Source organism: Andrographis paniculata, unplaced genomic scaffold (genome assembly GCF_009805555.1).
Source record: "Andrographis paniculata isolate CXL003 unplaced genomic scaffold, ASM980555v1 Contig76END, whole genome shotgun sequence".
Taxonomy (NCBI): domain Eukaryota; kingdom Viridiplantae; phylum Streptophyta; class Magnoliopsida; order Lamiales; family Acanthaceae; genus Andrographis; species Andrographis paniculata.
Window position 1 is genome coordinate 2547092 of NW_026137613.1, and position 72089 is coordinate 2619180.

Sequence of the window (72089 nt, forward strand, 5' to 3'; positions counted from 1 at the left end):
TCGACTTATAACTCTTTGGAACCTAGTAGGGTTGGAAATAAAGTTTTAACCGGAAAAACAAAGTTTCATATGCACGTGAGTAAGTCTAATAAAGGCCCGCCACAAAAATCTGATTTGGATATTTATTTGAATGAAAGAGATATGATTGAGTTTCTAGTATGGACAAGGATGAAAGGTGATATATTATCTATTCCTCTAACCGCAGTGGCCTTTGAGTCTATGTTCAGTGCCGGTGGTAGAGTTATTGATGATCGTTGGATTTCTATAACAATTGATACGGTGCAAATGTTACTTGTGGCAATAATTGAATTAGAATTTGCATGACCTTAAAAATATATATATATATTCCTTAAAAATATAATATTTTTCTTATTTTTTAATTTTTTCTATGCCAAATTAAATTGATATACTTTTGAATTTTATTATAATAGTTGGATGCTAAGAAATTTTCGAAATTGAATTTTCAAGTTGAATCATTGAAATAAATAATTTCTTGTAATTTAATTTAACATTTTTAAATTTATATTTATAGTTGTATTTAGTTTAGCCATTTTATATTGATATTTGTATTTATTATTTTTGCATATTTTCAAAGCTAAAGACCTAATTATTTGATGAATTAGCAATTTGGTAGCTTATTCTGGATATCTATTTTCTACTTGTGATCTATAGTTCTATTTTATTTATATTTAAATATACTAACATTTTCAGATTTTTAACGTTAAAGATATCATTGTTTGTTGCATTTGGTTTAATGGCGTATCTTGATTTCATGTTCGGGTACCTATTTTCTTCTATAATTATATTTAATTCATATTTAGATATTCTAACATATGTATATACTAATATTTATAGATTTTCAGTCCTAAAAGATACAATCATTTGATGCATTCATGATTTGGTGTATCATGATTTTATTTGAAAAGATTGTATTTTCATTTAAATTTGTTTGGGATTGTGTTAGGTTAAATTTACGTTGGATTTTGTTAGATTAAGTTTGTGTTGGATAAAGTTTCAGTCGAATTGTGTTGGATTAAGTTTTTGTTAAATTGTTTACATTATGTTAGATTAAGTTTGAATTAAATTGTGTTAGTTATGTTGAATTAAGTTTGTGTTGAACTAAGTTTTTAATTGATTGTGTTTTTATTTTGGTTTTAGTTATGAATGATGAGTTTTGCACGTTTTAATTAAAGAAAAAAAAAATATAAGACAAACGAGCTCGAACGAGCTTAATCAAGTCGAACACAAACACGAGTTCAAACATTAAAAAAAATTTAACGCGTAAAGTTCGGATACTACGAACAAACTTGAAAGCTTAACGAACGAACACGAACACTTAAAGTTTGTCTCGACAAAGCTCGTTAACAGCTCTGCTATATAAATTATAGTCTTTGCATGTCTTAATAAATAAAAAAAATAAAATAAGACAAATGAGCTCGAACAAACTTAATTGAGCCCTATCGAGCCGAACACAAACACGAGCTCACACATTAAAATTTTTTACAAACCGAGCTTGAACAAACTTAATCGAGCCCTGTCGAGCCGAACACAAACACGAGTTCATACATTACAATTTTTAACAAGCCGAGCTCGAATACTATGAACTCAAAAGGTTAACAAAAAAAACACAAATCTTCTTCATAAGCTTAACAAACGAACACAAGCTCTTAAAATTCGACTTGACTAGGCTCGCTAACAGCACTAAATGTTCCCAAATCCCAGCAATACTTTATGCTTATTGAATAAAATATTATTTTAGCCATGCCACACTACAATTCTACAACCGCAATGCATACATATACACATACACACACATACCAGAGCAGGAGGACGAAGCACTTCCTTGCTTACTCAATTTGGTTATTCACATCGCAATCCCTAATTTCTCAAGCTTCTTCATCAATGGCGGAATTGGCTGCCGCCAGATCCTCATCCAGGAACAAGTCCCAATGCCCGTCCCATTTTATGAAGAACTCGGTATCCTCATAATACTTCACTCTATGAACATCCCCTGCCGGAGTGAACAAATAATCCCCAATTTCCAATCGATACCTCTCCTTCTTCGTCAAATTCCACACGCACTTGCTCCCCTGAATCACCACCAGATCGTGCCCGAACGTGTGGTGGTGCGCCGGCTCAACGCTGCCGCGCTTGAATCTAACGATGGCAGAGGTCGGCGTCTGCCTCAGAATCTTCATCGATCCGCCAGGCATGATTTCCACCGGAGTGAACTCGCTTTCCGGCCGCGATTTCGCTAAGGAGCATATAAAGCACGGCGGTTCCGATTCCGCAGCGGTGGTGGTGGAGGCTCCGATTTGAGACATTTCGGCGACGGATCCGTCGAGGAACGACTCGATTTCGTCTGGCCAGGGCTTCGATTCTGAGGCAGGGCAGGGAGATTTGAAAGGCGTGTTGAGGAAGGCGGTTAGGATCTCGGTAGCGAGTTCCGGCGGAGTAGACATGCCGGAGACGCCGAGGACGTTGCAATTGTTGATGGATCTGGCGTTTAGGGCTTCGTTGGGGGTGAGACACGTGGCGGCGTAGACGCCGGGGAATTTGTTGGCGAAGATGCAGACGCCGACGCCGGTTCCGCAGGCGACGAGGCCGCGGACTTCGACGGCGGAGGATTTGGCGTTGGCGTTGGCGTTGGCGTTGGCCGCCGCCTGGCTGACGCGGCGGCCGATTTCCTCGCCGACGGAGTAGTATTTGGAAGTTCCTATGTCATCGACTTCGATGTTGAGGGAGCGGAGGTGGGTAACGAGCGCGTCCTTGAGCGTGCAGCCGAACGCGTCGGCTCCGGCGATGATTTTGATCGGACGACCGGCGGCGGTGTGCTGGTGGTCCGCCATGGTGAAGTTCTCTAGGGAAGGCAACGGCGGAGTGTGGGAGTGGTGGACTGAGTTCAATTACGCTGTTGACGAAGATAAGCGTGGATGGAATTGGAAATTGACGGTATGCTTACGTTTACGTGTTTTATTTATTTTTTATTTTATACAAATACTCTACGATGTGTTTGTTCGGTGGATTAGATTGGATTTAAGCTATTAATCTAATTTTTTTTTTCTCTTAAAAATATTAAATTAAACTATCTATTTTTTATTTTTTATATTATATTAAAATTAATTTTATATTCAAAATATCAAATCAACACACGTTATACATCTTTTAACTTATTTAACTTACCGTTAAGGTGTTAAGGTGTCGATGACCGGCTGATTCAATTATGTGTTTATATTAAAATATTTAGTAAAATAATAATCTCACATTAATTCTTTATACATGACAATAAAAAGACATGTATATGCTATTTTTTAAAATATTTTATTTATTTATTTTGGTTAAAATTTTTTTGTTATTTATTATTTTAGGTTTAAAAATATTTTTATTAAAAAAATAATAATTTTTTTATTAAAATAATATAAAATATAAATGAATAAATTTAGTATGTATATTTTTATTATATTAATTATTATTTATTAATTTATTATATTTTATTTATCTTTAATGCAAATTTTATATAATAAAACGTATATATAACTAAATTAATAATATTTGTCTTTTTTATTTGATTTAATTTTAATATATTTATATATTTTATAAATAAAATAATTTGTTATGATAGTTAATAATAGTAATTATTTTAAATTTTAACATTATAATTGAGTAAATAAAATAAATTTAAAATAATTAATAAATACTACAATAAAAATATATTTATATTTACGAAATAAATAAATAATTTTTAAATTTAAATAAGGAATAGACACAATTAAAGTAAAAAAAATTCTTCTAAAACGATGGTTAGATTAGTTTTCATAAATTAGTTTTTTGGATCAAGAAAGTTTTTTTATAAAAGCTAATCTATCAAACACTTGAATTAATTTTTTAAGTTACAAACAGCTAAAAGTTGTTTAATAAGTTAAAAGTTCTTCAAAAAATTCTTTCTCAAACACCCGTTTGATTTTTTTTTTTTTTAATTCCGCTAACCGAATCAGAATATTTACATTTAATATAATATATTTTATAAATTAAATTTACTTTTTCTGTTTCTCTTATTATGTCCATATTGCTGTTTTTGTTCGTCTCACTTTTTTATATCATTTTTTATTTGGAAAATGATTATATAAGTCAATTTTATTTTAAATTTTTTAATTTTAAGTAGACTAATTAATTATTTTAATCTTAAACTATAATATAATTATTTTTACTAATACAATTTTAATTATTTACTAGTTATATTTATCCTAAATTTTCATGTATACTGTAATCTCCCAATACTCTAAGTGGACAGATGGAATATATATTATTAATAATTATATGGACTAATAATTTAAAATCAAAATCAAGCAAATTTTGGGTGATGTTTGTTTTATGAGATAATTTGAATATGTAATTTTTGATATGAAGTATAAAAAATTATGTAGAAAATAAAAATAATGAATATGATTGATGTATTAATAATATTTTTGAAAAATATGTGGTTATTTTTTGTTAAAAAAACATACTGTGGTATTCTAGTCTAAAGAAAGAAATGAAACCCTTTTCTAAAAGATTATGACTAAATTTTAGCTATGGAATTTTTCGAAAGACTTATAAAAGTTAAATTTTAGTATAATATTTTATAAGTAATATTTTATTAAAAATAATATAAATGGTGTATTTGGTAATTAGGTGGTAGCGGTTAGCTGTTAGCTGATTCGATTAGCTGTTAAATGTTAGCTAGTTTGACTAGATTATTCGATTAGTTGTTTGTATTAAAGTGTTTGGTAAAATATCGGTTTGATATTAGTTGTTTATACATAAAATGATAATTAAGGACACTTTATATTTTATTTTTAAAATATTTAATTGAGTTTTTTCGGTGGGTAAATTTTTTTATAATTTTATTATTAATTTTAAAAATTAGAAATTTTTTAGTAAGATATTAGTTTTTAAAAAATATTTTGTAAAGAATTAATGCATGTTTATTGAAAAATACATATTTTTGCATTAGAAATAGTATAGATATAAAAGAGCAAAAATTATTAACATATGTATTTTTATTAGATTAACTTTTAATTAATATATATTTATATTAAATTTATAATTTTAAATAAATATATTTATTTTAAAAAAAAAATATGTGATAAAAAATACTATATAATGGATTCTAACAATATTAATATTTTTATATTATCTTTACTCTAAAAAATTATAAATAAAATAATTGACATATAAAAAAATAATTATTTAAAATTTATAAATATGAATTTATAAGTTATTAGAAAAAAAATATATCTATATAATTAATAAAATAGTGTAATAAAAAAATGATTTTATGTGAAAGAATTAATTAATTTTAAGGGCAAATAAGAAATAAAAAAAATTAAAATAAAAAAAGCTAATTTGAAACGTTGGTATATACAATATTTTCAAAATTAGTTTTTTGGACCCAATAAGCTAATTGAAAACGCGAATTTACCAAACACCAAAATTAGCTGGTTTACTGATCAAACAACTAAAAGCCCTTCAATAGCTAAAAACTCTTGAAAAAATTATTTACCAAACACCCTCTAAGTGTTCCTTTAAAGTGGTTTGAGAAATATTGAGTTTGAATTTGACTTTTATTTAAATTTGAAGATAAGTTTAAATAAAAAAAGGCAAGGCTGTCGATCATTTTGATGATATGTGAGTCCGAAATGAAAAAATAATAATGGTAATAAATATATATATATATATAAAATGAATATGTTTTTTTATATATATAGTTTGGAAAATTTGTGTTTGAGTTTGGTATTAAAATATTGTATGATGAGATATTTTGTTAGAGAAAAATGTATATTTTTTTCGGGAACTTCAAATAGTAAAAACTTGAGGATTGGGGTTAAAGAAACATATTGATGGATTTGAAAAAAAAAAAAAAAAATTAGTTTGAATTTAGTATTACAATAATGTATCATGAGATATTTTGTTAGAGAAATTATTATTTTTTTATTTTTCAGAAAACATCAGAGTCCAAATAATAAAAATTTAGAGTTCGAATACAAAACAAACAAACCCGATCGTAAAGAGTGATTTAACTCTAATTCGATCAAACTTTTTGGTACCGTGGAAAGAAAGTATAACTTATTTTTTAAAAAGTTAATATATTATACACATTTATTATTTTTATATTATTTATATAATTTTCTATGTTTCAGTTAAAAAAAATATATTCTTTGTAAAACAAATTCTTACATAATGTTTGTTTGATTTTAATTTAAATAATATTTTAATATGATATTTTTTAAAAATATATAAACTATTTTTATTGAAATTTTTTTAAATAAGTTTAAATCATAACCTTTCACATCCCTAGTATTCAATCATTTTCACTTACTGTAAAAATTATTTTTTAACCCCTAAACTAACGGTTGCTAGTATGTCATTTTCAACTTGAACAAAAAGCTTCTGGTTCCTTTTTATAATTAGCTTGAGTCCAATAATAGTTTGATGTATATCGATAATGATTTTTTCAAAGTAGATATCTTACAAGGATTCCAATAATAGTTTGATGTTATCAATAATTTGTATTATTATTTTTTTAAATAGTATTATTACAAATAATTTTATAAATTATGTCTAAATTTACATATTATTTATGCCAAAATTATTTCATATCTATTTTACTTATAAAATATTAAATAAATAAATAAATATATGTTATGTAATAAATATTATGATATTTGTATGTTTGTATGTATATATGTGTACTTATATATTAGTATATAATATTTATATATTATAATAATATATAATATATAGAGAGAAAGGGCTACTGAGAAAGAAAGTGGACTAAGGAAGATTGAGTGTTTTCATTCATCTGATTTCATTTACAATTGATACATATATATATATATAGACATATGATCGCCGTACAAAGTGTTAATAAATGCATCCACGTCTTGATGTATGTAGTGTCGACGTATGTGCATACACATCTATTTGGTGTATAACACTCCCCCTTGGATGCATTTGTACAAAGAATGTGCCTCGTTAAAACCTTACTATGAATAAACCCTGTGGGAAAAAATCATAGTAAAGGAAAAAGAGTACATCATTCTTGTATTAATGCGCTCTCTCTGTTTTGGACTTTATTTGATGTCTTTCATCAGACGCATTCCAATTCCTTGCACCAGTTTGTTGAATGTTGCAGTCGGTAGCGCCTTCGTGAATAAATCTGCAAAATTTTCAGACGATCTAATTTGTTGCACATTAATTTCACCACTTTTTTAAGATCGTGAGTGAAAAAGAACTTCGGAGATATGTGCTTTGTCCGATCGCCTTTAATATATCCTCCCTTTAATTGAGCTATACAAGCTGCATTATCTTCATATAACATTGTAGGAGGTAATTTATCATCGGTAATCAAGCCACAATTTTTCTGAATATGGTGAGTCATGGACCTCAACCAAACGCATTCACGACTGGATTCGTGAATTGCTAAAACCTCAGCATGATTTGAAGAAGTAGTTGTTATTGTCTGTTTAGCAGATCTCCAAGAGATTGCGGTTTCACCACAAGTAAATAAATAACCAGTTTGAGATTTTGTTTTGTGTGGATCAGACAGATAACCAGCATCAGCACAACCAATTAATTCATTTCGAGATTCATTCGAATAAAATAAACCGAGGTCATGAGTCCCCTGAAGATAACGAAAAATGTGTTTGATACCATTCCAATGGCGCTTTGTGGGGGATGCGCTAAACCTGACCAGTAGATTTACTGGAAAAGATATATTTGGCATGGTACAATTTGCGAGGTACATTAATGCGTCAATAGCGCTGAGATATGGTACCTCGGGGCCAAGTATTTCTTCATTTTCTTCTCTTGGCCTAAATGGATCTTTACTGGGATCAAGGGATCTGACCACCATTGGTGTACTCACAGAGTGAGATTTATCCATGTAAAATTGTTTTAATACCTTTTGGGTATATGTGGATTGATGGATAAATATTCCATTGTTCACATGATCCACCTGTAATCCCAGACAATATTTTGTCTTTCCAAAATCTTTGATCTCAAATTCTTTCTTTAGATATTCAACTGCAATTTAGATCTCTTCTGGAGTTTCAATTAAATTGAGATCATCAACATATACAGCAATAATAACAAAATTTGATCCATTTTTCTTTATAAAGACGCATGGGCATATTGGATCATTAGTATAACCTTCTTTTATTAAACATTCGCTCATACGGTTATACCATATTCGTCCTGATTGTTTAAGTCCATACAATAACTTTTTCAATTTGATGGAATATGATTCCCTTGGGTTTAATTTGTATGTTTTAAGCATATTAAATCCCTCAGGGACTTTCATATGAATATAAGTATCCAATGAGCCATAAAGATATGCAGTGACTACGTCTAAAAGACGAATATCGAGTTTTTCTCGCGCTGCTAGGCTCACAAGGTATCTAAATGTTATTCCATCAACAACTGGAGAGTACGTTTCATCAAAATCTACTCCAAGCCTTTGTGAGAATCCCTGAGCTACAAGACGGGCTTTATATCTCACAATTTCATTATGCTCATTTCTTTTTCGTATAAACACTCATTTGTATCCAACTGGTTTTATACCATCTGGTGTTTGAAAAATTGGTCCGAAGATCTCTCTTTTGTTTAATGAGTCAAGCTCTGATTGAATCGCATGTTCCCATTTTGGCCAGTCATTTCTTTGCCGACATTCATGAACCGATTTTGGCTCTGGATCCTCGTTTTCTTCCATTATATCAAGTGTTAAATTGTATGCGAAGGCATTATTAATAATTGCCTCTTTACGGTTCCAACATTTTCTTGAAGTAATATAGTTAATTGAGTTTTCAATAATCTCATCATGTCCTTCAAGATCGTACTCTTCTTGAGCAATTATTTCAGGGTCGACTTCCTCGTTAGATTGAGATTTATCAATGTCATTCCTGATATTTTCATGATTATCATCATTAATTCCTCTTTTCTTTCGAGGGTGTTTATCTTTGGAACCGAGTGATCTACCATGCTTTAAGCGTGTCGCTGATTCATTAGCACTTGCAATTTGTCCATCAGGGACAATTATTTTAGCCGGAGAATTAGCAGCTTGAATATATGATCGAGTGACTTTGCTCTCATTGAATGCATCCGGTAACTGATTTGCAATATTTTGCAAATGTATAATGCGTTGAACTTCTAGTTCTCACTGCTTTGTACGAGGATCACAAAAATTCAAAGGGATTTTCCAATTAATATCCCTTTTCAGTTCGTTTTTGTCTCCCCCTAATGTCGGAAAATATGATTCGTCAAAATGACAATCTGCAAATCTTGCAGTGAATAAATCGCCCGTCATAGGTTCAAGATATTTTATAATTGACGGCGATTCATATCCGACATAAATGCCCAATCTACGTTGAGGACCTATTTTTGTACGTTTGGGGGGTGGAATAGGAACATAAACAACACACCTAAAAATACGTAGATGAGATATATTTGGTTCGTGACCAAATACTAATTGCATTGGGGAATAGCTATGATAGCTTGTCGGCCTCATTATTATAAGTGTTCCTGCATGTAAGATTTCATGCCCCCAAGCTGAAACGGGCAACATAGACCTCATCAGTAATGGTGTAGAAATCAATTGCAATCTTTTAATAAGTGATTCTGCCAGGCCATTTTGTGTATGAACATGAGCAACTGGGTGCTCTACATTAATTCCAATCGACATGCAATAATCATCAAATGCATTCGATGTATATTCACCAGCATTATCCAGACATATAGTCTTAATTGGATTATTGGGGAATTGTGCCCGTAATTTAATAATTTGGGCAAGCAATCTCGTGAATGCCATATTGCGAGTAGATAATAAACAGACATGTGACCATCTGGTAGATGCATCAATAAGCACCATAAAATATTTAAATGGCCCACACGGTGGGTCTATTGGTCCACATATATCCCCGTGTATTCTTTCCAAAGATGTAGGTGATTCAATACTTACTTTAGCTGACGATGACCTGGTTATCAATTTTCCCTGAGTGCAGGCAACACATGTTAACTCATTTGAGTTTAAAAAAATTTGATCTTTTAATGAATAGCCATGTGAATTCTCAATTATTCGCCTCATCATTATACTGCCAGGATGCCCAAGGCGATCATGCCATATTTGAAAATCGGTAGTCTTTTGATCTACCGTGAGGTGTGTTTCAACAACACATAATCTGGCATAATATAAGCCAGTAAAGAGTGAGGGTAATCTCTCAATGATGCATTTCCTTTTTATCAATGATATTGGTGATCAATAAAAATTCACCATCGGTATCACTCATAGTTTCAATGTGATAACCATTTTTCCGAATGTCATGAAAGCTCAGTAGATTTCTTCGAGCTTTAGTGGCCAATAGTGCATACTCTATCACAATTTTCGTCCCCGCAGGGAGAAATATAATGGCTTCTCCAGAGCCTTCAATTAATTTCGCACTGCCACTTATTGTATTGACATTCATTCTTTCCCTTTTCAAATGGGATACATATTTTTCGTATTTCAATATAGTATATGTCGTTGCACTGTCAATGAAACACATATTTGCGTCATTTTGATTGACATCCATTTAACCAAAAATAAAATAGGCAAAAGCCCTCGTGCTGATAACGTGTTAAGTAATAAATATTATGATATTAGTATGTATGTATGTATATATGTGTACTTATATATTAGTATATAATATTTATATATTATAATAATATATAATATATAGAGAGAAAGTGCTACTGAGAAAGAAAGTGCAATAATGAAGATTGAGTGCTTTCATTCATCTGATTTCATTTACAATTGATACATATATATATATATATATAAAAGCATATGACCGCCATACAAAGTGTTAATAAATGCATCAACGTCTTGATGTTTGTAGTGTCGACGTATGTGCATACACAGCTATTTGGTGTATAGCAATATATTTAACTTTCAAACACATTTTCTTATTAACGCATGGAAATAAAAGTAACATAAACGGACGGAATGGAGGAAGTATTATTATTTCCAATCTTCTATTTATGTATTTACAAAAGAATAATAAATAATTAGATATAAATAAATATTTAATGTAATGTAAATACACATTATATGTAAACTTTTGAATGAAAAATGTTGCTCTCTTTGTTCCCATGTCAAAGTATTTCCCTTCGTTCTCATGTTATTTTTACTATTTTAGTTTGTCTCAATTCAAAGTATTTCTTTTCTATGTTAAAAAAAAATAATAATATTTTAATGCTAAAATATCCTTTAACTTTTACTTAAACTAGAAACATACTATTACATATACAATAACTTTATACATAAAGTCAAAAGACAAAAAAATATTAAAATTCATATTTTTACAAACCAATAAAATATTACTCTCTCCTTCCCAATACAATAGTTTTGTTTACCATTTTTACCCGTCCTAAAACAATAGTCTCATTTCCATAAATAACTATATCACCATATAATTATTCTTACTTTTTTATTATTATTACACAATTGTCACTACTTTTTACACTAATATACCCTCAAGGACAAAAAACTCATTTATCCTTACTTGTTATTGACTACCAATATAATATCAATATTTCTTGAATCTCGTGTCCAATACAATAAAACTATACTTTTGGGACGGAGGAAGTATTATTTTTTAATTTACTACAAAATCAAAAAGACCCCTTGAAATGGACCGGAGGGAGTATTTATTTTTATATAACATTATATTTGAAAAATATACTTCCTTTGTTTGTCAACTGGTAAATTTTTTATTTGAGTTTTGCACATGAATTAAAATAAATTAATACTTTATAAATATATAATATAATAAAATAATATAATATCTATTTTGCCTTTATATTGAAGTGAAAGTAATGTCTAAAAAAATAAAAATAAAAACTAAAGATATTTTAGTATTTAGTTAATAGCTGCGTTTTCTGAAAGTTCTTGACACGTTAAAACAAAAAAAATAGTAAGTTTACTAAAATCATCTTCAATCAGACAATTCTATAATTCTAAAAAAGCAGTAATTTAACTTCAACCTATAATTCTATTTTCAACTAAAAAAAATATTCTCTAAATGTTATATTTTATATATTATTTTAAACAACTTTTTATATTAAAAAAATTACAAATATATATAATTAAAATATAAAACAATTGCAGATTGGTCTTTGTAGGGGCCAATTTGTAAAAATTTTAAAAAACTTAAAAAAAAATAATAATAATACCATAATTAGCATTGTTACAGTACAACATCATTTTGCATTTTGCACCGTAGCAAACACAAAAAATAGTACTGTAAATGACCTTGTATCGGAGAGACACATCTCTAAATATGAAGCTACAACGTGTGACGTTGCCTTGGAGATGGCTAATGGACAGAGGCTGAAGTATATTACAGTACCTTTCTTTTTTCTAAAATTAATAAATAATACAAATTAAAATAAAAAAAAAAAAAAGTTAGATGAACAAAATATTATACGAGATGAATGAACATCCATCCGCTCACGTTTACGAGTACTTAATATTAAAACTATCCTTATATTTGTATAATTTTTTTTTATAAATATTCTTATATTAGTATTATAAGATTTTTGCAATTTTTCTTTTAATTTGTACAATATTTTAATATAATAATTAATATTCAAATATTAATAAGCAAAAAGTAAATGAGACCTTAGAGCCAGACGAAGAAAGCATTTGATATGATCAGAGCTAAAATTATTTAATCGAATCATCAAAACTAATCCAAAGCTAATATAGAAGATTGATAATAAATATTTCATTATAATGTTAGCATCAAATCCTTCAAAATCCTAACATCATTTATTCATTTCCTCACAGAATTTTACAACAACTTAGAAGAACACAAATTCTAATATAACATAAGTTTAAACAGAAACAATAATAGATAACAAATCTTCAAGTGTCGACGAGCATTGTAAAAATGCCGCAAGTGTAGTCGCAGCTTGTATCCCCGAATGCCTCGCCAAACAAGAACCATTTACTGCAAAAACTCCCTCGGATCGGTGACAAAACCTGTCAGCGCAGACGCTGCAGCCGTGTAAGGAGAAGCTAGATAAATCTGACCTTCTTTGTGGCCCATACGGCCCGGGAAATTTCTGTTCGTAGTCGAAACACACACCTGCACATTAATAACAACATTATTCAGTCTTAACATTACAAAACGTACTCGAAAATTCTTTGAACTTTTTTTTTTTTGGCATCTCCTAAACTTATGTATAATCAATTTAAACAATATTACACTTCTACTTTAACAAATAACAATAAATAACTCCTATTTTTTTCTACTTATTATTTTTTTAAAATCTTTAATAAATTCTCCATAATGCACCCACTTTAATATTAATGTTTTAGTCTCAAAGTATACCCACATAAGTTTACCAAACTGAGTAGTTCTTTCAGAACATATATATATATATATATTTAATGAAATTAAGGAATCGGGAACCTGAGGTTCATTCATGCGAGCATAGGTGTCTCTTGGTCCGCCCAAACAAGCACCGCAGCTCGGGCTTGCAGGTGTATCACAGCCGGCTTCTTCAAATATCTGCGAGCAAGTTTTTCCACCTGATCCGGGCACCGGAAGGGCGTATATGTCCATCCACACCTAAGAAAAACAACAGCATGCATAAATGCAGAAATTTGAAGTTTAGACATATGGTTCGATGTCCGTATATAGTTTAACATCATTTCACCAACAAGCATACCTTCTGTGTCGCAGGTACGAGGAATGTCGGGACTTTGACTTTTTTCCCCTGTTATTATAACAATTCAAAGTCTCACATTGAAATGTCATTGCAAAAAATATGACACATACTAGAGTTATGTTCACTTTGAATTATTTCCTATTTTTTTACTTCACTGCTAACAACTCTTTTATTTAGAAAAAGAAGTGAACACAACTTAGGTAATCAGATCCAGTCAAAAAAAATTCATCCGGATTACTAAAGCGGATTTACATCTTGAGTTCATCTGTATAATGCCATTTACAGTTTCTTTCTTGTTCAACATAAGGCTAAATAAAATCTCCCTTTTCCTAATTGTTTGGTTAGATCTCTAATCGTAACTAAATTGGAATTTCCGCACGATATCTAATCAGCCAAAATTTTCAAATTTTAAGTAATGTTCAGCATTTGGTACCTTAGAGAAATAGTAAGAATACAAGCATCTATGATTGTGTGTTAGATGTTTTTTGCTGGTTCACGGCAATAAAATAACACTTGAGCGATTTAAGGATGCATTAAATTTCATACCGAAGCAAGAAAGACTTTGGCAGCAGCCATGAAATCCTCAGTTTTTCCACCAGTACAAGATCCAATATACACTCGATCTATTTTCACATCTTTGCATTCTCTAGCAAGTGCTCGGTTATCCGGAGAATGTGGCTGAAAAAACATGTGGAAATGTTAACGGTTGAATAGAACTGAAATGTATGCAATTAAATAACTCGAATATATGTGTGTGTATATATACATACATATATATATAATGAGCATAAGCACTTAGAAGTCAGGAGATATAAGGCATGCATAAACACATAAACATTACTATGCTTAATCGTTGCTCAAAGAATCAAAATCAGTCACATTAGCTTAAACTACCCACCTTAGCTACCAATGGCTCTAATTTTGAGATGTCAAATCTGTACTCTGAAAGATATCTATCACCAAAAAGAGAAAACAAATAAGCATCCACTGTAAGCATCTCGTATTGAAACAATGTTAAGGGAAGCATGATTCAGAAACGGAATCCGATAAAATCTGATTGATTTATTTGAGGAATCAATTTTGAACATTATTCCAAATCCTCAAACTCAGAGAGGGTCTGGTATTCTCACATATATTGGGGTCATTCCAAAATCTTTATATGTTGTCTGGTTCACAGAATTTGACAGGGTATTCCAATTTACTGAAAATAGATTAATACAAACAATAAAGGTGAAAACCTAAATATTTTCATCACTTTTAAAGAGCAATGAGAAATGGAACAAGAAAATAGAGTTCGCAGACAAACAATCGAAATCATTATTCTCAAGCATGTCCTTTATTTTCATTGTGGAAACCTCAAATCTCTTATATAGTTGAGCATTGAATCCGACACATTGTTTGTTCGTTTATTTGATGCATATGTTTTCAATTCACCAATGAACAGAAATAAATGGATAAAATTTCTAGTTAGAATTATCATGGAAAATAAATAATGCAGCTACCAGCAAAGAAAGACCTGAAACTTGCCGCATTCATGTGATAAAATACTACCTTGCTTTTTCATCACTATATAGTGGTTCATACGGCACAGATGTCTTGTCCTGAGAAACACGGCAATAATGTTTTATCACGTTCAAACAAAATAACTAAAGCATGGAATTGTTCAAGGCAATGGTGAGGGACGCTAAGAAAATAATAATACATGGAGACAAGAGGTAATGGGACATTAAAATATTTTGATCACCTGACCTATTTTTCGATACTCAACAGTATTTGCAAACATTGAATAGATACATGGAAAATAATGGTTCTTCTATGCAACAAGTCGGTTGACAAAACAATTCTCAATCTGATGCAGAAATTTCCCTCCCAACTCCCAAGCAGTTATTCATTGCTTTAAATTATGGGTTTGTTTAGTAGTATTTAGGATTGTTAGTAGTAAAAATTTGAATGAGAAATAGGTATTGAATAATAATGATTTGAAAAGAGAATAGTAATAATTTAAATGAAATTTTGGTGTTGAATCCAATGTTTTTTAGGGTGAAATTTTTATGAATAGTGTAAAAATATATATTTGTTGTGGAGAGAGGTCAACAATAGATACTTATAAGTGGATTTCATCTTGAGGAATATTTGGAAAAGAAATTGGAGCATTGTGCAAACCGAATATGGGAAGTGAACCACATAGACCCAAGTTAAAAACACAAGTAAACAGAGCTAAATTGCTTTATGATTAGACAATTTCATTTTGACATAGATAATATATCTCCATTAATACCCAACACAAATAGATAATCTTTCTGGCATCAATAAACAACGATTTATTAACTAAGGTTAAAGGAATAGTAGTACATTTTAACGAAGTAATTAGTTATAAACTCATATGTTTAATTAGAACACCTAAAAAATAAACTTCTTCAGTTATAAACTTATAATTTTATTTACAGATACTCCAACTACCGCTTGCCATTGTACATTTTAACTTCTGATTCAAAATTTCTAAAAGGTTGAAGTATTTGGGAAAGCTCCCTGGGATAAATGAGAGAGCCGTATAATAGAGATATTTACGTGCCAGACACTAACCTCGAGATACTTGTAGGTGGTACTATCCGCTGGGACGACACCATTCTTTCCCCCAGCTTCAACAACCATGTTGCACAATGTCATTCTTTCTTCCATCTAAGAAAGTCAAACAACACAAACATGAAAAGACTCACCATTGAATCAAGAAAAATATGCTAACCATCTGAAATATAGCTGCTACAGGCTAGAGATACCACTTACAGTCAAACTTTCAACAGTCGAACCAACAAATTCCATTGCTTTGTATGTTGCACCAGCCACAGAAATTTCACCAATGATCTGCATAAGATACACCGTCAAATTCAACATAACTGGAGGTTTTCAAACTGCACATACATAACTAAGCTCAGATATGAAATTTGAATTATAATACAAACATATGCCAACCTGCAAAATCAAATCTTTTGCAAGTAAATAATCGGGCATTTCGCCATCCAGAACAAACCTCAGAGTTGGAGGCACCTGCAATGCATTAATGAACAAACGCATAAGACGGAAGCATTTATACATGGAAACTTTTGCCGTGCTAGAAGCTGCATGTCCTAATTGACAATAAGAAGAATTATAGAGAATAAAGAGCCAAAAAACTTGTACAAATTAATGTATCAGCATTTGTGCTTTCTGATTTGCATCAAAGAAAGCGTGCTCAAATGAATGCAATCCTGGTCATTATGACACTAAAAAAACAGGATATTAGACTAGTGAATGGGATATTTACAGTTTCAATCAAATGTAATAAATTTGCCCATTTTTAGAAGGCCTTTCGACTTGAGGTAATATTGTGTTTGCATAAAATGATGAAATATAATAGTTACCCATATCAGTCTAGCCCCAGCTTAGGAATTTCATTCCAGTTTAAGCAAATTAATCAAATGTAACAAAATGCTATTGCTTTCTAAAATTCATACCAAATGCAAGGGGTAAAAATGCAAAAAAGAAACAAATCAAGCACTTTAACCAAATCTAGAACAAGCTGCTAGAAGCAAAAGTAGAATCAGAACTAGGAATATAAAAACAAACAGAAACCTTCAGCAAAAGCTTTCCAGCACCCAGCACAAAACCTGCATCGGTGTTTCCAATTCCAGTAGCAAATTGACCAAATGCGCCAGCAGTACATGTGTGTGAGTCTGTGCCTAGCAAGACCTAGAAGCACATTGATGACTCAGTGGTTATTGTAAGGGGCAAGCAAGGGAGAAGAAAAAAAAGATTAAAAATTCAACTAGCCATTAATACCTCTCCAGGTCTGCAATGGCCTTCTTGTGCAAGAGCTACATGGCATACACCTTTGTAGTCCGGATTTGCCTGCAATGGCAATCAAAAAATATAAATCTCTACAACATATAGGTACACAATCAAAAGTAGGGATTCTATTAGGTCCACAAAATAATCAACCTTGAAGTTCCCAAGATCTTTGATGTCGTAGAAGTATTTGATATCTTGCTCATTACAGAAATCCCTCAGGATGTTCACATTGCGATTTGCCCGTTCATCAGCTGTGAATATATAATGATCTGGAATAATTACAACTTTCTCACGGTCCCAGACCTACAGTTGTGAAAAGAAACCAAAAAAAAGAAAGTCATTTGGTTTAGGGGGGAAATAAATTGCACCGAATAAACAAGGAGAATACCACAAGAACACACAAAAAAAAAAGGAAAAGCTGTAGCTAATATTAAAAGCCCGATTGCAGAATACTACCAGCTGTATGGAAAAACGAAAGGTGTGTTTGGTTTGTGTTTGTATTTTGTATTTAAATAGTGGTTTCATGTGATATTTTATGAGAAAAAAGAATTTATTATATACAAAATCATGGGAACTACATAGTAAAGAAACTGAAAAAATAAATCTTAAAAAGAATAGTGCAAAACAAACATGGAAACACAAACAACTCTTGCTAAATATAATCAAAGTGAAAAAAATAAAACCCTTGTTGAACATATTACTAGAATCAACAATATAGCCGAAAGACTTTTCACATATCAAACATCATGAGAGCACAAACAAGAGTTATTTTATGGCTAGTTATTTTGGCACATCCATCTGTTTTGCAACAGAGGGTATACAAGTATACAACTTCGTTTTGTCTAAATCCGAGCAAAATAAGACCCTGTTAGAAGGGAAAATGAAATTCAATGTAATCATCTCCCAGACCACCGCATCAGCTCTACACAACACTATTAAAGATTGTTGTGATGCGAGGTAAGGAACCCGCTAAGTCACTGGTCTAAGTTAAAATGGTAGATAAATTTTCAGTGCATCATGGAATCTACAGGTTTAATTATGATATTTATCATAATACTTTTACTATTCAATGCACCAATTTCCCTCGATAAACATCACATCCAACACTAATCATTCATACAAAACATTAAATCCAACAATTATTTCACTTAAAACCCATTAAAACCAAAAACCACATGGTTTGTAGTTTTTTTTGTTTTTTCCAAAAAAATATTTTGATATCTTTGAGGTGAAACATTAGTTGAATGTGATGTTCTGACCCGAAAGGTAAGTGTCGAATATAATGTTTCAAACGAAAATTGAGTGTTAAATTATTTGCTTTGAATGGAAAATGAGATGAAGGTATGACGTTTTTAGGGACATTGGGAGATTGAATAAGAAAAAACTAAATTCCTCAAGTAAGCAAACCCACAAAGACAAAAATATTATGAGAAAATCAACTTCTACATTTCTGCTTAGACTATTATGCTTCGATGCCTAGTAGGAATGTATGGAGATAAATATTCAATGAAACTTATTTATTGGTTGAGAATCATGCTTATAAGCTTAAAATGCACCGATACATCTAAAGATAGAAAAAAACATCATAAAGAATCACTAGATCGCTAACAAACCCCTCTAGTTCTAATCGATCACATCATCTAAACATTACGCTCACTAGAAAACTTTTCTTTTTATCACATCCCAACAATTCCATGATATGCATAAGGCTCTATTAACTACCATAGAAAAAATGTGGGGTAATCACACAAAAATAGCATATACAGCATCGACATAAAAGCTTCATTCACTTGTGTTTTAAACATCTCTTTTCACAACAAAACACAGTAAAGAAAGTTCATTCCCGCAAAAAAACATCATTGTGAACATTTCAACTCTATACAAAAAATTACATTCCAATCACCATTGAGCAACCGAAGATTTAAACAAAAAACAAGTCAAATCACTAGTAGAAAAACACACCCTTAAGAATGTCTATCACACCAGAGAGATTCAACAACAAGATCTAATCCATTTTTACCAAATACCTTTGCATTTTCTCCAAATTCTTTCTTGAATATTCCAATGCAACCAGGCCCACAAACGTCATGAGTCATCAAAACATCCACATTGACCCAAACATTCTCCCCAGGGCTTAATTGGCTCTTCTCGGAAGCTCTGGCCAGTATCTTCTCGGTCATGGTCATCCCTGTCTTCACCTGTACACCATAAAAACCCCAAATTAACCCCACAACCCTAGAAATAGAACTGCAACAGAATCAACAAAACGGGAATAATTTGAAATTACAGCGCCGGTTGTGGACGGCTTGCGCTCCGATTGCTGAGGTGCCATAACAGACACAACTTTCTTCGACGCGCGTTTCGTGGAAGCCGCCGGACCCGATAATTGGAACGAAGCCGCGGGCGGGTACAGAGATGAATAGCCTGCATCTTTCTGAGAATCGAATAATAAACAAAAAAAGAATAAAAAATGAAAGTGCAATTATCGAAAAGAAGAAAAGCTAAGCAATGAATTCACAAAAAAGTGCATCCATTACGAGAGCTAAAGGTGCAGACCTTATCGAAAAAGACAGAGGAGCTTGGAGGGACGAGAGAGGACGCCATTGAGATTGAATTCACAAAAAAGTTGATTTGGAATCGCTTCCGGGGTCGTTTTCTTTTCTTGGCGGCTTGAAAGCAGGAAGAGGAGAGGTGAGGAAAGTTGGAGACGGTGATGATGATGAGTGGCAGGAGCAGCAGTAAGGTTTGACTGAGTTGGGGGATGGTATGGGATGGAATGGAATGGAAGGAATTTATGGATTGGCTTTCGACAAATCTGATTCCGAGCTTGGGCAAATCCCGATTGGTGTACCGAACTCTACACTTGGGAAAAGAGTTTTTCGAAAGCTTTTCAGTAAACAGTTTTTTTACTTATTTAATTGTTTTTTAAATTAATTTTTTGAAAGAATATTTTAAACTTAAAAAAATATATATATTATTTTTGGTCTCAATACAGTTAAAATTAACTAATTTTGGTCCCAATATAAAAATCTTATCAATTTTGGTCTCAATGTAACCAAAACTCATCATTTTTGTCCCAATATAACCAAAACTCATCATTTTTTTGTCTCAATGTAAAATTTTTATCAATTTTAGTCCAAATATAACTAAAACTCATCATTTTTTGTCACAATATAATTGTTGAGTGGAAAAAACCAATGTATAAAATTTCTCGAGAATGAGCTTATAAATTGGACTGATGTATAGTCCAATGGGCCTGATAATGATAGTAAGGTCTTAAATGGGTCTGGATCAAGAGAAATTGTAAATTAAGTGAGCAATTGATACAGAGGTCGGACAAGATAAAGTCGGGCAAAGAAGGATGAGACGGCGGATACAGAGGTCGGACAAGATGAAGTTGGGCGAAGAAAAATAAGACGGCCGATACGGAATTCGGACAAGTGGAAGGCGGGCAAGAGGAGATGTGGCAGCAGGTGCGCAGGTCGGATGAAAAGCAGTTCTAAGACGGTTGAGAGAAGTTACAACCGACGAGCAGATATGAAGACACGACCTGGTTGTGACGGTTGACGTGGGTTTTTAAATAGGTCTTTCGCGACCGAAAGAAACCATCTTCAATCGACATCAAAATCAGTGCATTTCTTTTGGGGATCATCCTTTTACTTTTACAGTCTGTAGTATTTATTTTTCTATTTTGCTTATGTATCGTACGGTGTTTAGGGATTCTTAATCTCAGACATTTATTTTATCAAATTCGAAGATAATTTCTATTTTCAGGTTTTACTTTTTATTGTTGAAAATCGGCATCAACAATTTGGCGACCACAGTGGGAGTCGAGCAAGATTTCTGATCCTACGTCAAGAGAGAATTTTATACGACTGAGGTCTGGCCGAATCATTGGAAGGATCCAAATGGCAGGCTCACAGCCACAAGTATCTTCAGCACCGGTGGGAGAAACAATTTCACTACCTGTCATGCCAAATGCAGGAGAAGTGCCCCAAGCACCCTCCGATTGAATGTCTTACGTTCAACATTTGAACAATCAGCAAACTGTGGTCATGCAGAATATGTTGCGTGAGCAACAAAATCTCATGCAAAATATGTTAGATCAAGCTTTATTAAGGGTGACTCTTCAACCCACTCAGTCACCTTCAGGGATGTCACCATCCAGATTACAAACAAATTTTGCAGGGCCTTCATATGTAGGCAACACTATTCCGAGTGTCACTACTAGGGTTGACAGGGGAAAGACTCCTCTAACATACCCAAATAATGTTCCATTGGATGTCAGAGCCGAGCCAACCTTCCCCAGAGAAGAAAGATTGGGAGGTCAGGCTCACAATCTCATTCCTGTGTTCGACCCTATTGCACCCAGAGTGGATCCGGAAGACATCGCTCAAGTTCTGCGGGTGCATTTCGGAATGAATCCTCAAACAGTGAACAGGCCTTCGTATCAAAGGCCATTTCCAGAGAGAATCATCAATGAGCATCCCCTCCCGAGGAATTATAGGCCGCCTCATCATTTCCACTCCTTATCAGGAGAAGATGGAGCTTCGACCATTGAGCACGTGGGACGTTTCACGGCTCAACTAGGGGAAGTGGGAAATAATATTTTTCACAAATTACAGTTGTTCGGATTGTCCCTCACAAGAACAACTTTCTCATGGTTTTCCAATCTTCCACTAGGACAGTTGCAAACTTGGGAAGGTTTAGAAGCGGCTTTTCATGCGAGGTTTTTTAATCCTCTTCCGACTGTCTCACTTACTGACCTTCTGGAGATTAGGCAGATGCCGGAGGAAACCGCCTACCAGTTCATGGAGCGGATACGACTGATGAAAGGGCATTGCCCAACAGTCATTGAGGAGAGCGAAATGACCAATTTAGTGGTCAGAAATATGCATACGCGGCTGCGAGAGGCTTTGACAGCCCATGATGTCGGAGATTTGGCTAGTTTAGCATCCAAAGCAGGGAGACTAGAGTCCCTCTTTGGAGAGAAAGACCACAACTTCTGGTGGAACAAGGTCCAGCAGATGGCCAGTGTTGATACGGAGATATATACACCTGATAATGAACAAGGGAAAGGTGTTGAAGAAATGGCGGTAGATATTGTGAATGGCAAGCCGTATGTATGTTCCAAACTGAAACCCCTCCCAGGGGCGGAAGAGCGGGAGCAACCGACCTTTGACGCATCCAAAGCAGACGAGATCTTTGATATTCTCTTAGCGGATGGTCAAATTCGCATTCCTAAGGGACAGCAGTTGGCGACAAAGGAAGAAATAAAGGGAAGGTCGTACTGCAAGTGGCATAACTCCTTTACGCATTACACTAACCAGTGTATGAACTTCCGAAAGGAAATTCAGAGGGCGATCAAAGCTGGAAGGTTCAAATATGTGACGATGGGAGTAGAGCAACAACTCTTCCCGAAAGTAACTACTGCAATAATCTCTGTGCGTTCTTCACAAGACACACAAAGAGATGATGAAAGAAACTCCAAGCGGAAGGAGCGTAAGCCAAAGGAGCGAGAGCTTGATTAGAAGGACAAATTCAAGATCTGCGAAACCGGGGTGGCAGAGAAATGGGACAAAACGGATGGTTCCTTCGAAGTAGAGGTGAAAGATAAAGTGGTAGTGCAAGATCGACCAACGCGCAAGCGGCAACCACTCCACGATAAATGGAGTCGGAACAGAAAGCCTCTACCCATAGACATAGATCCCCGATTTTCAGGTATGAATCGTACACAAATCCGTAATGCTAACCGCAGGTATGCAGCTCGGCACGGGAGGCGAGCAGACAAAGGGAAGGAGAAGAGGGAGGTGCACCCAAAAGGAAAAACTCGAGCGACCGATTACAGGAGCACAAGGAGATCAAAACGCCTATCAAGAAGGCTAGGTGTTTCCGGTGTCAATTCTGTAGACAGATCAACATCGATCCCGAAATAGAAGCTGCTGAAGAAAAGGCCCCTGAGATAATCTTTGGGACATTTGCTCCAAAGGAAACGAGGGCTTTGCGCAGCAAGATAGTGAAGACCGATAAAGTCGGGTTCTAAGTCAGGATGACTGGTATGCGGTGGTTCGAGGAAGAAAATGAGCCCATCTGGGCAAGGCTGGAGGAAGAGGAACCAGAATGGGCGGCAATGGCTGGTAGTCCCGGATGTACACACAGCAGTCCCCCACCTATGGTTTTTCCACCTATACCAGAAGGAGCAATCCCGCACTTGAAACCATTATATGTTAACGCTCACATCTGTGGTAAGCCGATTAACAAGGTTTTCATAGATAATGGAACTGTCTTCAACATTATGCCTCTCAAGACTTTGAAGAAATTAGGAAAAGGAATTGGTGATCTGTCTCAAGTAGATATCGAGATGACAAGCTTCACGGGGCAACCAACGAAAGCAGAAGGGATGATGGTAGCCCCTATTGAAGTCGGACTGAAGGTGATTTCAATGGTGTTCTTTTTGGTAGATGCCAACACCACTTACTCGGTCCTGTTAGGGCGAGATTGGATCCACGCTTCCAAATGCGTGTCTTCTTCTCTCCATCAGCAGATCATGTTTTGGGAAGGAGATCAAGTGTTCAAAATGGATGCCAGCACTAATCCGTTCGGCTCTACAGAAATTGTGGAAGAGTCCGTACTTTATTCTGAGTATGTATCTCCAATCTCACAAACAGCTGTGGCGGTGAGTTTCCCTTGAAGAGTTGTAAGCTCACTGCGCAGGGTTATGTGTTTCATTAGAAACATTTTTCTTTCTTATGGCTCTGTTGTTTCCCGAAAACATTGGATTTATTAAAGTTTAATTATGAAAGAGATAGGTGAATGCAACTTGTTGATTAAGCAGTTTTATTTAAACCAATTAATGGTTAGATTACACAACGAGGAAGGTTCCAACAATAATGTTGATGAGGGAAAAGGCTTTCGTTGGCCTGACATGCTGGAGAAAACAGAACCATCCTTGTCAACTCAGGATCCGCTCATTGAATACAATGCAGGAACCAAACATATACCCAAGATGGTCAGGGTTAGTGATTTGTTGACTAAAAACCAGCATGAGCAAATGGCAGCTGTCATTCGAGATCATATGGAGTGTTTTGCATGGGATTACTCAGAAATGACTAGATTGGCACATGATTTAATAGAATATAGGTTGCCGATTAAGAAGGGGTTCAAGCCATATAAGCAACCACCAAGAAGGGTTAGCCCAGAACTACTTCCACAGATCAAAGAAGAGATTGAGAAATTATTGAAAGTAGGTTCATTCGACCCTGTCGATATGCAGAATGGTTAGCCAACATCGTCCCGGTAACTAAAAAGAATGGAAAGATTCGGATTTGCATTGACTTCAGAGATCTCAATCTAGCCACTCCTAAAGATGAGTATGTGATGCCCATAGCCGATATGTTGATCGACTCGGCAGCAGGACATCGAATTTTAAGCCTGATGGACGGTTATGCGGGGTATAATAAAATCTCACTGGCAGAAGAAGATATACCAAAAACCGCGTTCCGGTGCCCAAGAGCCTTAGGGATCTACGAATGGACAGTTATGCCATTCGGCTTAAAAAATGCTGGAGCAACCTATCAACGGGCAATGAATACTATATTTCACGATTTAATTGGGCAGTCCATGGAGGTGTATATTGATGATCTGATCCTTAAATCTACTGATTCTGAACACATCTGATCAATTTGAGAAATGCTTTCCTACGGATGAAGCAGTACAACTTGAAGATGAACCCGACTAAATGTGCCTTCGGAGTTTCGGCAGGAAATTTCCTAGGTTTTCTTGTGCATGAAAAGGGGATAGAGGTTGATGCGAACAAAACTAAAGTTGTTCTGACCATGCGACCCCCTCGGACGATAAAAGAGGTTCAAAGCCTGTTGGGAAAAGTGAACTACTTAAGGAGGTTCATATCAAATGCCGCGGGGAAGTTAAAACCCATCACAAAGTTGCTAAAGAATAAGGCAACCGATTTTTCTTGGGGTCCAGAGCAGCAAGAGGCATTAGAAGAAATCAAGCAGGCATTAACAAAACCACCCGTGTTGGTTCCCCGAAGAGGAGATCGACCCCTTAGGCTGTATGTTGCAAACAGTTTCGATGTGGTAAGTAGTTTGCTCGCGCAAGAATGGGAAGATGGTAAAGAAAGGGCTATTTATTATTTAAGTAAAACTCTGGCAGGACCAGAGTTGAATTATACTATGCCCGAGAAAATGTGCTATTCTTTAGTCTTCGCATGTACTCGGTTGGAGCACTACATTCTGCCAAGAGAAACCGAAGTGGTTTCCAAAGTGGATCTGATCAGATTAATTTTGCACAGACCAACCATGCAGGGAAGGTTAATGAAATGGGCAATCAGACTGGCTCTTTTTGCGCTGCAGCACCGACCTATCAAAGCGGTGAAAGGGCAGGTAGTGGCCGACTTATTGGCTGAATTTATGAACAACAAACCAGTAGAACATAAAATGGTACCGTATATAGGTACTAGTCCCATGAAAATGTTTTTTGATGGTTTTAGTTCAAAAGGGAAGTCAGGAGCAGGAGTTGTATTGGAAGGACCGGGAGTCCAGAAGATCAGTCTGCAACTTCAAATGGAAGAGATAACTCACAACTCTGCAGAATATGAAGCGTTGATCTTAGGTCTTGAGGCACTCATAGCTAAAGGGGCACAGATGGTCATGATTTGCGGAGATTCTCAATTGATCATCCATCAAGTGCTAAGACGGTACGCTTGTAATTATCCTCATTGACGTTAATATAGAGATTTGGTATATCGTCTTTTAAATAGAATTGCGGAGGTGGTTATTGAGCATATACCGAGAACAGAGAATCGACAAGCCAATAATTTGGCTCAGAATGCGTGTCAACACATAATTGTTGGTAACATTGATACGATTACCGATTGGAGGACAGAAATTATGGTTTATTTGGAATCACCGAATTCTGCAACTCCTGTGGGTATTCGATTGAAAGCATTACGTTTTCAACTTATAGAAGTGGTTCTGTATAAGAGAACCTTTGAAGGAATATTAGTAAGATGTCTGAGACCAGAAGAATCCATTAAAGTAAAGGAAGAAGTTCATGGGGGACTTTGTGGGGCACATAGAGCAGGATTAAACATGTGATGGGCTATTCATCGTATGGGATTTTATTGGCCAAAGATATTTGATGATTGTATCAGATTTGCTAAAGGGTGTCAGGAGTGCCAGAGGCATGGTCCATTAAATCATCTGCTAGCAGTGGAACTCCATACGATGGTTAAGTCGTGGCCATTCAAGGCTTGGGCGTTGGATGTAATAGGGAAAATTCATCCGGCGTCATCAAAGCAACATTCATTCATTTTAGTAGCAACTGATTACTTTACCAAATGGGTAGAGGCAGTCCCGTTGAAGAATGCGACGCAGAAAGAAGTGATTGAGTTTGTACTTAATCACATTATTTATCGGTTTGAGATTCCTCAGACCTTTATGACCGATCAGGGTCTGATGTTTACCGGAGAAAAATTTATTGAGTTTTTGACCGAGTTCAACATTAAATTGCATCATTCTTCACCGTATTACCTACAGGCTAATGGGTTGGCCGAAACAGCAAATAAAATCGTCATCGGTATCATCCGAAAATGGTAGAGGGAAATCCAAGGAAATGGCACACATTGTTATCTCAGGCATTGTGGGCCCACCGAAATAGTAGAAATACTTCTACTGGATTCTCCCCATACCAATTAACGTTTGGGCAAGATGCTGTACTTCCTGCTGAATTTGTTGTATCTTCACCCCGAGTGTCTAATACAACTGTAAGCAATGACGAGGCATATGTGCAAGGAATGTGGCAACAATTGGAGGAAGTAGACACCGATCGATTGAATGCTCTGGATCAAGTGGTTCGACAAAGTGAGATTAGAGCAAAATATTATGGGAAAAAGGTGTCCCCAAAAGTCATTGCAGAAGGAGACTTGGTCTGGAAAACAATTCTGCCAACGTATAAAAAGGTGGACCAGTTAGGGAAATGGTCCCCCAATTGGGAAGGTCCTTTCGTCATTTACAAAGTAATTGGTAATGGAGCGTTTATTATTGTAAATCAGGAAGGGAAGCTGGTACATTAAAATATTAATGCTAAGTATCTGAAAAAGGTATTTTCCTACCTTTTCAGAGTGTTGTCATAAATTTGTTATTACAAAAATCTAAGAATCCTTCAAGGGTTCAGACCCACAGGGAGGGGTTTTATTCGTCATCCGAAATGGTGACACGAACATGATCATCTTCTGGTTCAGAGGTTTCATCCCAACTCGCAGAAACTATTTCAGGTTCCTCGTCTAAGAGATTATCTAGGTCGAGACGATAGCGATTCCATTGATCTTGCATTTCTTGAAGATCTTGTTTGGTGCGGACTTTCGTATCTTGTAAAGATTGGCTTTCTTGTTCAACAAGAACACGCAGCCTAGAGAGTGTTGATCTTTGCTGATGGAAAATATTGTTCCAGCTAAGGTCTGAGAGAATAGCCAAGACATGATGGTTTATCATATCTAGATGATGGTCGAGATCGGATATGCGAGTAAGTATATCAGTAAAAAAGGTTCATAACTGGTGGATACACATTCCATTAGGCGGATTGAACGATGTATGGTTTTCCTACCTTTGCCCGAGAATTTAAATTTAAAGTCCAGCTTTTTGAGCACCTGTATCATGTCCTCAGCGTGATGACCTCCAGGGTGTTCACCCACAAGGAATGGTTGCAGAGAACTTTCCCAGTTGGAAGAAGGAATACGAATGCGAGAAGAAACCATTTTGAGTATAAGGTGTTGGATGTTAATGATGTCTGCAGTGGAGATATGGAGTATATATACGTGTTGTGATGCTTAAATTCTGGACTTGGTAAGAGTGCAAAAAACATGGATCTGTGTTCTGAAAAATAGGATGCACATATAGACTAAGTTTAGGAGTTATATACATGTTACATCAAGATTAAAGAGAAAGCAGGCCCTAAGGGTGGTTCGGAGGTCGGCCCACTTCAGCTCCGACCGTGTGGCCCACCGACGCTGGTAGGCCTCCTGGTGTCCCTTGACAAGTCTTAGTCGTATGCTAGTTTGAAGTTGTTCGCAGAGACTCATTTGTGTCTGGCAATGCTCTTCCACCAGGCGGCTCCCTTCCTGGATGTTGCCATCCAGGGTCTCCAACTGTTCTTGTAGGCGTCCGAGCTCTTCCGTCTTTTGGGAGATCTCAGCCGCCAATGTTTGTCGCACTTGTCGGAGTTCTTCCAGCGTAGCTTTGGCAAGATTAAGGTTTTGGTCGACCTTTTTCAAAGATGCCTCAAGACTGGCCGGATCAGCGGTCGGCTGAGATGACGTGGCCTCGGACGATGGAGGTCGGATCAGAGGCAGCTCGGCTTGAAGTTCGGTGATCCTTGCCATCATCCGATCGAGGACGGGGGGAGCTCCCGACTCCAGCGTGGGCTGCACCAACAAATCTATCGTGACTTGAATTAAAGCCTCATGGTTGGCTGAACTCAGGTCGGCGAAAGACAGGTCGGTACAGCGTGCTATGATGGATCTGGCCGAAGCCGGGAGGTTCAATCTGGCCAATACGTTCATCTCCTGGGCAGCCTGAGACAAAAAAAATATTAAGGTATGGAGGAATGCAACGTACTAATTACAATATAAAGATGGAATTTACTTGATTGAGAACAGCCGTGGCCTCAGAAAAGGCCATGAGCTGGAACACCGTAAGGGCACCATGGCGAGTCGTCGGGCCAGCGACCGATTCGTCTGCTGGTTGTAGACGATGGCCGACGGCCAGCTCCATTCCCTGAAAGGAGAAAATTAAGCAAGGGGGAAGGGATAAAAGTTAGAAAGCAAATGATAAAGAATACTAACCGAACCCCTTGAGGCAAAGTTGACTAAAGCCTCACCCGACTTCGAGGAAAAGATCTCCTCTATGTCCTAAGGCGGTGGGATCGGTTGGACTGGTTGGAGAGCGCCGGACGATCCTCACCCAAGAGCTGGGCGGCTGGCTGCAAAGGCAATGCAGCGATCTGGTCGGGCGGTATCGCGACTTGGTCGGGCAATACCGCGATCTGGTCGGACAGAGCAACAACTTGATCGGGCACCGCCGTGACCAAATCAGGTTCCTAGTTGAGAATAATGATACACGAGTTAGATATTTTCAAAATTGGTTGCTCTGGAACCATATGGAAAGATCTTGGTAGTTACCTGTGATGGTTGAGGAGCGGATGAAGGCAAAATCAGAGGAGAAGTTTGCCTCCCCGCCGGGTCCTCTGGCCGACGGATCATTGGCAGCTCCCCTTCTGTAGAAAAGGGGGGTCGGTTGAGGGGTAGCCCATGGAGAATTAGGGTTGTCCTATAAAGAGGAGAGACAAAGTTAGCAAAATTTAGTAAGTATTTCCTTTAGAGGTATTAAGGAAATAACTTACCTCGGCTGGCAGATATGGGACGTTTGGTTGGTTAGCTGGGGTCGATATTGCGGCGGTCGATTGGTTGGTAGGCGGAGTAGAAGTTGATGAGGTTAACTGCCTCACCGTCGTGTCCTCTTCCCGACGGGTCACTGGCAGTCCCGTGGATGGAGCAGCGGTCGGTTGGTTCGCGATCGGGACTGTGACTGGCTGAGAAGAAGACAGAGTAGTGGACGGTTAAGCCGTGGTCGGTTGAGGGTAGTCGGCTGAGCTTTGGTTGGTTGAGTTGCGGTCGATTAAGAGATGACTGGGACAGTAGTCGGCGGCGGTGAAGGGGTTTCTGAAACAGAAATGATTAAAGTTAAAAAGGGGCATACATTGAAAAGGAAACATGAAAGAGAAAAGACTTACCAAATTGCTCTCTCAAGTATTTCGGTAGCCCGCTCCTATCCACTAGCAAATATGTCAGGTACTCCTTGATGGCCTGCCTATCGATGACAGGGGCAGTCTTCTGGTTTTTCTTTTTTGCTCCGGATCCGCCTTCGGCAGGCGCCGGTCTCTTTCTTGTAGGAGCAGAGATCAATCGGGGAGAACCCAACGCTAGGGATGGGGTGGAAGGAGCTTTCCAACCAATTGGTCTGTTGGAGGAGCAATCAGAGACCAGGTGGCCGACAACCAGGCCGGGAAGGCCTCAGCCGACGAAGGTTTACAGCGGAAGGGTAAGTAAGAGTTGGAGGTAATGTAGTCGGTGAGTTGGGAAAGGTAGGTCGTGATGAGCTCGGGGATCACCAGCCCTTATGGGCTTTGAGGTATAAGGTAAGGTCAGGCTAGTGGTCCCGTCAGACCTTGACAACAACCAAACTGTCGGGCCAAGAATTAGGGTTGATAATTAAAGGTATAAAATGATCTATGATTTTTCTAGTCCGACCTTTTACTGGAAAATAGAGATTGGGGTTTCATGGAGGAATCCCAGAAAAAGGGATAAGTTGGATGCGGAAGAGGATCAGGATAAGATATGGGATATGGTGTGTCGGGGTAAAGCCAAAAAAGTCGGTAGTATACTGTACAAGGGTTTCATATACATAAAAGCGAGAGTTGCTACTGTCTTCGGTTAAAATTTGGGTGATGACAGGGTCAGATGGATGGAGATTAGAGGAACTAGGAGTTAACCTGGCCAAGGCATAACTTATAGACCTTTGGGGGTTCAGGGTGATAGGTAGTCGGCCAAAAAGGCATTCGGGAAATAAAGACGGAGCCACAGCTCTAGGAACCAAAATGGTCCCGAAGCAGCTGCATCCGCCTTCTTGGTGTCAGTTAGGCGGGTGCTCATTCGGGATAAACCCTCAAAAAGATTGGCCAAAAATAAAGTTCCTAAGGAAAAAAATTGGCCGCTGGCCAGATGAATGGCCAAATCGACCTGAGAAGAATGAACAAGCTTGGAGGGAGAAAGAATTATATATATGTGAAAAAAGGAAACTTTAACTAAATATTTGACTTTGAACCTATATGAAAAAGTATAATGAAAATAAAGTGTACCTGCACAACCAAAAAAGAAGGAACATCGTATGCTCCAACTCAGAGACAGGGGTGCCTTCTTCACCCAGAAACTTGGTCACGAAGTTGGTCCAGCTTCTCTCATTCTCAGGAAGCTTGGTTAGGGCCCAACCAGTGTGGTCGGGTGAAGGCTCCCAGCGTTCGAAGGAGACCAGGACAGGATCATCACCCATTATGGGTAAGTGAGCGATGAGGGCCACGTCCATAAAGGTTGGGCCAATGGGACCGGAAGGGAGAAAGAAAACTCCCATCTGAGCGTGCCAGAAAGCCGTCATCGCTAACAGAACCTTATCATGGAGATGAAGGGGCTGAGTTGATAGAATGATGGCTTTATCGATTCCCTGCCTCCGCCATTGTTCCTGATAGTGGGGGAGCAGTCTTGTGTACCATTTGCGGTAGGCATCTCTGGGATCGGTGAGGTCAGTCCTGATGTTGTCCAGAAGATGTTCCGGCTTGAACGCGACGTCATTTACGATTATTGGAGAAACTTGAGAGATAACAGATCTCATACGATCAGCATCTTTGTTGGTGGTGCAATAAGGGCAAATGGGGTAAGGATCCTCGAGGCCACGAAGGGCACCGATGGTTCAGTGCCATCGAAAGGGAGAGCAGGGACATATTGATTGGCCATTTTTTAAGGATAGGCAGAGAACGAAGGAGAAAGGATTTTGGAGGAGGATATTTGCTGGAGAGAAAATAAGGGTTTTCAGGATTTTGAGTGCGTGAGTATGGAAAGGTGAGAGAAGGGTTTTTACATAAACCCCACGATGTGACCTTAAACAGTGTAATGATAGCACTGTGCTATAAACCCCTAAATGTCATATCTCACACAGTCCGAGAAGTGATGCTTAGGAGTCGGGCGGGAAGAGGCAAGTTGTTGAGTGGAAAAAACCAATGTTTAGGGTTTTTTAAGAATGGGCTTATAAATTGGACTGATGTATAGTCCAATGGCTTGATAATGGTAGTTGGGTCTTAAATGGGTCTGGATCAGGAGAAATTGTAAATTAAGTGAGCGATGGATACAGAGGTCGAACAAGATAAAGTCGGGCAAAGAAGGATGAGATGGCCGATACGGAGGTCGGACAAGATGAAGTCGGGCGAAGAAGGATGAGACGGCCGATACGGAGGTTGGAAAGTTGAAGGCGGACAAGTGGAGACGCGGCAGCAGGTGCTCAGGTCGGATGAAAAGCAGTTCTAAGACGGTTGAGAAAAGTTACAACTGGCGAGCGGATATGAAGGCACGACCTGGTTGTGACGGTTGATGTGGGTTTTTAAATAGGTCTTTCACGACCTAAAGAAACCATCTTCAATCGACATCAAAATCAATGCATTTCTTTTGGGGACCATCCTTTTACTTTTACAGTCTGTAGTATTTATTTTTCTATTTTGCTTATGTATCGTACGGTGTTTAGGGATTCTTAATCTCAGGTATATATTTTATCAAATTCGAAGATAATTTCTATTTTCGGGTTTTATTTTTTATTGTTGAAAATCGGCACCAACAATAATCAAACCTTATATTTTTTGGTCTCATCGTCAACAAACCGATGAAAAATGCTGACCTGAAAAGAAATCAAACCTTATATTTATATTTGAAGAAATTGCACAATTTTGCAAGTCCCCGTCAACATTTTTGTCGGTTTGTTGATAGTGGGACCAAAAACCTACTTATCCTATACAAAAATTATTTCTTTCATCGAGTCATTGTCCTTTCCTCTTTCATGTGGGGGATTTTTGGTGTGTGAATGTGAAAGAGGAAGAAGAATGTGAGGAGTTTATCCCACATTGGAAAAACAAAAAGACTCCACCCTCCATAAATGTAACGTGATACATTTATGAGTAAAAGAATTGATTCGTTGAACTGGGCTCAATTATGAATGGGCCTAGTATTGGCTTGGGTCATTGGGTGTATATATATAAATATATATAGTCAAGATTGGGCCTTGGGGCCGGGCCCATTTGCGAGAAAATTAATTAATTCAAATTTTGTATTTTATCCGATTATTTTGACCGTTAAAATTCAAATTGATCGGATAAAGGAAAGTGGTTACAACACTAAGCAACGTGTCCCAAATAGTGGAGTCGTTGCTACTTTTGTGGAAATTTAATTTAATCTCCTTCTTAAAATTAAAAAATAACACTCACCATAAATCCGTAACGTTAATCAAAACTTCAGTTGGCTGCTCTTATAGTCTCTGTTTTCTTTTATTCCAATCTCCTCCAAAAACCTTCCAAAAAGTTTTCTTAGTTCGGTTTGTGGTGGGATCGTAGATCCCTAATCGATTCGTTTTATCCTGGGAAGCAATCGGTGGCGGGCCGAATTTGCTTCAAGGAGATCGCGTGCAACGCGAAACTCAAATCTTCTTAATCAGATCTGTTATCTGATTTCGAATTGAAGCATCTCGATTTTCAATATTACATATCTACTAACACTTTCTACTTTTGGTTTGAACAACGCGCTATTTTTTATTTTTTTTACCTTGAAAGGTTTTCACGCGTTTTATTTTTCGTATTTTATTTACGCATATAATTTGTTATTGTTCAAAGGGAGTGAAAGAGTTTTTACATAAAAAATATCATTATCTCTTTTATATATTATGTATACATATAATTTCTTATCATTCTTTATATAGAGAAAATTTTATAATAAATTTATTTTTTGTTGACTTATAAATTTTAAACTTGATTATACGAAAATTTTTACTAATCAATTTTTTTTTTTATCTATACTATGATGCAAAAAAATATCTAAAAAAAAAGAATGAGAAGAACAAAAATAGAAGAGAAAGAAGTAGAGAGAAAAAAAAAATCAGGTATAGTATATTTTGTCTTTTTGTTTATTTATTTTATTTTATTATGTAATAATATTATTAAATTAATTTTAATTTTTTACTAATGGATTTTTTTATTCTTATTATATATTTATTTAGTTTCAAATATAATATTTTAATACTTCATTATTATTGCATATATATTTTTTAAAATTATCTGTCGTGTTATTCTTATTTTCTACTAATATAATATTTTTCATTCTTATTATGTACATATTTACTAATTTATTTAGTTTCGAGTATAATATTCTAATACTCTATTATTATTGGCTTTACCCCGACACACCTTATCCCCGATCTTATCCTGATCCTCTTCTCCATCCGACTTATCCCTTCTCCTGGGATTCCGCCATGAAACCCCGATCTCTATTTTCCAGTAAGAGGTCGGACAAGAAAAATCATAGATCATTTTATACCTTTAATTATCAACCCCAATTCTTGGCCCGACAGTTTGGTTGTTGTCAAGGTCTGACGGGACCACTAGCCTGACCTTACCTTATACCTCAAAGCCCATAAGGGCTGGTGATCCCCGAGCTCATCACGACCTACCTTTCCCAACTCACCGACTACATTACCTCAAACTCTTACTTACCCTTCCGCTGTAAACCTTCGTCGGCTGAGGCCTTCCCGGCCTGGTTGTCGGCCAACTGGCCTCTGATTGCTCCTCCAACCGACCAATTGGTCGGAAAGCTCCTTCCGCCCCTATCCCTGACGTTGGGTTCTCCCCGATTGATCTCTGCTCCTAGAAGGTAGAGACCGGCGCCTATCGAAGGCGGATCCGGAGCAAAAAAGAAAAAACAGAAGGCTGCCCCTGTCATCAATAGGCAAGCCATCGAGGAGTACCTGGCATCTTTTTCAGTGGATACGAGCGGGCTACCGAAATACTTGAGAGAGCAATTCGGTAAGTCCTTTCCCTTTCATGTTTCCTTTTCAATGTATGCCCCTTTTTAACTTTAATCATTTCTGTTTAAGAAACCCCTTCGCCGCTGCCGACTACTGTCCCAGTCATCTCTCAGCCGACCGCAACCCAGCTGACCAACCCTCAGCCGACCACTACTCAACCGACCGAAGCTCAGCCAACCGACCCTCAACCGACCACGGCTCAACCGTCCACTACTCTATCTTCTTCTCAACCAGCCGCGGTCCCGATCGCAAATCAACCGACCGCTGCTCTATCCGCGGGACTGCCAGTGACCCATCAGGGAGAGGACCCGACGGTGAGGAAGTTAACCTTATCAACTTCTACTCCGACTGCCAACCAACCGACCGCCGCATTACCGACCCCAGCTGACCAACCAAACGTCCCAGATCTGCCGGCCGAGGTAAGTTATTTCCTTAATACCTATAAAGGAAATACTTACCAAATTTTTCTAACTTCGACTCTCCTCTTTATAGGACAACCCCAATTCTCCATCGGCTATCCCTCAACCGACCCCCCTTTCTACAGAAGGGGAGCTGCCAATGATCCGTCGGCCAGAGGACCCGGCGGGGAGGCAGACTTCTCCTCCGATTTTGCCTTCATCCGCTCCTCAATCATCACAGGTAACTACCAAGATCTTTCCATATGGTTCCACAGCAACCAATTTTAAAAATATCTAACTCGTGTATCATTATTTTCAACTAGGAACTTGATGTGGTCACGGCGATGCCCGATCAAGTTGTTGCTCTGCCCGACCAGGTCGCGGTATTGCCCGGCCAAGTCGCGGTACCGCCCGACCAGATCGCTGCATTGCCTTTGCAGTTAGCCGCCCAGCTCTTGGGTGAGGATCCTCCGGCCGCTCTCCAACCAGTCCAACCGATCCCACCGCCTCAGGACATAGAGGAGATCTCTTCCTCGAAGTCGAGCGAGGCTTCAGTAAACTTTGCCCCAAGGGGTTCGGTTAGTATTCTTTATCATTTGCTTTCTGACTTTTATCCCTTCCCCCTTGCTTAATATTCTCCTTTCAAGGAATGGAGCTGGCCGTCACCTATCGTCTACAACCAGCAGACGAGTTGGTCACTGGCCCGACGACTCGCCATGGTGCCCCCACGGTGTTCCGGCTCATGGCCCCTTCTGAGGCCACGGCCGTTCTCAATTAGGTAAATTCCATCTTTATATTGTAATGAGTCCGTTGCGTTCCTCCATACCTTGACATTTTCTTTTTGTCTCAGGCTGCCCAGGAGATGAACGTATTGGCCCGAGTGAACCTTCCAGCTTTGGCCAGATCTATCATAGCATGCTGTGCCGACCTATCTTTCGCCGACCTGAGTTCAGCCGACCTTGAGGCTTTAATTCAAGTCGCGATAGATTTGTTGGTGCAGTCCACGCTGGAGTCGGGAGCTTCCCCCATCCTCGATCGGATGATGACAAGTATCACCGAACTTCAAGCCGAGCTGCCTCTGATCCGACCTCCATCTTCAGAGGCCACGTCATCTCAGCCGACCGCTGATCCGGCTAGTCTTGAGGCGTCTTTGAAGAAGGTCGACCAAGACCTTAATCTTGCCAAGGCTACCCTGGAAGAACTCCAACAAGCGCGACAAACGTTGGCGGCTGAGATCTCCCAAAAGACGGAAGAGCTCAGACGCCTACGAGAACAGTTGGAGAACCCAGATGGCAACATCCAGGAAGGGAGCCGCCTGGTGGAGGAGCATTGCCATTCGCAAATGAGTCTATGCGAACAACTTCAAACGAACATACGACTGAGACTTTTCAGGAGACACCAGGAAGCCTACCAGCGTCGGCGGGCCACACGGTTGGAGCTGAAGTTGGCCGACCTCCGAACCGCCCTTAGGGCCCTGCTTTCTCTTTAATGAAGTCAAGAATTTAAGAATCACAACACGTATATATACTCCATATCTCCACTGCAGACATCATCAACACCTAACACCTTATACTAAAAAATGGTTTCTCCTCGCATTCGTGTTCCTTCTTCCAACTGGGAAGGTTCTTTGCAACCATTCCTTGTGGGTAAACACCCTGTAGGTCATCACACTGAGGACATGATACAGGTGCTTAAAAAGCTAGACTTTAAATTTAAATTCTTTGGAGGAAAACCATACATCGTACAATCCGCCTAATGGAACGTGTATCTACCAGTTATGAACCTTTTACTGATATACTTACTTGCATATCCGATCTCAACCACCATCTAGATATGATAAACCATTATGTCTTGGCTATTTTCCTAGACCTTAGCTGGAACAACATTTTCCATCAGCCAAGATCAACACTTTCTAGGCTGCGTGTTCTTGTTGAACGAGAAAGCCAATCTTTACAAGATATGAAAGTCTACACCGAACAAGACCTTCAAGAAATGCAAGATCAATGGGATCGCTATCATGTTGACCTAGATGATCTCTTGGACGAGGAACCTGAAATAGTTTCTACGAGTTGGGATGAAACCTCTGAACCAGAAGATGATCATGTTCGTGTCACCATTTCGGATGACGAATAAAACCCCTCCCTGTGGGTCTGAACCCTTAAAGGATTCTTAGATTTTTGTAATAACAAATTTATGACAACACTCTGAAAAGGCAAGAAAATACCTTTTCAGATACTTAGCATTAATATTTTCATGTACCAGTTTCCCTTCCTGATTTACAATAATAAACGCTCCATTACCAATTGGGGGACCATTTCCCTAACTGGTTCACCTTTTTATACATAGGTAGAATTATTTTCCAGACCAAGTCTCCTTCTGCAAAGACTCTTGGGGACACCTTTTTCCCATAATATTTTGCTCTAATCTCATTTTGTTGAACCACTTGATCCAGAGCATTCAATCGATCGGTGTCTAATTCCTCCAATCGTTGCCACATTCCTTGCACATATGCCTCGTCATTGCTTACAATTGTATTAGACACTCGGGGTGAAGATACAACAAATTCAGCAGGAAGTACGACATCTTGCCCAAACGTTAATTTGTAGGGGGAGAATTCAGTAGAAGTATTTCTACTATTTCGGTGGGCCCACAATGCCTGACACAGCAATGTGTGCCATTTCCTTGGATTTCCCTCTACTATTTTTCGGATGATATCGATGACGATTTTATTTGCCGCTTCGGCCAACCCATTAGCCTGTGGGTAATACGGTGAAGAATGATGCAATTTAATGTGGAACTCGGTCAAAAACTCAATAAATTTTTCTCCAGTAAACATCAAACCCTGGTCAGTCATAAGGGTGTGAGGAATCCCAAACCGATAAATAGTGTGATTAAGTACAAACTCAATCACTTCTTTCTGCGTCGCATTCTTCACCGGGACTGCCTCTACCCATTTGGTAAAGTAATTAGTTGCTACTAAAATGAATTAATGTTGCTTTGATGACGCCGGATGAATTTTCTCTATTACATCAAACGCCCAAGCCTTGAATGGCCACGGCGTAACCATTGCCTAGAGTTCCACTGTTGGCAAATGATTTAATGGACCATACCTCTGGCACTCCTGACACCCTTTAGCAAATATGATACAATCATCAAATATCTTTGGCCAATAAAATCCCATACGATGAATAGCCCATTGCATGTTCAATCCTCCTCTGTGTGCCCCACAAATTCCACCTTCAACTTCTTCCATTACTTTAATGGATTCTTCTGGTCCCAGACATCTTAATAATATTCCTTTATAGGTTCTCTTATACAGAACCCCTTCAATAAGCTAGAAACGTAACGCTCTCATTGGAACGCCTACAAGAGTCACATAATTTGGTGATTCTAGATAGATCCAATAATGGCAGTCGTTTTAGTATGGTAAGGATCCTAAAGAAAAATAATAAAGACTTCTTTATGTTGATTTTTTGTTCGAAAGGCTCTTCTTAATCTATTGATTCTCTCCCAATTGGTTGGTTGGACTCTCATGTCGATCCGAATGAATCATCCTTTCCGCGGGCTAAAATCACTTATTTTGGCTTTTTTACCCCATATTGTAGGGTGGAGATTCAGTCAATTGCGGATGATATAACTAGTAAATATGTTCCTCCCCATGTCAATGTGTTGAACTACTTCAACAAGTCTGCGCGTGAGGGGACATCCAATTGCTTCGATTTGAATTATCCGACATACTCTCATTTCCAAAGCAAAAGGGAGTCGACCCCGGTACTTGGGATCCTATGGATGAAGACATGGTCTCTCTAGATCCGGGTAAGTTCCGACCTGCACGAAAGGCGTAACGATCTGGGCACTGTCTCGGAAAACTCGCAGTATGGGTCTAGTTTATTGATACGTTCCATAAAACCCAATCGCTTCTCGTGGATTTTCATAACTCTGCTGCGCAAATAATTTCTGTTCTCCAATCAGCATTGGCATCGACGCCACCAATTATTTGCTGACACGCATTCTGAGCCAGATTATCTTATTGTCGATTCTCTGTTCTCGGTACATGTTCAATAACCACCTATGCGATTCTATATAATAGGCGACATACCAAATCTCGATATTGACGCAAATGAGAGTAATTACAAGCGTACCGTCTTAAAATTGATTGATAACCAATTGAGAATCTCCACAAATCATAATCGCTTGCGCTCATTTGGCCACAAGTGCTTCCAGACCCAAAATTAGTGCTTCATATTCGGCAGAGTTGCGAGTCATTTCCTCCATTTGAAGCTACAAACTGATCTTGCGAGCTCCAGGTCCTTCTAATATAACTCTTGCTCCTGACTTCCCTTTTGAACGAGAACCATCAAAATATATTTTCCAGGGACTAGTACCTATATACGGTACCATTTTATGTTCTACTGGTTCGTTGTTCATAAATTCAGCCAATAAGTCGGCCACTACCTGCCCTTTCACCGCTTTGATAGGTCGGTGTTGCAGCGCAGAAGGAGCCAGTCTGATTGCCCATTTCATTAACCTTCCCTGCATGATTGGTCTGTGCAAAATTAATCTGATCAGATCCACTTTGGAAACCACCCCGGTTTCTCTTGGCAGAATGTAGTGCTCCAACCGAGTACATGCGAAGACTAAAGAATAGCACATTTTCTCGGGCATAATATAATTCAACTCTGGTCCTGCCAGAGTTTTGCTTAAATAATAAATAGCCCTTTCTTTACCATCTTCCCCATTCTTGCGCGAGCAGACTACTTACCACATCAAAACTGTTTGCAACATACAGCCTAAGGGGTCGATCTCCTCTTCGGGGAACCAACACGGGTGATTTTGTTAATGCCTGCTTGATTTCTTATAATGCCTCTTGCTGCTGTGGACCCTAAAAAAAATCGGTTGCCTTATTCTTTAGCAACTTTGTGATGGGTTTTAACTTCCCCACGGCATTTGATATGAACCTCCTTAAGTAGTTCACTTTACCCAACAGGCTTTGAACCTCTTTTATCGTCCGAGGGGGTCGCATTGTCAGAACAACTTTAGTTTTGTTCGGATCAACCTCTATCCCCTTTTCATGCACCAGAAAACCCATGAAATTTCCTGCCGAAACTCCGAAGGCACATTTAGTCGGGTTTATCTTCAAGTTATACTGTTTCATCCGTAGGAAAGCATTTCCCAAATCGATCAGATGTGTATCAAAATCAGTAGATTTAATGATCAGATCATCAATATACACCTCCATGGACTGCCCAATTAAATCGTGAAAGATAGTATTCATTGCCCGTTGATAGGTTGCTCCAGCATTTTTTAAGCCGAATGGCATAACTGTCCATTCGTAGATCCCTAAGGCTCTTGGGCATCGGAACACGGTTTTTGGTATATCTTCTTCTGCCAGTGAGATTTTATTATACCCCGCATAACCGTCCATCAAGCTTAAAATTCGATGTCCTGCTGCCGAGTCGATCAACATATCGGCTATGGGCATCACATACTCATCTTTAGGAGTGGCTAGATTGAGATCTCTGAAGTCAATGCAAATCCGAATCTTTCCATTCTTTTTAGTTACCGGGACGATGTTGGCTAACCATTCTGCATATCGACAGGGTCGAATGAACCCTACTTTCAATAATTTCTCAATCTCTTCTTTGATCTGTGGAAGTAGTTCTAGGCTAACCCTTCTTGGTGGTTGCTTATATGGCTTGAACCCCTTCTTAATCGGCAACCTATGTTCTATTAAATCACGTGTCAATCTAGGCATTTATGAGTAATCCCATGCAAAACACTCCATATGGTCTCGAATGACTGCTGCCATTTGCTCATGCTGGTTTTTAGTCAACAATCACTAACCCTGACCATCTTGGGTATATGTTCGGTTCCTACATTGTATTCAATGAGCGGATCCTGAGTTGACAAGGATGGTTCTGTTTTCTCCAGCATGTCAGGCCAACGAAAGCCTTTTCCCTCATCAACATTATTGTTGGAACCTTCGTTGTTGTGTAATCTAACCATTAATTGGTTTAAATAAAACTGCTTAATCAACAAGTTGCATTCACCTATCTCTTCCATAATTAAACTTTAATAAATTCAACATTTTTGGGAAACAACAGAGCCATAAGAAAGAAAAATGTTTCTAATGAAACACATAACCCTACGCAGTGAGCTTACAACTCTTCTAGGGAAACTCATCCGCCACAGCTGTTTGTGAGATTGGATGTACATACTCAGAATAAAGTACGGACTCTTCCACAATTTCTGTAGAGCCGAACGGATTAGTGCTGGCATCCATTCTGAACACTTGATCTCCTTCCCAAAACATGATCTGCTGATGGAGAGAAGAAGACACTAATTTGGAAGCGTGGATCCAATATCGCCTTAACAAGACCGAGTAAGTGGTGTTGGCATCTACCACAAAGAACACCGTTGAAATCACCTTCGGTCCGACTTCAATAGGGGCTACCATCATCGCTTCTGGTTTCGTTGGTTGCCCCGTGAAGCTTGTCATCTCGATATCTACTGGAGACAGATCACCAATTCCTTTTCCTAATTTCTTCAAAGTCTTGAGAGGCATAACGTTGAAGACAACTCCGTTATCTATGAAAACCTTGTTAGCCGGCTTACCACAGATATGAGCATTAACATATAATGGTTTCAAGTGCGGGATTGCTCCTTCTGGTATAGGTGGAAAAACCATAGGTAGGGGACTGCCGTGTGTACGTCCGGGACTGCCAGCCATTGCCGCCCATTCTGGTTTCTCTTCCTCCAGCCTTGCCCAGATGGGCTCATTTTCTTCCTCGAACCACCGCATACCAGTCATCCTGACTTCAAACCCGGCTTTATTGGTCTTCATTATCTTGCTGCGCAGAGCCGTAATTTTCTCTGGACCAAATGTCCCAAAGATTATCTCAGGGGCTTCTTCTTCAGCAACTTCTATTTCGGGATCGATGTTGATCAATCTGCAGAATTGACACCGGAAACACCTAGCTTTCTTGATAGGCCTTTCGATCTCCCTGTGCTCCTGTAATCAGTCGCTCGAGTTTTTCTTTTTGGGTGACACCTCCTTCTTCTCCTTCCTTTTGTCCACTCGTTTCCCGTGCCAAGCTGCATACCTGTGCTTAGCATTACGGATTTGTGTAGAATTCATATCTGGAAATCGGGGATCTATGTCTATGGGTAGAGGCTTTCTGTTCTGACTCCATTTATCGTGGACTGGTTGTCGCTTGCGCATTGGTCGATCTCGCACTTCCACATTATCTTTCACCTCTACTTCGAATGAGCCATCCTTTTTGTCCCACTTCTCAACCATCCTAGTTTCGCAGGTCTTAAACCTATCATCCTGATCGAGCTCTCTCTCTTTTGGTTTACGCTCCATCCGTTTGGTATCTCCTTCTCTTTCATCGTCTCTTTGTGCACTTCGTGAAGAACGTATAGAGATTACAGGTGTAGTTACTTTTGGGAAGGGCTGCTACTCTATTCCCATCGTCACGTATTTGAATCTTCCTGCTTTGATAGCCCTTTGAATTTCCTTTCGGAAATGCGTACACTGATTGGTGTAATGCGTAAAAGAGTTGTGCCACTTGCAATATGGCCTTCCCTTTATTTCCTCATTTGTCGCTAACCGTTGTCCCTTCGGGATGCGAATTTGCCCATCTGCCAGCAGAATATCGAAGATTTCATCTGCTTTGGATCCGTCAAAAGTCGGTTGTTCCCGATCTTCTGCCCCTGGAAGGGGCTTCAGTTTGGAACATACATAGGGCTTGCAGTTTACAATTTCAGCCATCATTTCTTCAGCACCTTTTCCCTGGTCATCATCTGGTGCATACATCTCCGTGTCAACACTGGCCATCTGTTGAACCTTGTTCCGCCAGAAGTTATGATCTTTTTCTCTAAAGAGGGACTCTAATCTCCCTGCCTTGGATGCTAAACTGGCCAGATCTTGAACATCATGGGCTGTTAAAGCCTCCCGTAGCCGTATATGCATATTCCTGACCACCAAGTTGGTCATTTCACTCTCCTCGATGACTGTTGGGCAACGTCCCTTCATCAGTCGTATCCACTCTATAAATTGGTAGACGGTCTCTTCCAGCATTTGCCTAATCTCCAAAAGGTCTGTGAGTGAGACAGTTGGAAAAGGATTAAAGACCTTGCATGAAAAGCCGCTTCCAAACCTTCCCAAGTTTGCAACTGTCTTGGCAGAAGACTAGCAAACCAAGAAAAAACTGTTCTTGTGAGAGATAATCCAAACAACTGTAATTTGTGAAATAGATGATTGCCCACTTCTCCCAGTTGAGCCATGACACGTCCCACGTGCTTAATGGTTGAGGCTCCATCTTCCCCTGAGAAATAGTGAAAATCCGGTAGCCTATAATTTCTCGGGAGAGGATGCTCATTGATGATTCTCTCTAGAAATGGCCTTTGATATGCCGGCCTGTTCATCGTTTGAGGATTCATTCCGCAATGTACCCGCAGGACTTGAGCTATGTCTTTCAGATCCACTCTGGGTGCAATAGGGTCGAACACAGGAATGAAATTATGAGCCTGACCTCCCAATCTTTCTTCTTTGGGGAAGGTTGGCTCGGCTCTGACACCCAGTAGAACATTATTTGGGTATGTTAGAGGAGTCTTTCCCATGTCAACCCTAGTAGTGGCACTTGGAAGAGTGCTGTCTACATATGAAGGCCCCGCAAAATTTGCTTCTAATCCGGATGGTGACATCCCTGAAGGTGACTGAGTGGGTTGAAGAGTAACCTTTGATAAAGCTTGATCTAACATATTTTGCATGAGATTTTTTTGCTCACGCAACATATTTTGCATGGCCACAGTTTGCTTATTGTTCAAATGTTGAACATAAGACACCCAATCGGCGGGTGCTTGGGGCACTTCTCCTGCATTTGGCATGACAGGTGGTGAAATTTTTTCTCCCACCGGTGTTGAAGATACTTGGGGCTGTGAGCCTGCCATATGGATCCTTCCGATGATTCGGCCAGACCTCAGTCGTATAAAATTCTCTCTTGACGTAGGATCAACAATCTTGCCTATCTCCCACTGTGGTTGCCAAATTGTTGATGCCGATTTTCAACAATAAAAAGTAAAACCCGAAAATAGAAACTATCTTCGAATTTGATAAAATAAATGTTTGAGATTAAGAATCCCTAAGCATCGTACGATACATAAGCAAAATAGAAAAATAAATACTACAGACTGTAAAAGTAAGAGGATGATCCCCAAAAGAAATGAACTGATTTTGATGTCGATTGAAGATGGTTTCTTTAGGTCGTGAAAGACCTATTTAAAAACCCACGTCAACCGTCACAACCAGGTCGTGCCTTCATATCCGCTCGCCGATGGTAACTTCTCTCAACCGTCTTAGAACTGTTTTTCATCCGACCTGCACACCTGCTGCCACGTCTCCTCTTGCGCGCCTTCCACTTGTCTAACCTCCGTATTGACCGTCTCATATTTCTTTGTCCGACCTTATCTTGTCCGACCTCCGTATCGGCCGTCTCATCCTTCTTCGCCCGACTTCATCTTGTCCGACCTCCGTATCGGCCGTCTCATCTTTCTTTGTCCGACTTCATCTTCTCCGACCTCTGTATCCACCGCTCACTTAATTTACAATTTCTCCTAATCCAAACCCATTCAAGACCCTACTACCATTATCAGGCCCATTGGACTATACATCAGTCCAATTTATAAGTCCATTTTCAAGAAACCCTATACATTGATTTTTTTTCACTCAACAACTTGCCTCCTCCCGCCCGACTCCTAAGCGTCACTTCTCGGACTGTGTGAGATGTGATGTTTAGGGGTTTATAGCACAGTGCTATCATTACACTATTTAAGATCACATCGTGGGGTTTATGTAAAAACCATTCTCTCACCTTTCCATACTCACGCACTCAAAATCCGGAAAACCCTTCTTCTCTCTCCAGCAAATATCCTCCTCCAAAATCCTTTATCCTTTGTTCTCTGCCTATCCTTCAAAAATGGCCAATCAATATGCCCCTGCTCTCCCTTTTGATGGTACTGAACCATCGGTGCCCTTCATGGCTTCGAGGATCCTTACCCCTACCGTTCGCTCTTATTGCACCACCAACGAAGATGCTGATCCTATGAGATCTGTTATCTCTCAAGTTTCTCCGATAATCATAAACTACGTTGTGTTCAAGCCAAAACGTCTTCTGGACAACATCAGGACTCACCTCACCGATCCCAAAGATGCTTATCACAAATGGCACGCAAGACTGCTCCCCCACTATCAGGAACAATGGAGAAGGCAGGGTATCGATAAAGCCATCTTTCTGTCAACTCAGCCCCTTCGTCTCCATGATGAGGCTCTGTTAGCGATGGCGGCTTTTTGGCACGCCCAGATGGGAGTTTTATTTCTCCCTTCCGGTCCCATTGGCCCGACCCTTATGGACGTGGCCCTCATCGCCCACTTACTCATAGTGGGTGATGATCCTGTCCTGGTCTCCTTCGAAGGCCAGGAGCCTTCACCCGACCACACTGGTTGGGCCCTAGCCAAGCTTCCAGAGAAGGAGAGAAGCTGGACCAACTTCGTGACCAAGTTTCTGGGTGAAGAAGGCACCCCTGTCTCTGAGTTGGAGCATACGGCGTTCCTTCTTTTTTGGTTGTGCAGGTACACTTTCTTTTCGTTATACTTTTTCATATAGGTTCAAAGTCAAATATTTAGTTAAATTTTCCTTTTTTCACATATATATAATTCTTTCTCCCTCCAAGCTTGTTCTTTCTTCTCAGGTCGATCTGGCCAGTGGCCAATTTTTTTCCTTAGGAACTTTATTTTTGGCCAATCTTTTTTAGGGTTTATCCCGAGTGAGCACCCGCCTAACCGACACCAAGAAGGCGGACACAGCTGCTTCGGGACAATTTTGGTTCCAGGAGCTGTGGCTCCGTCTTTATTTCCTGAATGCCTTTTTGGCCGACTACTTATCACCCCGAACCCCCAAAGGTCTATAGGTTATGCCTTGGCCAGGTTAACTCCTAGTTCCTCTAATCTCCATCCATCCGACCCTGTCATCACCCAAATTTTGACCAAGACCGTAGCAACTCTCGCTTTTATGTATATAAAACCCTTGTACAGTATACTACCGAACTTTTTTGGCTTTACCCCGACACACCATATCCCCGATCTTATCATGATCCTCTTCTCCATCCGACTTATCCCTTCTCTTGGGATTCTGCCATGAAACCCCGATCTCTATTTTCCAGTAAGAGGTCGGACAAAAAAATAATCATAGATCACTTTATACCTTTAATTATCAACCCAATTCTTGGCCCTACAGTTTGCTTGCTGTCAGGGTCTGCCGGGACAACTAGCCCGACCTCACCTTATACCTCAAAGCCCACAAGGGCTGGTGATCCCCGAGCTCATCCCGACCTACCTTTCCCAACTCACCGACTACATTATCGGATAAACATGAGAGATAACAGATCTCATACGATCAGCATCTTTGTTGGTGGTGCAATAAGGGCGAACGGTAGAGGTAAGGATCCTCGAAGCTACGAAGGGCACCGATGGTTCAGTACCATCAAAAGGGAGAGCAGGGGCATATTGATTGGCCATTTTTGAAGGATAGGCAGAGAACAAAGGAGAAAGGATTTTGGAGGAGGATATTTGCTGGAGAGAGAATAAGGGTTTTCCGGATTTTGAGTGCGTGAGTATGGAAAGGTGAGAGAAGGGTTTTTACATAAACCCCACGATGTGACCTTAAACAGTGTAATGATAGCACTGTGCTATAAACCCCTAAACATCACATCTCACACAGTCCGAGAAGTGACGCTTAGGAGTCGGGCGGGAGGAGGCAAGTTGTTGAGTGAAAAAAAATCAATGTATAGGGTTTCTTGAGAATGGACTTATAAATTGGACTTATGTATAGTCCAATGGGCCTGATAATGGTAGTAGGGTCTTGAATGGGTTTGGATTAGGAGAAATTGTAAATTAAGTGAGCGGTGGATACAGAGGTCGGACAAGATGAAGTCGGGCAAAGAAAGATGAGACGGCCGATACGGAGGTCGGACAAGATGAAGTCGGGCGAAGAAGGATGAGACGGCCGATACGGAGGTCGGACAAGATAAGGTCGGGCAAAGAAATATGAGACGGTCAATACGGAGGTTAGACAAGTGGAAGGCGCGCAAGAGGAGACGTGGTAGCAGGTGTGCAGGTCGGATGAAAAGCAGTTCTAAGACGGTTGAGAGAAGTTACCATCGGCGAGCGGATATGAAGGCACGACCTGGTTGTGACGGTTGACGTGGGTTTCTAAATAGGTCTTTCACGACCTAAAGAAACCATCTTCAATCAACATCAAAATCAGTTCATTTCTTTTGGGGATCATCCTCTTACTTTTACAGTCTGTAGTATTTATTTTTCTATGTTGCTTATGTATCGTACGATGCTTAGGGATTCTTAATCTCAAACATTTATTTTATCAAATTCGAAGATAATTTCTATTTCCGGGTTTTACTTTTTATTGTTGAAAATCGGCATCAACATGTATATACTCCATCGTTCTTTAATAATCTATCTATTTTTTCTTTTTGGTCCTTCCCCTAACAAAGAATCAATTTCCATTTTTAGTAATTGTATTATCTACCTAACATTACAAATACCCTTCCAATTTACAATATATTATACAAAATCATTACATTTGTATCATACAATACTAATAAAGTTTGTTTAGTCTTTTTACTTTTATTTCTACTATATCTCAATATAATACTAATATTTCTAAAAGTTCATGTGAAAAATAAATAGATATATAGATATGAGACGGAGAGAGTATAATTTTTGTTAAGTTACTTTTTAATTAATTTTTTTTATTATTTTTAAATAAATTTATTCTAATATATTTATCAGTAATAAAAAAAATTTATGCGCAAACAATATCTAGTATATATAAATTAATTAATAATAATTTCAATAATATCAAATTTATAAAAATAAATTTAAAAGTTAACTAAATATATATATTAATATAATTAATAAATACTACAATGAAAAATATATTAATATGTGTAAAAAGAATGATTTATTTTTAAAGTCAAATAAGAAATATAAAAATATTTTTTTTTACAATTTTAAATAAATTTATTCTAATATATTTATGAGTAACAAAAATATTTATGTGACAAACAATAGATAGTATATATATAAATAAATTAATAATGATTCAATTATATAAGATTTATAAAAATAAACTTAAAAGTTAACTGAAAATATATATTAACATAATTAATAAATACTACAATGAAAAATATATTGATATGTGTAAAATGAATGATTTATTTTTAAAGTCAAATGAGGAATAAAAAAATTAAAATAAAACAACTATTTTGGAATGATGTGATATACAAAATTTCAAAAATTAATTTTTTGGGATCGATAATTTACCGAACACTGAATTTAGCTAAGCTGTTCAGTAAGCTAAAATCTCTCCAGAAAGTTGTTTCCAAACAGCCCTAAAACTGCTCTTACTTTTAAATATAAGTGTATAATAAAATGAATATAAATATAGTAAATAAGTAAAAAAATATTAGTAGTTAGTGGTAGAATCCACGGTTACTTCAAAAAAAAAAAACAGAAATGTAAATTTTTTTGATTGGATGGACAAAAAAAAAATATTTGTAAACATTAGAAGTTTGAACGAAGGAGTATATGAGAACTCCAAACACAATCATAATGTATAATACTAGTCACTTAGTTTTATATTTTGTTTGGAGAAATTTATATACTAATAATAAGATAACATATTATTTATTTAAATAATAATAACAAGATTAAATATTGCTGGTTTGAAAAATAATTTACGGCCTAAAAACTTTTCACCGAGAGAATCAGTAGATTCCCGGTGACTTGATGCGAACCCCAATGCTATGCGATAAATTTAAAAAATAGATCATATAATACAAACAAATTGTAATTGATTAGAAATCGAATTACATTATTATAAAAATAAAAATAAAAAAAAAAAAAAAAAGAAATGATACAAAGGGAAAAGGATAATTTTGTGATTGATGATTTTTGTTTTGCTCCACATGCATTAGTCTTCATGTAATATATGCATGTAATATATATATATATATATATTTTTGTTTTTTAAGTTTATTTTCCTCACTTTTATTTCGCTATTACGGTTTTGTCAATGGTTTCACTCCATCATTATTTCATTCTAAACATCAAACAATTATAATCATTGATCGGTCTGGGTTAATTTATCATTTTATTGAACTTGCATTTATCGGACTGAGTTAATTTATCATTTTATTGAAATTGCATTTATCAAACTGTGTTAATTTATTATTTATTGAACTTGCATTTTTTTGGTAGCCGCTAATCATAACCCACCATTGATTGGTCAATTTGGATGGATAGACCTCACACTAATAAAATTATGTTGCATTGGCCTTTGGTTTGATTTTAGTCAAAATTCTCTGAAGTTGGTCCGCCATTATCAATGAGATTTTTGCAAAATAACAAATATTATAATGATAATTTTTAATTTTAATTTTAATAGAATATTACTTTACTACTAATAAAATACTAACAAAAATGCTTAATAATTACATGATAATATATTTTTAATAAATTAAAGTTGTTAAATTGATTATTTTAATAAAATATGTAAAAAAAAACTCACATACAACCATAATGTAATTTAATAATAATAGTAATAACATAAAATATTGTTTAATTTAAAAGTAATAATGATAAGAATAAGTGTTCTTTAAGAATTAAAGTTTTAATACATAGAATTATAAAGTCAATATTATATGATCTTAAATGAATTTGCAATAATTTAAATTTTTGGAATTTATATTTAGCAAAATAATTCTAATTTCTCTTTCGACAACCATTCTATTTCAAATATTTAGAAGATCAAGTATGTTTAAATAATTTACATATATATTATTTCAATCTTAATTATTTTAACATATAATATATTTTTAAAATATACCATAAAAAAATAGTACATTATAATTACAAAAATTTGTATATATTTATAATACCATGTCTCCTTTGTGGACAGGACCAAAAATTATTTATATTATATTATTTTAAAATAAAGTATAAACCATGCATCGTACGGGTCTCACCGCTAGTTATATATAATACTTTTACGAATTTTATGTTTCATGACAAACCATAGCCGGAGAAGATTTGAACATTTCCGTTGAGCGCAGGGGATAGGAGTAGGTCCGGTGGAGTGGGGACAGCCGCACAGCGGGGAAATGGGCGGGGAGTGGAAGCTTTGTGAAGTCCAAAACTTGGTGATCGGTGGCGGAGGACGGCGGGGAAGGCAACTAGGAATGTAACCGAAAGTCTTCTTATTTGAAGATCCTAGTCGTAGTTGTTGATCTCTCTGCTTCTGATTTTGATTTTGTTCAGAATTCTAATTTTTGTCTGCGTTTGAATTCGAGACTCTTGTTTCTGTTTGTAATATGTTTATCATGTTTCTCTAGAGCCCTGCATTTGACTGTGTCAAAAATCTCATTTTCGACACCGCTGAGAATCACATTTTTTCTGATTGATTTTATTGAGATTCCAATAATTTTCAACTCTATTGAGAGTCCGAATATTATTTAATTATATCCATTATACTATTATATTATTCTCATTTGATTCATGTTTATGCTTCTATTTTTATTATAAATACAATGTTATTCTATTTTTATTATAAATACAATGTTATTTTTAGTATATTCAACAAAATTATTATTATGAATACAATGCTTTTATTTTTATTATGAATTCAATGCTATTTTTAGTCGTCGACAAAATTTGTCCTTTGTGTGTATATAATACATATATCTCTTGTTGCCCTTATTTTCCTTTGTCACTACATTATATTTTCCAATCCAAATTTTATTATCATCATATATGCAGTGAACATTGTTCTTCAATAAGCAATACAAAGAAAATCAATTATCAGAGCAAGAAATGCTAAAAATCATCATCACCCACAAAATTTCTTCTTAGTATTGAATATCTCCATTAAAAATTTGGCGCAGGCTTGCATCCATCCCATTGGAAGAAAATTGTCGATTAAAAATTGTTTGAACTTGTGGTGGTTAAGTTCAGAAACTAGTGAGTTTGTAGTAGCAATTCCTGCCCGAAAGAAGAATTTGATAACCATTCCCACAAGGGCATTTGAAATGGAGAACTAGGCACTCTCCATCTTTCTCAACCCACACAGCTTCTTGAGCTGGATTCGCAATCGAATTGTTGTTGTTTTCCATTTCGCCTTCCTCAGATTTTTCCTGCAAAAAACCATATGATATTTCATAATCTTTCTCATTGCAAGAAACCCTCAAGAATGTACAATGAACGAGTGATTAAATTGGATAGTATTAGTCGATAAAAATCTAAATTAATCAAAGTTTGCCAAACAAATACAATGATAACGAATAATTTATTTAGGTTTGGATTAAATGTTCTCTTTTAAGTATTTTATTCGAAATATGTAAGATCCAAATAGTAAAAAATATCTTTTTGCGAGTGACTGTAGAGTTTCCAAGAAAGTATCAAAGATTGTTATATAAAGAACCAATGGGAATATTCATGAAATTCATGAATTATTTTTAATTGAAATCTTAGAAAATTTCCTATATCAAAATGGAATCAAGAAATAACGACACTGAATGAAAACGAAAACATCAAGATCAATTGTAGAGCTAATTGAAGAAATTAAAGAATGGATATGGAAATAGAAATGGAAATGGAAATGGCACCTTGGGAGTATGGTTATTGTTGCTGTAATTCTCACATTCTTCGTCTTCTTCGTCGACAATGTGGCTACACCATTGGCTCATGTCTCTCAGCCTCTCCCTCATCCTTTTCAGCCTCTGCAATCAATATTTGATATTTTAATTTGATTTCAAGAAATTAATGGAAAATCGAAGAAGACAGCAGTGCAATTAAGAAAATTTCAGGAAAAATGACAGTTAGAGAATGGCCTTGGCGTTAGGGCTCTCGCCGGAGCTGGGAGACCTCCTCGCCGGGAATCGCGCCGGCGTGCCGCCGGGGACTGCAGCCTGCCAATTGGAGACAGGATTAGGGTCGGACAATGTGCGAGAGATATGCCGGTGATGATGAGCAATAATCCGGTTGGAATTTTCCGGCAGCGGCGGCATCTGATAGGCGGGGACGGAAGAAGAGGGGTTTTCCGATGGATGGACCGGAGCCGGAGCCGGAGAAGAATTGGCGATTTCCGTGGAGCGCAGGGGCTCGGAGTAGGTCCGGCAGAGTGGGGACGGCGGCGCGGCGGGGAAATGGGCGGGGAGCGGAAGTTTTGTGAAGCCCAAAACTTGGTGGTCGGCGGCGGAGGACGGCGGGGAAGGCAGAGTGGCGGGCCTTTTGCAATGGGGCTCCAGAAACGAAGATGGGGATAGAGGAGAGTGCCTCTTGCCGGAGCTTGTGGAGGGAGCGGCGTCGGCGAGGTGGTACATGGATGTGCAGAGATTGTTGTTGTTGTCGTCTTCTTGGAAGAACATTTTCATTTCTTGTTCACTCATTGTGGCTTCGGATTCTGTTCGATTTCACAGTTGGGTAGCTTTCTTGAGAAAGAGGGGTATAAATGGAAGTTTCCGGTAGGGGCTTTTGTGTCATTTCTTAATGTGCGAGTACTATACAATACCGAGTACCTGCTAGTACTACTTTTGTGTTGTAAACGTAACTGCTATAGACATATCATGTAGCAATGAAATGAATGGGGGCAGATTATTTAGCAATTCATTCTCTGTCTCTCACAAATTCTCTCTGCATAAATACTTATATATAGTATATTATAATATAAATACACACTATTATATATATATATCATTTAAAGCTTACATATCATATATATATATATATATATCTTATATTATTATTATATAAAACGTTATCAGCACGAGGGTACTTGTCTATTTTATTTTTGGTTAAATGAATGCCAATTAAAATGATGCAAATATGTGTTTTATTGACAGTGCAACAACACATACTATATTGAAACACGAAAAATATTTCTCTCATTTGAAAAGGGAAAGAATGAATGTCAATACAATAAATGGCCGTGCGAAATTAATTGATAGCTTTGGAAAAGTCATTATATTTCTTCCCGCGGGGACGAAAATTGTGATACAATATGCATTGTTGGCCACTAAAGCTCGAAGAAATTTACTGAGCTTTCATGACATTCGGAAAAATGGTTATCACATTGAAACTATGAGTGATACTGATGGTGAATTTTTATTGATCACCAATATTATTGATAAAAGGAAATGCATCATTGAGATATTACCCTCACTTTCTACTGGCTTATATTATGCCAGATAAGGTGTTGTTGAAACACACTTTACGGTAGATCAAAAGACTACCGATTTTCAAATATGGCATGATCGCCTTAGACATCCTGGCAGTATAATGATGAGGCGAATAATTGAGAATTCTCATGACCATTCATTAAAAGATCAAAAAGTTTTAAACTCAAATGAGTTAACATGTGTTGCCTGCACTCAAGAAAAATTGATAATCAGGCCATCGCCAGCTAAAGTAAGTATTGAATCACCTACATTTTTGGAAAGAATACACGGGGATATATGTAGAACAATAGACCCACCGTGTGGGCCATTTAAATATTTTATGGTGCTTATTGATGCATCTACCAGATGGTCACATGTCTGTTTATTATCTACTCGCAATATGGCATTCGCGAGATTGCTTGCCCAAATTATTAAATTACGGACCCAATTCCCCGATAATCCAATTAAGACTATACGTCTGGATAATGCTGGTGAATATACATCGAATGCATTTGATGATTATTGCATGTCGATTGGAATTAATGTAGAGCACCCAGTTGCTCATGTTCATACACAAAATGGTCTGGCAGAATCACTTATTAAAAGATTGCATTTATAGATCATTACTGATGAGGTATATGTTGCCAGTTTCAGCTTGGTGGCATGCAATCTTACATACAGGAACACTTATAAGAATGAGGCCGACAAACTATCATAGCTATTCCTCAATGCAGTTAGTATTTGGTCACGAACCAAATATATCTCATCTACGTATTTTTGGGTGTGCTGTTTATGTTACTATTCCACCCCCCAAACGTACAAAAATGGGTCCTCAACGTAGATTGTGCATTTATGTCGGATATGAATCGCCGTCAATTATACAATATCTTGAACCTATGACGGGTGATTTATTCACTGCAAGATTTGCAGATTGTCATTTTGACGAATCATATTTTTTGACATTAGGGGGAGACAAAAATGAACCGAAAAGGGATATTAATTGGAAAATCCCATTGAATTTTTGTGATATTCGTACAAAGCAGTGTGAACTAGAAGTTCAACGCATTATACATTTGCAAAATATTGCAAATCTGTTACCGGATGCATTCGGTGACTCGAGCAAAGTCACTCGATCATATATCCAAGCTGCTAATGCTTCGGCTAAAATAATTGTCCCTGATGGACAAATTGCAAGTGCTAATGAATTAGCGACACGCTTAAAGCATGGTAGACCACTCGGTTCCAAAGATAAACACCCTCGAAAGAAAAGAGAAATTAATGATGATAATCATGAAAATATTAGGAATGACATTGATAAACCTCAATCTAACGAGGAAGTCAACCCTGAAATAATTGCTCCAGAAGAGCACGATCTTGAAGAACATGATGAGATTATTGAAAACACAATTAACTATATTACTTCAAGAAAATGTTGGAACCGTAAAGAGGCAATTATTGATAATGCCTTCGCATATAATTTAACACTTGATATAATGGAAGAAAACGAGGATCCATAGCCAAAATCGGTTCATGAATGTCGGCAAAGAAATGACTGGGCAAAATGGAAACATGTGATCCAATCAGAGCTTGACTCATTAAACAAAATGGTGGTCTTCGGACCAATTGTTCAAACACCAGATAGTTTAAAACTAGTTGGATATAAATGGGTATTTGTACGAAAAAGAAATGAGCATAATGAAATTGCGAGATATAAAGCCCGTCTTGTAGCTCAGGGATTCTCACAAAGACGTGGAGTAGATTTTGATGAAACATACTCTCCGGTTGTTGATGGAATAACATTTAGATACCTTGTGAGCCTAGCAGTGCAAGAAAAGCTCGACATGCGTCTTTTAGACATAGTTACTGCATATCTTTATGGCTCATTGGATACTGATATTTATATGAAAGTCCCTGAGGGATTCAATATGCCTGAAGCATATAAATTAAACCCCAGGGAATCATATTCCATCAAATTGAAAAAGTCATTGTATGGACTTACACAATCAGGACGAATGTGGTACAACTGTCTGAGCGAATGTTTAATAAAAGAATGTTATACTAATGATCCAATATGCCAATGCGTCTTTATAAAGAAAAATGGATCAAATTTTGTCATTATTGCTATATATGTTGATGATCTCAATTTAATTAGAACTCTTGAAGAGATCCAAATTGCAGTTGAATATCTAAAGAAAGAATTTAAGATAAAAGTTTTTGGAAAGACAAAATATTGTCTGGGTTTACAGGTGGATCATGTGAACAATGGAATATTTATCCATCAATCCACATATACCCAAAAGGTATTAAAACAATTTTACATTGATGAATCTCACTCTGTGAGTACACCAATGGTGGTCAGATCCATTGATCCCAATAAAGATCCATTTAGGCCAAGAGAAGAAAATGAAGAAATACTTGGCCCCGAGATACCATATCTCAGCGCTATTGGCGCATTAATGTACCTTGCAAATTGTACCAGGCCAGATATATCTTTTTTAGTAAATCTATTGGCCAGGTTTAGCGCATCCCCCACAAAGCGCCATTGGAATTGTATCAAGCACATTTTTCGTTATCTTCAGGGAACTCATGACCTCGGTTTATTTTATTCAAGTGAATCTCAAAATGAATTAATTGGTTATGCTGATGCTGGTTATCTGTCTGATCCACACAAAGCAAAATCTCAAACTGGCTATTTCTTTACCTGTGGTGGAACCGCAATATCTTGGAGATCTGCTAAATAGACAATAACAACAACTTCTTCAAACCATGCTGAGGTTTTAGCAATTCACGAAGCCAGTCGTAAATGTTTATGGTTGAGGTCTATGACTCATCATATTCAGAAAATTTGTGGCTTGATTTCTGATGATGTATTACCTCCTACAATATTATTTGAAGATAATGCAGCTTGTATAGCTTAATTAAAGGGAGGATATATTAAAGGCGATCGGACAAAGCACATATCTCTGAAGTCATTTTTCACTCACGATCTTCAGAAAAGTGGTGAAATTGATGTGCAACAAATTCGATCGTCTGAAAATTTTGCAGATTTATTTACGAAGGCGCTACCGACTGCAACATTCAACAAACTGGTGCAAGGAATTGGAATGCGTTGGATGAAAGACATCAAATAAAGTCCAAAACAGGGGGAGCGCATTAATACAAGAATGATGTACTCTTTTTCCTTCAGTATGATTTTTTTCCCATAAGGTTTTTTCATAGTAAAGTTTTAACGAGTCACATTCATTGTATTAAAGCATCCAAGGGGGAGTGTTGTAAACGTAGCTGCTACGTACATATCATGTAGCTCAGACGTGGATTCTTCTGTATCAAGTGTTTGTCATACTTGCACCTATAAATACCTGTATGAATTAATGAAATGAATGGGGCATATCATTTAGCAATTCATTCTCTCTGCATAAATACTTATATATATTTATATTATATATAGTATATTATAATATAAATACACACTATTATATATATCATTTAAAGCTTATATATCATATACATATATATTATATTATTATTATTATATAGCATTTTGGATTTATTTGAACTTATAATTGAATTTTAATTTGAATTTGATTTTAAATAATTCATTCGGAACTAAATATTCATTTGTTTTTTCACGTAATTTTAGAAATATTAGTATTATATTAGAATATAGTAAGAATAAAGTGTAAATGACTAAAATAACCTTATTAGTATTCGTGATATAAAATAATGACATTTATGTAATATATTGTAAGTTGTAAAGGTATTTGTAATGTTAGGTAGATAATACAGTTACTAAAAAAAGAAATTGATACTTTGTGGGACGGACTAAAATGGAAAGATGAATACTTTGTTATGAGACAGAGTGAGTAATATTTTGATACAATATTTTATAAAAATAAATTGTATATTTTGTTGGAACTACAGATGTGTTTGACAGTAAATTGATAGTTGTTATCTTCTATTGCCCGTTAGTTATTAGCTGATTCGATTAAGCGAATTTCATTAGTAATTTGTGTTAAAATATTTGATAAAATAATGATTTCATATCAACGGTTTATAATGATAATTAAAGGCATTTTGTATTTTATTTTTAAAAATATTTAATTATATTCTTAGATTTTTTTTTATTATTTATTGAAAATTATAGAAATTTTATTAAAATAATTTTTTTTAATTAATTTTTTATTGTTTATAATTTTAAATATATTTATTCTAATATATTCATCAATAAAAAAAAAAAAATTATTTGACGAAAAGTTAGTATATATACATTAATTAATAATAATTTTAATTATATCAAATTTATAAAAGTAAATTTAAAAGTTAATTAAAAAATATATATTAACATAATTAATAAGTACTACAATAAAAAATATATTAATGTGTAAAATAAATGATTTATTTTTAAAGTTATATAAGAAATAAAAAAAAAAAAAAAAAAAAAAGTGAAACACCTATATTAAAAGACTGTTATATACAACTAAAAGAATTTGGCATGAATAAATTATTTCAAAATACTAATTTATCAAACAATTACTTTAACTTTTTTACTAATCAAATAATTAAAATTTGTTGAATAAACTAAAAGTTCTCTAAAAAGTTTTCAAACGCCCTCTACATATAATAAGCATTGAAAAATTTGATTTTGAAATACAAGCTAAACAATTAAATTTTGTATATTTCTAATTTATCTGATTCCTGTTTGGATTCATTTTTTAGGTGAGCATTCTAGTGATTGTGATGCTCAAGCATTTCTAGTAAAATTATTTCAATGGCCTACTTGAACTTATTTATTTATATCACTTTAAAAGTTTATTTAAATTTATTAAGGGTGTGTATGTTTGAGACTTGAAGTTTGAGAATGAATTATTTATATTTATTTATTTATATTTATTTAGTTATATGATATGATATAAATAAATATTGATTTATATTTTAAATATAATTTTGATTTTTGGTATATTATAAAAAATAAAAAATAGATTTTGAATTTAATATATTTAGAGTGAAATTTTTAGTGAATAGTGTTTGTTTGGTTTTTATTGAAATTAGAGTTCTTTCACTATAATTTCTCAATTGTAATTTTCAAAAAATAATACTCTCTTTATTCCAAAAGTATAGTCTTATTGTGTTAGGCACGAGATTCAAGAAATATTGATATTATATTGGTAGTTGGTAAAAAGTAATGATAAATGACTTTTTTGCCCTTGTGAGTATATTAGTGTAAAAAGTAGTGGCAAATTGATTAATAATAATGAAAAAATATGGATAATTTTATACTGATATGATTATTTATGGAAATGAGAGTATTGTTTTGGGACAGACAAAAATGGTAAACAAGACTATTGTTTTTGAACAGATGGAGTAATAAACAATACAAAAAAACCTTTGACAAAAAAAATAAAATTTCAAATACTCATTACATAAACTCAAATATTCAACTTAAAATAATATATTTTATAATTTTGACACAATATTGTATACACATATTAAAAAAATCAATTTATAAAAAAATAACAAGTATTTTAATATTATACTTTATTAAAGAAAATAACAGGGCTCAATAGCAGTGGTTTGTCTTTGAAACACAACCAAACACACCCACTGTTTTAACTAACTCATTGAATGAGCTACGTACCAATTCGTAACGCCAAATGTTTCAACCAAGATTCCTCCTTCTTTGTGCGGATTGGATAAACCTGGACCGAACATAAAACAAGCAGTTTATACTTGTTTGCATAGACTTTTATCCCATAGCAAAAGTAACTTTTGAAGTTAAAACACATTGGAAGTAACTTCTGAAATCGGCAAAAACACTTTTTAATTAAAATTATTGTTTTATCCTTAATAATAATAATAATTTTTATCTTTAATAATAATAATAATAATAAATATAATACTATTCCCTTTGTCTCGCGAAATTAGTCACGTTTCTTTTTTGCGCGGATTTTAAGAAAATTTAGTTTATATAGTTAATTAGTGTGATTAGTCAATGTAATAAATGTAATATAATATTATTTTAACTATTTTTATTTGATGAAATATTGAAATAAAAGTTGAAATATTTATTTTATTTTATTTTATTAAATTTTATTTATTGAAATTTTTTAATTTTAAAAAAATACTACTCTCTCCGTCCCAATACAACAGTCTTATTTACCATTTTTCTCCGTCCCAAAACAATAGTCTTATTTCCATAAATAACCATATCACCATAAAACTACCCCTACTTTTTCATTTTTATTACACAATTGTCACTACTTTTTACACTAATACACTCACAAGGGCAAAAAAGTCTTTTATCCATACTTTTTACCCACTACCAATATAATATCAATATTCCTTAAATCCCGTGTCCAACCCAATTAAGACTATATTTATGGGACGGATATATTAATTGTAAATTATGGAATTAGATAAAAAAAAAAAATAATTGTAATAATTTAAATACAAAAATAACAGCCGTAATACTAAAATTTTTAATATAAACAAAACATCAAATTTTTTCGAATTTAATTGTTGATAGGGATAGTTCGATATTACATACCAAAATTTATAACGCATATTTTATATATCGTACCAAAATTTTTAGTATGCTATTTTATCGTAACGAGATATTGTACCAATAAATTGGTATACCAAATTTACAGATGAAAAAAATACTGAATTACAGAAATAACACATACCATACTAAAAATACCGAAAATGTCAAATTTCAGTATACCGAATTTTTTTTTGTATGGTATCGATATTTTTTTTAATATACCAAAAAATTCTGTGTGGTATACAATATGGTTCGGTATTATCTAAATACAATATCGAGTCATTTTTAATCGAATTACATGTATGGTATCATAATATAATATTTTACGCTTAAATATAAAAATTAAAAATAATTTTACAATTTTAAGAATATATTAGAAAATTAATTATTTTAGTATCAATATACTAAATTATTGATATAGACCGATATACCAAATACTAAAATATCAAACTGTATTGATATTTTCGGTATATATTATACCAACAATGTTAAAAGTATATGCAATTGTCGTACTAAAAATGTTTGGTACGGTAGCATACCATATAAAAATTTACGATATACAATAATTTTGACACTTTACTATTTTTTCATACGGTACCTGCATTATTTGAGCAAATTGATAATTTTCACTCTTAATAATAGTGATAAATGAATTTTTTTTAATGATATATAATAACCAAATTTTAAATCAGATCTCATTATTAACTAATTTTCAATTGTAAAATATCAAATCAAATAATTTTTATATTATATTAAAAATTTTAGACATCACATAATCACTTATTCATATCTCATTGAATATTTATTAATTTTTATTATTCAAAATTCTAGCTCTACTTTTAAATTTACAACAAAACAAACAATAAAAGTTAAGGGTATTAGTAATTGAATAAAATATAGTTAAATTTGTAATTGTAATTAATATTTACTAATTATTGCTATATTAGGAGATGCGACTAATTTCGCGGGACGTCCAAAAAAGTAAAGGTGGACTAATTTCACAGGACAGAAAGGGAGTAAAATATAAAAATAATTAATTTATATATTATATTTTAATAAAAATTTAAAAATATAATTATATTATTATTTATATTTTATATATTATATTTAGATTGAAATTTAAAATTCAGATACTAAATCTAAATCAGACTATATAAAATTTTTAATTATACTAAAATTATTAAATATAATTTATAAAATACAAATAATTTAATATTATATTATAGTTTTATTTTTAATTGATATGTTATCCTTAAATCAAAACTTTAAAATACAAATAATTAAATTTTAAAAATATATCTTTTATACTTTAATTAATTTTTTTTAATATAATTAATAAATTTTAAAATAAATTATAAAAGTTTTATACAAAAAATACTATTAATAACATGTCTTTTTGAGTAATTTTAACAGTTTAAAAACACTTTGAACATTATAATATCCAAACAGTTCTTTACAAAAAAATTGCTTTTTATAATGATTTATTCAAACACAAAATCAAACTACTTATATTTTTTATTTCCGCTTCATCTTCTACTTCTACTTTTGACTTCCTCTTATTTTTTAAGAAGGTATTTGAGAAACAGCTTTTTGAAGAGCTTTTAGCTTATTGAACAACTTTTAGCTATTTGACCAGTCAAAAATCTAATTTAGGTGTTTGGTAAATTAGCTTTTTGAAAGAGCTTTTTGGACCCAAAAAACTAAGTTCTGAAAAGCTCATCTACCCAGCGTTTTGAAAAAGCTTTTTCATTTTAATTTTGGTTATTCCTCATTTACCTTTAAAACTTAATTATCTATTTTATACATATAAATATATTTTTATGGCAGTATTTATTAATTATTTTTAATATATTTAATTTATTAAATTATATTTTTATTTTTGTAAATTTAAAATAATTACTACAGTATTATTAATAAATATATAAATTTTTTAAACTAAATCAAATAGAAAAAACAAAAATTATTAATTTATTTATATATATTAAAACAATAATTAATATAATAAAAATATATATATGAAAAATTTATTATTTTATATTTTATATAATTTCAATAAAAAATTATTATTTTTTAATAAAAATAATTTTCTCAAATCTAAATAATAAAAATAAAAATAAATATCAGAAAGCACATCTGTCTTTCCGAGACATAAGGAGTTAGACTCAGCCTTGATATATGAGTTTTATAATATTTTTATAATTTTCAATAATTAATAACAAAAATTCTCATAAATTTCAAACCAAAATAAACAAAATTAAATATTTCAAAAAATAACATATCAATGTCTTTAATAGTCATTTTATATATAAGCAGCTAATGTCAAACAGTTGTTTTACCAAATACTTTAATACAAACCGCTAATTGAATGCTAATCAAACCAGCTAATTAAATCAGTTAACAGCTAATAGCTAATTGAATCAGCTAATTGCCAAATGGACACTAAACCAATCTAACCGGCCTAACTCATTAAAAGATCAAATACATAATATTAGGTTGTAAGGCTCATACGTTGAGGAATACATATGTTGAAAAGTAATTTTAATATAAATAATAAGATATACGCATTACAAAAAAAATTTTAATTAGCTACAATTGTTTAATTACAAAATATTTTTATAATTAAAACGCACTATTTAGCAAAATAAATTATTTTCATCACTAAAAATAAACTATGTACTACAAGATTAATTTTGTTGCTAAAAATTTTTTGCTAGAAATTTTTTTATCTTCATAGCAAAAAATTTTAGTTACAAAATTATTTTTCATAGCTAAAATTATTTTGCTACGAAAATCATACATATTTTGCTGCTAAAATATAATTTTCATAGTTATATATCTATTCTTAATTTTCATTACAAAAAAACTTATTTTTTGTTACGAAAGTTATATTTGTTGTTAAAGACCTTTACTAACGCGGTATAGGCGACAAAATTCGTTTTGTTGCAAAAATATTTGTGCTATGAATTATTACTTTTTGTTACAAATTTTTTTTTTTTTTAAACTAAATTTTAACTTTCTTATAGTGATGTTTACCGAATCAAAAAATATATGTATTGTTTATCCACAATTTAAATGATCAAAAACTAAATAAATAATGTCCCGTAAATGATGGCCTGGTGGTGTAGGATTGTAATGTTTCGTAAGGGATGGCCTGGTGGTGTAGGGTTGGATTTGTGACCATGAGGTCATGGGTTCAAACCCCCGACGCCTCAGGTCACCTGCCACACATGATTCGCCTAGTGTGACTTTGAACCCCCGACGCCTCAGGTCACCTGCCACACATGATTCGCCTAGTGTGACTTTCCCGTCGGGCACGGGCCTGGTTTGCAGAGTATTAAGTTCATCCGGGAGTTTACCCATTGTTGGTCATAATTTGCAAGGTATTAGATGTTAACTAGATATTTTGAATATAAAATTAATTTTTAATATAATATAAAATAAAAATAAGTATTTAGTTTGATATTTTTATTTTTTATTTTTAATAAATAGTAGATTTGAAAAAAACTTCTAAACAACACATCATAATATTTTTAGTATAATATCTTTTTTATTTTTTAATATAATAGGACTGGTTGTTAATTTTCACTATATGCAATGAACTTTTTAATTTTTTTTTTTTTTTTTATGAGTTTAAACAAATTTAGAACCACACTTCCAAGAATACAAAGAATATGAAAGACATCTTAGAGATCTAAGGAAAATTTGATCCTTCACTTGAACTTGTGCTGACTTGTGTGAAAAATTGAAAGATTTGATCATCGTGTAAGCAATTTTGGTTCGCTATAATGTATTTTGGACATGTTCTTTTGACTTTTGAATTAAAAATGATCATATGTTATTTGTTTTTATGAAAAATGCAAAAATATTTTTGAAGTTTTGATATGAATTTGGAGAATTTTGATCTTAAATAAATTTGCAATAATTTTGATCTATTTTCAATTTGTAAAAATTTAAATCGAAACTGAACCAAAATTCTTTAAAATTGAACAAATCAAATTTTTATTTATTAATATATAACTTACATATACAGTCAAATACAAATATTTAAAACTATTATTTATATTATTTACTAATAATACCTCAATCCCGAAAGAAGAGTAACATTTACTTTTTGCACGTAAATTTTTTAATATTAGTATTATATTGGTTGATAGTGAAAAAAAAAGATAAAAATGCCCATATTAGATTGTGTGATAGAAAAATAATTATATTTTTGTAATATATTAAAAATTGTAAAGGTATTAATTATGTTAGTAGGTAGTATACGTACTAAATAATAAAATAGTATCCTTATTTTGAGATTGACAAAAATGGAAAATTATATCCTTCTTATGGGATGGAGGGAGTATATAATATTTTTTCTTTTTTTTTTTTTTTGGTAAAGTTTGATTTTTCAGTTAACCAAAATAAAAATTGAAAACCGTAATTGAACCGAAAGCAAAATTTATAATTATGATTTTTAGACCAAACCAAATCAATTAACCAAATAGTCCAAATTGATATATTTTTGTTTTTGGTATTTTCGATTTAGACCGACCAATGTTCATCCTTTTTTTTTTTTTTTTTTTTATAACGCGGAAATACGTAACCGCTATCCGAAAGTGCGCACTGTGTAAGAGGATAACTTGGTGTTAAAGCAATGTGTGTTAGGTGTTTTTAACTTGGTTTAATCTGGCGAATTTGAATAAAAAAAATCTCTTTTTTTTTTTTTTTTTGGGATGAACTGCATAATGTATCTCTTTGTATTTTAATAATTTTATTTATTGAGTGAAATCGTTGTGTTAAATTAAAATATGCACAAAACATCATTTTACGTCCGAAATTAGTATTTGGTTGTAAATGTACATCTTATAGGCCAGTTTTATAAAAATTAAAGTTTGTAATTTTTGTAAAAATTAATAGCAGTTTGTCTAAAAAATTATTAAATTATTAGGCAAAATTGCTCATAACTCTCTTGTGGTTTCGAAACTCAGCGTAAATTCGCCCTCTACTTTAAAAATTGTATGACGTCTCCTTATACTTTAAAAAATGTTGCATGAAACCACTTTGTGGTTTCGAAACTCAGTATAAATCCTCATTTTACTTTAAAAAATTGCATAACGCTCACTTATACTTTAAAAAATATTGCATAAAACCCCCTGTCATGCAAAACATATAGATAGGAAATCATCTTCTTATCACACGAGGAAAGTTTCATGGTGGTGGGGTTTCATGCAACATTTTTAAAAATATAAAAGTATAGAGAGATTTTAAGCTGAATTTCGAAACCACAAGGGAGTTATAAGCAATTTTACCAAATTATTATATAAAATTTGCATAATTAAGTGTGCATTTAATTTAACACAACAAGTTTTACTTAAATAAAACACAAAATATTTTATGCAATTTTTACTAAAAACCCAAAAGCTATTATATAATTTTACTTTTTTTTTTTTTTAATAAAATCGAATTTCCATGTCATGCAGCCCATGGTCTACGTCGTGCGAGAAAACAGCTCCAGCAAGGTCTATATGTGCAGTGGACTGACCATGTAGACTCAAGTGTATTTTTCCGACATCGGAGGAAAAAAATATAATACTTTTTGTACATATATTATCCTAAATTACAAAAAAAAAAAAAAAAAAAAAATTAAAAATTATTGTTTGTCTTACTTAGACAAAAATTGCAATTTTCCCAAAGCAAAAATAAACACACCACTCAATCCAAATATAGTTTATCAAATATTACAAATTACAAAGGAAATGAAAGTCCACTTATTTGTTCATTTCTTGTTTTAAGTTCAAATTTTCGGCGACAACAATAACAACAACACAACAACAATTGAGCGTGGACTAGAAAGGATATCGTGATAATAATCATGCACAAATGTTAGGATTGGCAATAAGATACTCGGAAACAGCCCCGTAAATGGCAGAAGACTTCTCTGCGTGCAATTTAATGTCATCATCATTTGGTTCAGCATCGCCCTTTGCAAAATATTTACTGTTGAACTTTATCACGGTCCCTCCATCGCCGGAGGCTTCACTTATGACCTCATGGTAAACTTTTTCAAATGTATTGCCGATTCTCTCTCCTCCGAGCTCTGTATACTTGATGAGGCACTTGTCAACATCAATGTCGTCGATCTTGTACTTGAAGTTGGTGCCTAATTAATCGATCGATGAATGTATAATGTGTTTTAGCCAAAAATATGTATAAACAACAATATAATATTGTATGGGTGCACTTATTCTAAATGATTATAGTGAATGATATTATATTTTTTTAATATGATCATGTATTTACTATATATTATTATAACTTGAGATAAAGTAAAGTCAAGTACAATAATAATATATAATTAATTATTACTAGTTATTCTCTTATAGGTGGTATTTTTTTTTTTTATCTTTTATTAATAAATAACTTACAATTAGATATATCATATAATTAAGGGTATTTTAGGCAAATTAATAATCTAATGCAATAATCAATTAAAGTAAATGTAATTTATTAAATGATTATATGATTTATTAAAATAATACATGTCTTACAATCCTATATGTACAATTGAACTTTTTATTTTACTTATTTAGTAGTACCTGATGTCAAAAAATTGTCACAACGGCAACAAATATAGGTTAATAAAAAACTCGTACTTTATAAGATTATTTTATTAAAAAATTATTATAGATGAATAATGTCAAAAGCCAAGGTATAAATGTTGTAAATAAAAGAAACACAGAACAATATATTAAATTGTGAGATCTATACATAAACTTATGAATCACAGAGAAATTTATTCGTAGATAATACTTTGTAAAGAAATGTGTATATATATTTTTTTAGTAAAGGAATTAAATAGTAGATTTTTTATTTTATTTTATTTTATTTTATCAAAGTAAACAAACCCATCAACACCGTATGAAATGTCATGGTGAATAAATAAATAATTCTTCATTCGTCTTATATCTATATATTCCTTTGCCTTTTGCATTGAATTTTAAAAATATTAATATTTTATTGATATGTAGTAGAAATAAAGATAAAAAAACTAAATTAACCTTAATGATATAAATGTAATGCTATTTGTATAATATATTGTAAATTGAAAGAGTATTTATAATGTTAGTTAGATAGTACAATTACTAAAATAGAAAATAAATACTTTGTTATGAAACGTACAAAAAAAAAATTAGATAAATTATCAATGGACGAAGGGAGTATAAAAATAACATAAAATAATAATAATAATAATAATAAACAAGGATATACACTAAAATAGCAAAATTGCAATTTTCGATATTTGAAAAAACTAACCACCAACGATGGTTGTCTCAACGACGCAACCAGGTCCATAAGAACTTCCCTCAACAACCTTGGTATCCTTGAAGACACCCGGTGCGACCTTCGGGAGGACATCGTTGGATTCGGTTGTCATAGCCTTAAAAATCCTAGATGGAGAAACCTTAAGTTTAACTTCGCTCACGAAATTCTTGACACCCATAGCTTAATTAAATCTTTCTAGTTTTTAGTACTTGGAAAGTAAGAGTACAAGGTGTGGAATGTGTATCCAATGTGCAAGAAAATTAGAATGCTAGTGGAAATATTTATAGGCAGCAATAGCTCCATGGACTTGTCAAAATTAAATTTTTTAACTTCTTTGAATTTTCAATGAAAACGATGGATGAGGCGATGTTGTAATATATTCAGCTGCAAAATTAAATTACTAACACCAAGAGAAAATGGGAAATAATCGAATGGAAGATTAAAATTTGTTTTAATTAAATTGTGCTTGACATATAAAATAAAAGATTTATTAAATTATACAAATTCCATAGCTTAAATGTCTTAAACTATATTATAAATAGTAATTTGTTTTTTTTTTTTTTTTAGTCTCCAACGTGATCCGTGATATCATTTTAGTATTCTAAATAGATCATGTATGAAAATTGTCTTGTAACTACTTTTTTTTTTATCTTTTTTTTCATAAATGGCCTTCCATCAGTTGACATATCGTCAATGTTGTGGCTCGCCGGTACTAATTTGGTGTTAACTTGTCTAAATAGTCAGCGTCACATGAACGACATGTGGATTTTTTTAAAAACGATTTAAATTTTTATGTAATTTTTTTTTCTTTAAATTCATTTGTTGCCTATGTAGCCGACAGACTAGATACATCAGCGTCAAGTTAGTATCGACGAACCACATTATCGTCGAACCACATTATCGTCACTGTGTCGAATCCGAGAGCGGAAGATTATTTTCGCAAAAAACTTATTACGGACCAGCTCTCATAGAAAGTCTAACTTAAAGTCATAAAATAATAATAAAAGTTTAAAAAACAGTTTTCCATGTTATAAATATATCAAATGTTTATATCTTGAATAATAAATAATAGTTCAATTATATAACACCTCTTTGTGTTTTATTAAAATTGCACAAAATACTTCGTATTTTATTTATTGCGTAAAACCCCATTGAGTTAAGGTAAAATTTGTATGAAACACCCTCATTGTCCAAAACTGATGTTTGATTATAAATAAAAACTTAAATTACGCAAGTTTTATACAAATAAAAAACGTAAAATATCTTAAATAATTTTTTTTAATAAAATAAATAAATAATTGATCAACCCTTCATTTTATAGTTTTTAGAAACAAACTGATATCTGATTTTTATTAAAATATAAAAATAAATGATTAATCAATTATTTATTTATTTATTTTATTAAAAAAATTATTTAAAATATTTTATGTTTTTTATTTGTGTAAAACTTGCGTAATTTAGATCTTTATTTAGAATCAAATATCAGTTTTGGATAAAGAGGTGGTTTCATGCAAACTTTGCATTAACATAGGGGTTTCACGCAATAAATAAAATATACGATATTTTGTGCATTTTTACTAAAACACAAAGAGATATTATGTAATTTACCCTAAATAATATTGAATTATATTTCTTCCTTCCAAAATATGTGTATATATACATTTTAAATATATATCAATGAATATTACTCCATCAGTTCCAGCTAAATTATTCTCTTTAGCTTAACTACAAAATTTTAGATATTGTGTAATTATTAAGTAATTAAGAAGTATATTAGTTAACATAATTATGATTTAATAAAAATAATTATAAATTAAAATTAAGATGACTAAATAGTTTAATTAAAATAAAAAATTTATAAATTATGAATTTTGAAATGTAATTAAAGTGTATAATTATATTTATAAAAAAAAAAAAAAAAAAATTATGTGGGACTGACGGAAATAAAAATATGAGACAAATTAAGTGGAATTGAAGAAGTATTTTATTTGATGATAGCACACGTAATATATATATATATATATATTGACTAAAATATTTTTGAAAACTATAATTAATAGAGAGTGATATGATTGTATTAGTATTTACTAAATTAAAAAATGAATACATTGATTTGTAAATAACTTACTTTTTTTCATTTTTTCCTTTGCTTGCATCATTGGGTAAAGCACAACTGCGTGACTGAATAGGGCATTCTATTATAGTAAGGGTTAAAATCAAGATAGTTTTCAACGTTTTGAAAAGTATTTATAAGAAAGAAATGTTTACATAAAATTACAAGCACCAGTTGGGGACGAGTTTTTCTTCATTTAATTATAATTAAGAAATTATCTACTCCTTTCAACTACCTCCGGGGCACTGCGCTGCCTATTAAAATTTCATCAATTAATTAACACAAATATATAAGTCATGTTATATGTGAATAATATACTCTCCATTTCTATATTTATTTCTAGCGGACGGTTTCAATGTTATAAGTATCGGGATCACATATTGTAACGTATCGAAAATATCAATTAATACTGATATCATATTGAACTTTTTGATATGACAAAAATACATACCGATATCGTATCGAAAATTTCGGCATATCGAAATTCGGTATATTGAAACTTTTGGTACGATACCGGTATATATTGTTTATAGTGAGAATTTCAGTTTCGGTACAATATCGGCATATACCGATTATATCGAAAAATATAATTTCAAATTAAAAAAAAATTAAATAAATATTATCATTCTCCACCACACAATATTATGAAAAAAAAATCAAAATTTTAATTCACAAAATAAATTTATTACATTTAAAGGGAGAGGGCCAACCCGTTGCCACCCTCCCCCGGCCGACAGATAGCAGCCGGCGGCGGCTGGCCAGGGAACCACCGGCGACGTTGCCGGAAGTTCCAAAGAAAAAAAAAACAATCAGGGGGAGGATTGGAAGTTACCTAGATCTGGAAAATCGAGTAAGGGAGGGCGACCAGCTGCTAACGTCATCAGGGCAGAAGGTCCGACTCAAGGGAATGCTGACGTCATTGAAAATTAGATTTAGGATTGTGTCGGCGTCAGGCTTTGTATTTTGGTGTGGAAAGTATATATTAGATTTGTTATGGAAATTTCAAGAAATCAAGATGAGACAACAAGAACACAAAAATTTGGTAACTCAGTTCGATCAAAATGATCTACGTTTGGAGGTGCTGCAAAGCTAGGAATTTTACTATGAAATAGAATACACATACCGCATGTTAAAATGAGAATACCTGAATATTTATAGTCTAAGCCTATTCCAATAATATCCAAATCATATCTCTAAATCTAGGATGTAATATCCAAATCATATATAAATCACATCTCTAGATTTTAGGATATAATCAGACTTCATATCCCAACAATCTCCCACTTGAAGACTGATTGTATCTTTCACTACAACATTTTACTTTATTTGCAATGACAGCGTCAAGCCTCATTTTTCACTCATCGAGGCCCATTGAGGTTGAACACAACCTCAATTCATCTAAGGTCACAACCTTAGGTTTTCTTTCAGGATTGTTCATAAATCGGCTCACTACTCCCACTGCATGTGCTATATCCGGCTTTGTGCACACCATTGTATAACACTTACTCACATCATCCTAATCCTTGATTCTGTAAATCCAACTGCGTAGCACCCGGGTTCACCACAATAAGCTGAAAGTAGATAATGTAAAGAAGGTGAGTATCTATCAGAAGGACGATGTTGCCTCAAGGATCTCCTCAGTGCTATCGGTGTGTTCAGGTCAACTTCTCTCGGGATTTCAACATTCTCGATAACGGGGGTTGGCGGCTCGACCTTTACATCAGCCGCACTCCAATCATCTTGAGTTTGGCTACTTGGACTCGTATTGGAAGTATCTAACTCAATCATCTCCGGATTTTTTTTACCCTCGTCACTCGACTTGTTCTTATACAAGATCTGCTCATCAAAGATAACATCTCGAGCACGAATGATTTTGCGATTAGCTTCATCCCAAAGTCGATATCCGAACTCATCACCACCATAACCGACAAACGTGCACTTTACCAATTTTACATATAGTTTAGTCTCAGTATCAACCTTGACATATGCAGTGCAACCAAAAATATGCAAGAAAGAGAGGTTTACTATTTTCCTGTCCATGCCTCTGGAATCTCATTATTCAACAGCTTTGATGGATGATCAGGAATTCCGTCGTGTTGATTGCATCAGTCCAAAACGTCTTTGACAACCACACTTTAGATATATGCATCTAGCCCTCTTATTCAACATCCGATTTATCC

The 72089-nt window shown here is 34.9% G+C and overlaps 5 protein-coding genes across 5 annotated transcripts; 1 reads left to right on the forward strand and 4 right to left on the reverse strand.

Moving 5' to 3' along the window:
• Positions 1–1338: 1338 nt before the first annotated feature.
• LOC127266443 (DNA damage-repair/toleration protein DRT102) lies at positions 1339–2954 on the reverse strand. Its single transcript, XM_051296696.1, has one exon. It carries the CDS (start codon positions 2847–2849, stop codon positions 1887–1889), a length of 963 nt encoding a protein of 320 aa, XP_051152653.1. The 5' UTR covers positions 2850–2954; the 3' UTR covers positions 1339–1886.
• A 9808-nt stretch (positions 2955–12762) lies between these two features.
• On the reverse strand, positions 12763–20368 carry LOC127266444 (3-isopropylmalate dehydratase large subunit, chloroplastic-like). Its single transcript, XM_051296697.1, has 15 exons — positions 20131–20368; positions 19862–20008; positions 19602–19772; positions 17725–17877; positions 17566–17634; positions 17359–17475; positions 16720–16794; positions 16534–16611; positions 16333–16428; positions 15301–15350; positions 14648–14702; positions 14296–14427; positions 13750–13797; positions 13491–13649; positions 12763–13163 (listed from the first exon to the last, which is right to left on the reverse strand). The coding sequence occupies exons 1-15, from the start codon at positions 20176–20178 to the stop codon at positions 13023–13025; spliced, it is 1539 nt and encodes a 512-aa protein (XP_051152654.1). The 5' UTR covers positions 20179–20368; the 3' UTR covers positions 12763–13022.
• A 6816-nt stretch (positions 20369–27184) lies between these two features.
• On the forward strand, positions 27185–27667 carry LOC127266506 (uncharacterized). The gene has a single exon (XM_051296761.1). It carries the CDS (start codon positions 27185–27187, stop codon positions 27665–27667), a length of 483 nt encoding a protein of 160 aa, XP_051152718.1.
• Positions 27668–51498: 23831 nt separating this feature from the next.
• Positions 51499–53307, reverse strand: LOC127266555 (uncharacterized). The gene is made up of 3 exons (XM_051296829.1): positions 52622–53307; positions 52397–52510; positions 51499–51925 (listed from the first exon to the last, which is right to left on the reverse strand). Exons 1-3 carry the CDS (start codon positions 53177–53179, stop codon positions 51743–51745), a joined length of 855 nt encoding a protein of 284 aa, XP_051152786.1. The 5' UTR covers positions 53180–53307; the 3' UTR covers positions 51499–51742.
• A 12859-nt stretch (positions 53308–66166) lies between these two features.
• On the reverse strand, positions 66167–68043 carry LOC127266556 (major strawberry allergen Fra a 1.04-like). The gene is made up of 2 exons (XM_051296830.1): positions 67788–68043; positions 66167–66633 (listed from the first exon to the last, which is right to left on the reverse strand). Exons 1-2 carry the CDS (start codon positions 67972–67974, stop codon positions 66344–66346), a joined length of 477 nt encoding a protein of 158 aa, XP_051152787.1. The 5' UTR covers positions 67975–68043; the 3' UTR covers positions 66167–66343.
• Positions 68044–72089: the final 4046 nt, after the last annotated feature.

What these genes read in the sequence shown, in the direction of transcription:
- LOC127266444 (XM_051296697.1), bottom strand. Translation starts at nt 20,178, where the DNA reads ATGGCGTCCTCTCTCGTCCCTCCAAGCTCCTCTGTCTTTTTCGATAAG. An exon ending in AGCCGTCCACAACCGGCGCT is followed by an intron (nt 19,773 to 19,861) that starts GTAATTTCAAAT and finishes TATGGTGTACAG; the next exon opens with GTGAAGACAGGGATGACCAT. An exon ending in TAGAGCCATTGGTAGCTAAG is followed by an intron (nt 14,428 to 14,647) that starts GTGGGTAGTTTA and finishes ATGTTTTTTCAG; the next exon opens with CCACATTCTCCGGATAACCG.
- LOC127266555 (XM_051296829.1), bottom strand. Translation starts at nt 53,179, where the DNA reads ATGAGTGAACAAGAAATGAAAATGTTCTTCCAAGAAGACGACAACAAC. An exon ending in GCGAGAGCCCTAACGCCAAG is followed by an intron (nt 52,511 to 52,621) that starts GCCATTCTCTAA and finishes TATTGATTGCAG; the next exon opens with AGGCTGAAAAGGATGAGGGA. An exon ending in ACAATAACCATACTCCCAAG is followed by an intron (nt 51,926 to 52,396) that starts GTGCCATTTCCA and finishes GGTTTTTTGCAG; the next exon opens with GAAAAATCTGAGGAAGGCGA.
- LOC127266443 (XM_051296696.1), bottom strand. Translation starts at nt 2,849, where the DNA reads ATGGCGGACCACCAGCACACCGCCGCCGGTCGTCCGATCAAAATCATC.
- LOC127266556 (XM_051296830.1), bottom strand. Translation starts at nt 67,974, where the DNA reads ATGGGTGTCAAGAATTTCGTGAGCGAAGTTAAACTTAAGGTTTCTCCA. An exon ending in TGAGACAACCATCGTTGGTG is followed by an intron (nt 66,634 to 67,787) that starts GTTAGTTTTTTC and finishes TCGATTAATTAG; the next exon opens with GCACCAACTTCAAGTACAAG.
- LOC127266506 (XM_051296761.1), top strand. Translation starts at nt 27,185, where the DNA reads ATGGTAGAGGGAAATCCAAGGAAATGGCACACATTGTTATCTCAGGCA.